The following is a 61,905-nucleotide window of genomic DNA, read 5'->3' as shown; positions in this document are numbered from 1 at the left end:
TACAGATCTCCGCAGTTCTGCATCTTAAAAAATTTCCCGATGTTTTCAGCTTTTAACGGCTTTAGATTTCAGCATCAGACTCCTAGTAAATGGTAAGTTTAAGACGCTTGAATCTTGAAAAATTTGTCTTCTTTAATTAACCATCTTTTCTTCTTTTCTTTTTTTGGTTGGGCTTTTCTTTTATTTGCTTTTGGACTTCGCTTTTTGTATTTCATTCTTTCATTTCGTTCTTATTCCCTTTCGTTTTTTTTGTTTTCTCTTTCATTTTTTATCTGTATCTTTCGCTTCTCTTTCATCCTTGATCACTCCTTTCATCATTATTTTGTCCTTAATCTTTTTTTTCATTTCCTTTATTACATCGGGAAATTTTTTGGGGTGCAGATCTGCGCAGATCTGCAGGTGACATTTTTGCACAGATCTGCGACCCTGTCGGCAGTCTTTGAAAAAAAAAATTCATCAAAAACTGCACAGAATTTCAAGAAAATAGAATTCTGCAAAAATCTTCAAAATTAAATCTGCGAAGAATTTCAAGAACTAAGTTCTGCAAGAAATTCAAGAACAAAATTCTGTGAAAAAATTCCACTGGTCGAAATAGGACAATTCAACCTAAATTTGACCAGGTCGAATATAGGTCGAATGACGATCTAACCTGTGTCAAATTAAGGTCGAATTTTCGGGCGCATTTAGGGTGCCAATCGTCTCAAATTCAGAAAGGATATTTGGCTAAAATTAGACTCAAATTCAGAAAGGATATTCGGCTAAAATTAGACCTATATTAGGACGTTATTACATATTTGTTCGACCCTAAAAAAAAAAACCATATTCGACTACTATATGTAACCCGAATATTATTGATAAATAGAGTTTTCAAGGACGAATAATAAAGCATAGTATAAGCAAATAAAACCCGTTTATTTTATATTTTATATATATTGACGTATAGTAATATAATTATATAAATCAACCCATGTACATAATAATATATAAACCCCAATAAACCAACCATATTAAGCCAAAAAAAGAAATATAAAATATACTAATAATACCATATAATAAAAAATAAACCCAATAAACCAACCAAAAAAAAGAAATATAAAATATACTAATAATATTCGTCAGCTTCAAAGATTTCATAAATTTCCTCGTCTTCTTTTGCTTCTTTTGTGGCTTTTTCTTTGCCTTTTCGACTCCTTTCGGCTTTTTATTGCTAATATGATATAAACAAAATTAATTAGCGATATTTGCGATGTAAAAATATTAAAAACAATTCAACTTACTGTCGTCGAACTTTCACCAATCTCATCCAAATCTTTGGGTCTAATCGAATTCATTTCCGCTGAATTTAACAAGAAATCCGAATATGGCTCCGTTAAATTCAGCTCCATTGGCTCACAATCTTCGTAAGATTGAATCAAATCATCAATCACATCATCAGTCACGTCATATTCGCTAACGTCGTTTGTTTCGTTGGTTTCATCAGTTTCGTACATTTTCGCTTTATCGAGCGCCCATTCGGGCGCATTTTTGAGAGGTTCACTAGACGTAAAATACATGTCATCATCATAAATTCTCTCTCTTTGCTTTTTTGCGTGTTGAATATATTCTGCTTCAGGGTCCAATACGTTTCGTAATAGGTGTTTTAACTATTTAAAACAAAGATAAACTTTATATATCGAATAAATATTAAAATAGGTTAATAGCAATAATCACTTTAATACCTTGTTCGAACGCCATTCCCGATCGTATACATGCAGGAACCGCTTATTATTAGGCAATTTCTGTCTTGATTCGTCTTCGGAATCCGATTGCTTAATCGAATGACAATCATTCTGTAGAAGCATTAGTAATAATTCATCTTTATCGAATTCCTGTATGTTGGCATCATTTCTTTCGTATAATTTTATTGCGGCCTTTACTCGTCTATTTTTTTTCTGTCGAATATATAAAGATTAATTTCAAATGACTAAAAAAAAAAGAAGTGTATTAAAATAAAATACTCCTCACTTCGGACAATCGCGCATTTACGTGCATTCTTCGATCTACTTTGTCTAATTGGCCTGATTGTCGTTTCTGTTGTCTATCTCTTTTATGCTTGTGCATCGATCGTAACCAGTCTGACAATTGGGTTACCGACGGATTATAATGTCCACTCATCAACTTCTTTAATTCAGGTATCAATTTTTCGTATATCTTTGCTGTCTGTTCACTGAAAGTCTTACCATAATCCAACCGATATTCTTCGGGTATTTGACCTTTCAAGAGGTTCTTCATTTCAGCCTAAACAATAAGAGGAAATAATAAAATAATAAAAGCTGTATATATACATTAACACAATTCGGCTGCAAATAGTCTTGTAAAATTCTTACTCTTGCATCTGTAGCAGCAACTTCATCAGGAGATTCCTCTCTCGATTTTAATCTTTTATTGGGACGTTTTGGTGAATATTGCTGCAGAGGATTAATAATCTTTCAAGGTATGTGAAGTTGTTTGGATTGTTGAAGTTCTTCTCGGAGAGCTTTATTTTCTTCACATAATTCATTCGATTCGTTACTAAAAATTTCATTAAAATCCCGTAACATGGAGTTCTCCTCCTCGATCCTACGAACATGGTCTTCTAAATTATCTATTTTTCGTTTCATTCTGGCTATTTTGGACTTTTCTTGTTTTAATTCGTTCTGTAGTCGAAGGGTTTCTTTTTTTAAATTTCCTAACTCAAAATTACCTATTTTAAATTATAAGGATATGTAACAAACAGATGTAATATAATAAATATCAAAATATAAAAATAACAAATTCGATTTACCCGCTGTCACCCACGTCTGCCACCCGTGGATAAACACATCTTTCTCATTTAACTTATTTCTCGTTACTTTGCTTGGTTTAGATTTTGTTTTTCTTTTAACTTCTCGCTTTCTTTCTCATATATCCGTAGTATTTATTCTCAATACTACTGCTCATTCATAATATTCCCAAAATATTATGCTGCCTGTAATATTTATTCTTTCAAATATTACCATCTTATTTCTTATAAACTGCGAGAGTTTTCCTAACTTCTTATATTTCATACAATAAAACGAGAATAACTCCTCTTACTTTACTTTTCTGGACTTAATAATAATATTAATTAATTCTCAAGCGTACAATGAGCATATTCAAGATAACTTTTAATAATTAATATTTATTTTATTAAATTTGAGTCAAAACTGACTGCGGAATTCCTAACGAATCCCACCTATATTTATACATTTTTAAGAAAACTATTTCTACCACTTCTAACTTTTCTACTAATAAAAATTTAAGAACAATAAGAAAATAAAGATATATTATCATATGACTATCTTGTGACTAAACTAAACTAAACTATAAATATTATTTTATCGGTTAATTATTTATCCTTGTTCCATTCGGTCTTTTATTCATCCGCTCACGTGATCATCCTGATTTCTCGGGTTACAGCTATCCCCCCCAAGAAAAATTTGAGTCCCATCAAATTCTAATTATAACTTCGAAATTTGACCTGTCAATATATTCCTTCAATAATTCTCCATTTACTGGCGTTTTCTGTATCCTTCCCTCCATAGTTTTAATTTTATAAGATCCTTTAGAAATTATTTCATGTATATAATACGGTCCTTTCCATTTTTCTTCTAGTTTTCCAGACCATTGTTTTTCTTTTGCTGCATCATAATATAGCACTTTATCCCCTATTTGAAAATTCTTTTTCATCTTGTATTTCTTATCATGATATTTCTTCTGTTTTTCTTGAGATTTCTCTATATTTTCTTTAGCTTGACTTCTAATGTTCGGTAGATCTTCCATTAAACTATTAATTCTCTGTGTTATCGTAACATTTTCATCTTCTAAATTTAATAATGTCTTCATTTCTCTTCCATATATTAGATATCCTGGTTTTAACTTGGTTGAATCATTCTTCTTTGTTCTATATGCAAATAAAACTCCCGGTATTTTTAAATCCCAATCTTTAATGTTACTCAATTTTGCTAATGATTCACATAGTGTCTTATTGAACCTTTCTATTAATCCATTCGTCTTCGGGTGATAAGGTGTCGAAAAATTGTGTTTTATCTGAAATTCCCTCATTAATAATTCTACTAATTTGTTATTGAAATGACTTCCCCTATCACTTAATATCTTCTTTGGACATCCGTGTCTACATATTATATCTTCATAAATGAATCTTGCAATTTCCTTAGCATCTGCTGTTTCTAGAGCTCTAGCTTCTGGCCATTTCGTAAAATAATCCATTGCCGTAACTATGTATCTATTATTTCTTTCTGTTATTGGTAACGGTCCCACAACATCTATTCCAATCTGATAAAATGGTTCTTTAACTTTTATTACATTTAATTCGTGTTTTCCAATCGGTTTTCCTCTCCTTTGACAACTATCGCATGATTTAACATATATTTCCATATCTTGTTTCATTCTTTTCCAATAATATTTCTCTCTAATCCTTTCATATGTTGCATCTATTCCAAAATGTCCAGATAGTTCATGGTCGTGTGCAATATACATTAATCCTTCGAACTCATATTTTCTTATTACTCTCAGTTCTCTATTATCCTTTATTCTATATAACAAACCATCTTTCATCCTATAGTGTTGTTCATTATCTACATTTTTAATTATCTCATTATATTTATCTTCTTCCATTAACTAGTATTTCTTCTATTTCTTCTTCAAAAGGTAAAATAAACCTAATACTTTTATCTTCAAATAACACGCAGTGATAATTCGTATTCCTGTGTATGATGTAAATATATATTCCTATTCCAATATTTTCAGTAGTCATTTTTATTTTTCCAATAGCTTTTCAACTCGTTTATATACTTTTTTCCAACTTTTGTCATCGTTTTTAATTCTAATCCTCTTATATTTTCCTTTATTCTCATAAATATTCTGATGTTCTTTAAACATTTTCACCATGTCCATATATTCCTCTTCGTTCAACGTTTCATATGATGTTTTATGTCCTTCATTACTTTTCTTAGTTTCTCTTCCAATATAATTATTCCAACATTCTTTATTTTCTAAGAAAATTATTACCGCATTATCTATAATGTCTTTATATTTAAATATCTCTTTCTCCATTTTATGATTCCCATATGGAGTAATATATCCTCTGTCAAAACTTTTGGTCTTTTGATAAAAGTATTCACAATATGGTGACTTATCCAGTATTATAATGTCTTCATCTGTAAATTCAACTATTCTCCTATTGATTTCTTCTACAACTTGTTTTCTAAATAACCATTCATATTCTTTTGAAGGTTCCTCAAATCTCTTATCATCATTTCTTCTTCTTTTAAACTTATTAAATATTATTTTTAAATCATCCTTTTCTTTTAATCGTTTAATTATATTTTCCACTATGGTGGATTTCCCTACACCATCAACCCCATCAACAATAATAATCTGTGGTTTACTCTTCCTTCCTAATTTCTTTAATAATTCTTTTTCTGTCTTTTCTTCTAAGTTCAGTAATATTGCTTCTTTATCATTAAAATATTTCATATCATCCCATTTTCCCTTAAATCTTCTAGCGTCGAACCATTCATTTCCTGATCTAACATATCTCAGCTTTTTCTCTTTATTATTTTCCATTTTCATTATTTCTTGACTTAAATCTCCAGGGTCCCTTTTTATAACTTTCTCTTCAAATTCTAGTCTTGATAACGCATCTGCATTCTTATTTTCTTTACCACTTCTATGTATTACTTCAAAGTCATATTGTTGTAACTCCATTACCCATCTTGCTCTTCTTCCTGTAGGTACTTTAGCATTCATTAATCCTTTTAACGCAGCATGATCCGTTATAACCGTAAATTTTCTTCCTGCTAAGAACTTATGGAAATACTTGATCCCCCAGAATATTGCTAAACATTCTAATTCTGTTATTGCATAATTCTTTTCTGCTCCCACTAAACTTCTACTAGCATAGGCGATAACAAATTCTTTATTTTCTTCATTTTTCTGAGATAATACTGCTCCTAACCCTTCTCCTGACGCGTCTGTAATCAATATAAACTCCTTTTCGAAGTTAGGGTGATCTAATACTGGTTTCTCCATTAATCTTATTTTTAATTCTTCAAATGCTTCCTGCTGTTTCTCTGTCCATTCAAATGGTACATCCTTTTTAACTAAGTGATATAAAGGTTTTGCTATTTTCGCAAAATTCTTTATAAATCTTCTATAATATGAGCACAATCCTAAAAATGATCTCACTTGTGTAACAGTTTCTGGTATCTTTATTTCTTTAATCTTCTCCACTTTCTTTGCATCTGGTTTCAAACCATCTCTTCCAACTATATGTCCTAAAAATTCTATATTTCGTTCACCAAACTTACATTTCTTCAATTTCACAATCAAGTTGTTTTTCTTTAATTTGTTCAACACTTTATCGATATGTTCCACATGTTCTTCAAAATTTTTTGAATAAATCATTATATCATCTAGATATACTATTACAAATTCTCCAATATATTCTTTTAATATCTCATCCATTATCCTCTGAAATGTTCCTGGTGCATTCTTTAAACCAAATGGCATAACATTATATTCATATAATCCTTGTGAACATATAAATGCTGTCTTTTCTTTATCTTCTTCTACCATTTCTACTTGATGATACCCTGCCGCTAGATCCAAACTCGTAAACCATCTCGCTGTTCTATATTTTTCTAATAATTCGTCTATTCTTGGTAATGGGTATGCATCCGACTTAGTTATATTATTCAATTTCCTATAATCAATGCAAAATCTATAATTTCCTGTTTTCTTTCCTGCTAGTGTTACTGGAGACGCCCATGGACTCCATGACTTTCTAATTTTCCCCATTTTTAATAACTGTTCAACTTCTTTCTTTATAAACTTTCCCTTTTCCTCGGTCTCTTTATACCTCTTCTGTGCTATTGGTTCTTGACCTTCTTTAATTTCTATTTTATGTCTAACAGTGTCTACCTTTCCTAATTTTTCTCCATCGTATTCAAATATCTCTTCATAACTTTTGATTAGCTTTATTATACCATCCTTTCTTTTACCTGTTACTTCTCCCAAATTTATCTTTTTATCGAACTTTTCCCATTTAGTTTCATTTTTATCATTTTCATTTATCATTTTAAAATTTATTTATTATTTTATTTCTTATTATTATTTCAACAATTTTACATTTTGGGACAATTTTAGCCCTTTTTATATAATTTAATCCTCATTTTCACTAGATATTTCACTATCATCAGACGAGCTTTCTTCACTGGAACTTTCACTATCTTCTTGAGACTCATTTTCTTTTACTACTTCCTTTTCTTTTATTGCTTCTTTTACTGTATATAACTTCTTTCCTTCTTCTTGTTCATAATCAGATTCTCCTGATTCACTTTCATAGTCGGATTCTTCTGACTCTTCCACTTGTTTAATATACCACACTGGTATGTCTATTATTTCTTCATCATTTTCTAATTCCAATATCTTTTCTTTATAGTTGATATTTGCATTCCATTTATCCAATAAATCATTTCCTATAATCATTTCTTTTTGCTTTGAATCTATTACATCTAATGTTACTGGTAATACTAATTCTTTGTAAACTTTTATTTCTGTATTCACTTTTCCTAATGAAGCAATCTTTCCTCCATCTGCTAATGTACACGTAATATTACTTTTTCCTTTTATTGGTATATTTAACTCTTTTCTTAATTTCTCTGTTATTACACTTATTGCTGCCCCTGAATCTATTACAACTTCGATTTCCTTATCATTTATTATAAACTGTGTTTTCATTGCCGTTGTAACTTCTTTTTCTCCACTTATTTCAGTCTTTTTCACCTCCGAGTGTAGTCACTCTGTTTTATCTCCTTTTCTTATCATTTTCTTTATCATTCTTCCTTGTTGTTCCACAATATTAAGTAGATTTCCATAATCTACTGGATCTTTTGATTTAACTCCTATAATTTTATCTTCTCTTGGTCTACGTTTTCCCCCTGCTTCTTTCCATCTATTTATTCCTTCCATTGTGTCATAATATTCTCCTCTCTTTTTACTCCATTTATATCTTTTTGGGATATTCGTATTGTCTGGTCCTATTGGTCTATTATACATTGGTTGCTCATCCTCCACATATTCTTCCATCGGAACTTCTCTTCTATTTCTATATTTATGTTCTTCTTTCCCTCTTTCCTCAATCTCTTTGTCTAAATTTGGCTTTCCAAAATTTTTCCATCCTTGTTTAGGATTTATTCTATTACTTCTCCTTCTTTCTTGTACTGGGTTATCTTTTTCATACAAATCACGATTGTAGTTATACAATTGTGGATCATCATATTCATTATTTTCATAGTCGTAATCATCATCTGATTCTTCATTTTCGTAGTCATAATCTTCTTCATGGTCTTCTATATCCATTAAATTAACTCTTCTCTCATTTCTTCTGATATTATTTCCTAATGGACATCTAGTCGCAAAATGACCTCTTCTATTACACCTAAAACAAGTTATTTCATCATAATTAATTGGTGCTCCATTATTTCTTCTCTGATTCAATTGGTTTCTATTCCCATTATTATTCAACTCCCTTTCCATATTTCGTACTTGTTTTTCCAATTTGGCAATTCTCATTTTCTCTAATTTTTCCACTAAATCGTCCTCATAATCTTCCTTTAACGGTTTGTTAAACTTATTTTCTTGTTCATTTCTTTTATCACTGTTTTGTCTAATATCTTGAATATTATTATTCTGAATATTATTCTGATTTAACAAACTTTGATTCATCATACTTTGTATCATCATTTGATTTCCTGTCTCTATAATTTTAGCTCTTTCAACAGCTGCATCCAACGTCGCTGGTGCTGTTTCCATTACTCTTGATATCATAACTGGATTCAGTCCCTGAATAAAATAGTTAATTTTATACATTTCTCCTAAATCATTAACTCCTGGTGCTATTTTTCTTATTAACTTTCTGAATCTGCTTGCATATGCTCCTACTTTCTCATTCATTTCTTGTTTAATCGTTTGTAACTCTCTAATCCATTGATTCTTTCTAACATCGCTTGCATAATGTTCCTTCAGTATTTTAGTAAAATCATTATTCCCATGGTTATGACCATTGTCCTCCCATCTTTGTATATCTCCTTGTTTGTTTTCATACCAATCAGCTGCTTCTCCTCGCATACATGCTGCTGCTTTTCTTATTTTATCTATTTGATTAGCTCCTTCTTGATAACCATTTGCGCTCCAAACAACCTCAAAATCTCTAATCCACTCATATGGATCTTGATCTCCTCCATAATATAATGGTAAATCTCCTACTTTCGCTGCTCTATTCACTGGTCCTGTCAAATTTCCAACTCTTGTTTCAACTTGATTAATTCTTCCAAATATTGTATCTGCTGGTGGAACTAAAGCATTCCAATCATTTCCTATATCATGTCCTAATATTATATTTCCAAACGTTCTCAAATCTTCTCTGATGTGATTTCTTTCTGCCATATTCAATAATATATTCTCTTGAAATAAATCCTGTAAATTATAATCAGATAGTTCACTTTCTGTATCAGAATTTTCAATATCAGAATCCTTAATATTTAACGAATTATTCGAATCTGAATTTTGACTTAAGCCAAAATCTTCCGTATTTATAATATTTTCCTCATTGTTTTCAATTCTATTTTCATCAAAGTCTTCAGAATTTTCTTCCCAAATCTCATATTCTTCTGGATCTAATATCTCTCCAATCTTTTCCGAATCATCTGAATTATCATTTTCTTCTTCACTTTCTTCAATCTCGAATTTCCTTAAGTACTCATCCAATATTCTCTTTATTTCCCTTTCTGATTCATTTTTATATTCTTGAAATTTTCTTATAAAGTCTGCACTTAATATATCAACATCTCTATATCCCATACTTATTAATCTTAATAATTCTCCATCAGAAACTTCAATTTTTAAAACTTTAATTAAGTTTCTTAGCTGTTCTAATCTTTTCTCTATTTCCGTTTCATCATCCGATTTATTCTCGTCTTCTAAATTTTCTGGTCCTTTTTCATAACAACTTTTACATATCTTTTCTATAAATTCTTTATTGTATTCTACCGCTTCTATTGCTTCTTTCTTTAATATTATTTTATTGCACATTGGGCATTCTATCGTATACATATAATGCCATATTCTTAACTCTTCTTCTATTCTTTCGTCATCTAATTCTTCAATAGTTTTGTAAAAACTCATAAATTCTTTAGTCTTCATTATTTCATATTCCACTCTGAAATTTATTATTCGCCTTATCTCTTCAGTATCAATTTCATAACCATTTTCTAACCAATAATTTCTGTATATTCTTTCTATATGTTCATCTCCTTCATTCGAACTTGATTCTCCTAAATCATCTGAATTTTCCAGTTCTCCTACATCACTTTGTTCTTCAACAAAACCTTTTGCTTCTACAATTTTCTTTATTATCTTATCTGTTATGTCGTCATCTATCCATGGTTTCGGGTATTTATTTCCATCCCACCATTGATATGTTATACTTTTCTGAAACTTTCTGACTTTCTCTCTATTCTCTTCTTCTACTATATTTTCTTCTAAATGCAATATTTCCTTGAAATATCTCATTGTGCTATATCCTTTGTTTTTAATGGTTATTGGTTCTGTTTTTTCTAACCATTCCTCAAATTTTGCAAATCTCATATCTAATTCATCATCTTCTATAATATATCTATATGTTAACAATTCCCTATTTCCTAATAAATTCTCTTCTGTTTGTTCATCTAATATAAGTTCATTATCTTCATTCAGTATGTAATGTTCACATATTACTTTTATTACTGATATAATTCCTATTTTTCTGTAGTCCGGTTTATTTCTATACCTTATTGATCTTACGACTACATCCAACAGTTTTTCTCCTTCTTTTCTCATTCTCTCAGATTCTTTATTTCTTTTCTTTTTACTAGATGGATAATTTTCTTCCCCATCCTTTCTTGTTAGTATTATGTATTCCATTAATTTCATATACGTATTTCTGTTATAACTCATTGCTTCTAATATTACTTTTTGAAAAATTTTCCAAAATCTTTTAAACCAATCTTCTATCTTTATTTCATCAATACTATAACATTTCAGGCATGAAGGATCTACTTGATATTCCTTCCTCGATTCATTATGTTTTTCTATTTCATGTTTATTTTTGATCTCTTCTAATTCATCGTATATTTCAGACATCTTGATTTATTTTATTTACCTATTTACTTGCAAAATGATTTCATTTCATATTTCCCGTCTATTTATATTTTTATTCATATAGTATTTATTCGTTTATCATTTCAATCTTTATTTCTTTTATATTTTCATGTTTACAACTTTCTACTACATTTCTTTATTATATTTTATATCACATAGTATTCTATTACTTATAACTTGATATTCTTCCAACTTCATCAATTCCTAATTAGTTTAACGTCTTTCTGGACAACTATTTGTCTCTAAATTCTTATTATTTACATTTTTCCTGTATTTCCATCTTAACCGCTTGATTTCTTCACGCTTATTATTCTTCTTATGATATTCTTTTATTCCACCCATTATCTTCTAACGTCTTTTCGTATATTTATTTCATCCCTTAATATTCACAATTTCTTATTTATTATTATTTTATTTCGTCATTATTCATTTTCTTTTACTTCTATAATAATCGATTACTCAGCTTCTATTATCACTTGAATATCTATCAATTATTCTAAATTTTAAATTCAACCATTTGATCTCATTTTTATCCCAATCTGCAATACACATTCCTTCATTTTCAAACCATTGTAGCGCATTTCCTAATAAATGTGTCTTCGCAATCTTAAATATTCTTTTATCGTCCTCAATTCCTATCTTTGACAGATATTTTTCTACTTGATTCGTCCATTCTTTTGGATTTTCTCCTATTACGCCATAAAATATTGGTATCTCCATCTTAATGCCTTATTTTTATTTTCAAAATATAATTACACTTTTATCCTTTTTACAATATCAATCCGTACTTTTTATAACTTATCCCAAATATTTTATTTCTTCATTTATCAATACTTTTCTTATTTATTACATGTACTTCTCATACTTCTTTTAATTTCATTTCATCTACTGTGCCCTATCATGTGACTTATATTTTCTTCTATTTTCCTTCATTTTCTTTCTCTTAACACGTGATCTGTGTTACTCCAAAAATTATAAATACACCCCCTTTTCCTTTTAAATTTCAATTTTTCGCATTTCTTATTCTTATTCTACTGCATCAAGGTATGTATTATTTTATTCTTTTCGTCACTTTACTGCGCTTTGTGTAACCTACTTTATTTTTCTGAAAATAATCTAAGTCCACAATCTCCTCAGACCGGGGAGGTCTATATGTATTTTACTGTGCCTCATCACGTGACTTATACTTTCTCTTATTCCTTTTCTTATTCATTTATATATTTCTTATTAATCAGTCGTCCCTGCCCAGGGGCAACTATATATATACTCTTAATTTGCTATTTTCATATTATAATTGGATAGCCACAGATTTTTAAGCGATCAACGTACTAAAATTTCTGTTGACAAACGCCCCTGGTGACACAACTATTTCTTTTCTATTATTCTCTTACTTGACCAGCAAGTTTCTTCAAAAATAAATTAATATGAGGGTTTAACACCGCTTTACCCACAACGTACAATAACAATAATGGGGGTTTCTTACAGTTTAACCCGCAACTTACAATCTAGAGGGTTTATTACAGCTTAACCCACAACTTACAATCTTATAGTGTTTTAAAGGTTCCCACATAACCACTAGTGTTTTTCTTGTAAGGTTCCCACGCAACCTCTTGGGTTTATAGTTCACCCGCAACTTTTCATTATTTCTTTTATTAGATTTACTTTCTTACCGTGAAATCTCAATACGGTCTTATTTTCTTCTATAGTCAATTATCGTGACTAACTTAGCTCCAATAATTCTTATAGAATTATCTCCTTTTACTTCCAGTAACCTATACTAGGCTTACCTCTACCTTCACATTGAAGTATGGTAGTTTCTAGGTTTGTCATTAACAACTTCTATTTCTTATTTATCAGGCTTATACATCGTTTAGTGTATTTTCTTTTATTTCATGTTAGTCCTTTTTCATATACTTCTTGTTAGTCCTTTTTCATACTAACATATACTTCTTTCAACTTCTTATAATAAACTTCATAATTTCCCTGATAAATCTCCTAATCACAAGCAATACACGCTTTGATTATCCTTCATTACTTGTACTTCTTTTATTTCTCATTGTACACTTAATAACTTTTTCTTTCTTTTATACTCAAGTCCAGATCCTCCAGGAATACCACGCAGGTACCTAACTATATGAAGATAGTCAGAATGATCATATTCCATTTCTTTTATTCATTGATCATTTCCTTTCTCGGAGCATGCACCAAATTGTCACCCACGTCTGCCACCCGTGGATAAACACATCTTTCTCATTTAACTTATTTCTCGTTACTTTGCTTGGTTTAGATTTTGTTTTTCTTTTAACTTCTCGCTTTCTTTCTCATATATCCGTAGTATTTATTCTCAATACTACTGCTCATTCATAATATTCCCAAAATATTATGCTGCCTGTAATATTTATTCTTTCAAATATTACCATCTTATTTCTTATAAACTGCGAGAGTTTTCCTAACTTCTTATATTTCATACAATAAAACGAGAATAACTCCTCTTACTTTACTTTTCTGGACTTAATAATAATATTAATTAATTCTCAAGCGTACAAATGATGAGCATATTCAAGATAACTTTTAATAATTAATATTTATTTTATTAAATTTGAGTCAAAACTGACTGCGGAATTCCTAACGAATCCCACCTATATTTATACATTTTTAAGAAAACTATTTCTACCACTTCTAACTTTTCTACTAATAAAAATTTAAGAACAATAAGAAAATAAAGATATATTATCATATGACTATCTTGTGACTAAACTAAACTAAACTATAAATATTATTTTATCGGTTAATTATTTATCCTTGTTCCATTCGGTCTTTTATTCATCCGCTCACGTGATCATCCTGATTTCTCGGGTTACACCGCTTCTTCATTACTTGGTCGATCACTTCTTGGTGCTCCTTCTTCGTGATGTGAACGATAACTTTTTGGTACATTAATATTAGGATATTTTTTAATAATATCCGAAGCCATTAAATTTCGTTGAGATTGAGATTGAGTTCGACCTATTGAGGCTGAAATATCTGGCGGAATAACGAGTTTAAAGGGATATGAAGAAACTGTAGTATTAGTATTTTGTGATGTTAGTATTGACGAAGTGGTAATATTACGTGTTGAAGAAGCAATATTTCGTGATGCTGATGCTGACGATTGTGATGCCGGTGTTGAAGTGGCAATATTTGGAGGTGTTGGTATTTACGAAGTGGCAATATTTGGAGCTGTTGCTGTTGAAGAAGCAATATTTTGTGTTGTTAGTGTTGACGAAGTGGTAATATTTCGTGATGCTGATGTTGACGATCGTGATGCCGGTGTTGAAGTGGCAATATTTTGTGATGCTGATGCTGACGATCGTGATGCCGGTGTTGAAGTGGCAATATTTGGAGGTGTTGGTGTTGACGAAGTGGCAATATTTGGAGGTGTTGCTGTTGAAGAAGCAATATTTTGTGGTGTTGATGTTGACGAAGTGGCAATATTTCGTGATGCTGATGCTGACGATCGTAATGCCAGTGTTGAAGTGGCAATATTTGGAGGTGTTGGTGTTGACGAAGTGGCAATATTTTGTGGTGCTGGTGTTGACAACTCAGCAATATTTGATGGAGGAGTATTTGGTTTTGATGGTTTCTTACGAGTCATTATTGGTTTTTTTTTTCAAAAAAAAAGAAAGAGATTTTTTGTACGGACGAGAAAATTGGTCCACCTTTTATATCTATTTTTTACTATCAAATTAGACTCTCAACAATCAACGATCAATTACACTTAAACATTTGTATCAAATTAGACTCTCAACAATCAACGATCAATTACACTTAAACTTTCGCATCAAATTAGACTTTCAATTAATTAAACAGATCAAATCAGACTTAAACTTTTTCATCAATCAGACTTAAACTTTCGCATCAAATTAGACTTTCAATTAATGAAACTGTTAAATCAAATTAAATAGTATGGTGATACGTATGTTTTATTTTTAAATTCCTATACTTATTCAATTTTCGTTCAATTTTTTGTCTATTTCGTCCAATTTTCGTATGGTTTTTTTAATTATACCATCAATATCACTTTAAAAACGGAATATAAAAAATCATAATATTACTAAAAATTCGATATCACTAAAAATTTGATATTAATAATTACAATTTTATTCAACGTAAAAACATATTACAACTTTATCATATCTGACTTTTATCAAAAAATGAATAAAGGGAGAAGTAAACGCATTGCTGCTAATATCTTGGACGAATATAATAATCCGAGTTCTTCAACCTCTGAACGAACTTATGCCGAATTTACGACCAGAAAACCAAGATCGAAGGTTCTGTGCTATTGCAGCAATTGTAATGGGAAAATGATTGATCCGCGCACAAAGGAGAGACACGAGCAAATGAATTCTTTAGAACCATTAAATTCCGATAAGGCTCCAACGTCTCAAGAGTTAGTAGAACTGATTGATTTGACAATATCATTAGAAGAACCACAAAATACGACAATATCGTTAGTAGAACCACAAGATACGACAATACCATTAGTAGAACCACAAGATATGACAATACCGTTAGTAGAACCACAAGATACGACAATATCTATTGATACATATTCTGATAATGATACGTATGAGGAACAACAATATGTATTTCTTCCACGTAAAAAAAGGTCAAAACCAGGCACACTTCGTCATATTACTGAAGTTGAGCAAGTCGCTGAATCAACTAAATATGACACGGATGATATCTACACTAGTGAATCTTCGGCACAAGAAGATTCTCCTAATAATGATGATAACGAATTTTCAAGTAATTTTGAGAATTATTCTCATCCTATGTTCGACATACCAGATATTTCAGACACACCGAATATTTCAGAATTACCAACAGATGAACTAATTAAGGGGATTTTGATATGGATTATGAAGTTCAGGTCGAGTCATAACATACCAAATACCGCAATTGAAGAATTAATACAATTTATTAAAATAATATTGAAAGTGTGTAAAAATATCAATCCCGAATCATTTCCAAATTCATTATATATGTTAAGAAAAGCGTTAGGACTTATCGATCGATTTACGCAATTTGCAGCTTGCCAAAAATGCCACAAATTATACAAAAAAGAGGATATAATATCAAATGATGATAATACTATTATGAAATGCAGCCATGTCGAATTTCCAAATTCGGCCACAAAGAGATTAAAGCAATGTCAAACTCCTTTAGGAAAGAAAATTTCTTTAAATAATAGTATATCAATTGTTCCTGAATTAATTTATCCAGTCTCGAGTATACAACAGCAGCTTTCTAGTATGTTCAAGCAACCAGGATTTGAAGAATTATTGCGGCATTAGACTCGTCGTTCAGTAATTGATAATGTTTTATCAGACATATACGACGGGCAAATTTGGCAAAATCTTAAGGAATCAAACAAACAAGGGTCAAATAACTTTTTCTGACCGGACAAGGCTGATACTCATCTAGGATTAATGATAAATTTGGATTGGTTCCAGCCGTACGAAGGAACGATTTACAGTACAGGTGTAATATATGCAATAATATGTAATCTATCTCGGGATGTTCGATTTAAGCCTGAAAATATGCTTATACTCGGCATATTACCAGGGCCTAATGAGGTTAAATTACATAGAGTAAATCATTACCTTTCACCAATAATCACGGAATTAGAATCACTTTGGGAAGGCGTGATTCTTAATCGCACTTATGAATGTCCAAATGGCAAAAATATTCGAGCAGCATTAATAATTGCTTCGTGCGATATTCCTGGAGCTCGAAAATTATGCGGGCACATCTCTGCCCTTGCATCATGCTATCGATGCGAAAAAAGGGCCAATAATCGCAATTTTGGTGGTATGGCGGATATGAGCGACTGGTTTATCATGAAAGATCCAGTCGAGCATCGTCAAAAGGCTTTAGAATGGCGACGATGCAAATCTAACGCAGAAAGAGAGAGATTCGTCAAGAAGAATGGCGTAAGGTGGTCTGAAATATTAAGACTGCCGTATTTTGATCCAATTCGTTTTGTTGTTTTAGATCCGATGCATTGCCTTTTTCTAGGAATCGCTAAATGGATAACAAAACGAATATAGATTGACGAAGGTGTATTAACAGAAAAAGATCTTCAATCAATTCAAAAGAAAATGGACGAATTTAAAGTACCATCAGATTTGGGACGAATTCCTGGTAAAATCCATTGTGGTGAAGGGTTTTCTAACTTTACCGCTGACCAATGGCGCAACTTTTTCCTAATATATGCCACTGTTGCTTTATGGAATCATCTTCCAGGTAAAGATCGCAAAATTCTTACGTATTTTGTAAGAGTTTGTATGATTTTGGTTAGACGAATTGTGGAGATTAACGATATGAAAGAAGCCCATGAACTTTTGATAAAGATAATTAAATTGATCGAAGAATGCTATGGCGAAGAAAAAATAACGCCAAACCTCCACCTATCATTACATCTATGCAAGTGCTCTTACGATTACGGACCTCTGTATTCGTTCTGGTGCTTTAGCTTTGAACGAATGAATGGCTTATTAGGTAATTCAAATTTAATTGTGTCGATTTTTCGAATTATATTATTTTATTTAGCAAAGATTAATAATAAATTATTTATTAGGATCTTTGCCTAATAGCCACCGCCAAATCGAATCTGAATTAATGCGTCGATTGATGACCGAAGCGCAAATAAATGATATTATTAATAGTTCAAGTTCAGAAGTAATAGGACTCGAATTACTCGATAAACGACCTTCTGTCAGTTTTCTTTCCGAATTTCTAACAGATGAAATGTATCGATTTTTGATGAATTCCAGAAATATATCGGAGTCACCAATTACTGGTTGCGAGGAATTTCCGGGTAAATTTTTAGCACCGCAATCCAAAGATATTCATCTTGAGGAACAAATCTACGATTTACTTATCGAATATTACGAGGATACATATGTAGATTCTATATTCAGAAAACTGTTCACGGAAAATTTACCCAATTCAACGATCATTATCAACAGAGCGAATCGATATGGAAGATGTCAAATCTGTGCAGAAACTTTTGGATTTGCTGCTGCAACACGACATATTAAGAGCTCATTCGTCTTAGCTAAATTTATTAATCGTGATGGGAATAGCGTTGATATTTACCTAGGTCAAATCCAATTTTTTTTCGAACATAGCGTTCATTTATCTTCCCGTAATTTGACACACAAATTGGCTTACATCAAATGGTACAAACTGGCAAATTTGACATCTCGATTCCATTTCAGTATTGACGATGATGTCAAAACTTGCAACGTCAAATTATGGGAAGATAGTTTCTACCCAAGCAGTAGAGACAATATAATCCCGATACACAACATTTTAGGTTGGTTTATACTTGTAAAATACAAAAAATCGGATCGATCTAATGCCAGGGAATATTTAGCCGTTATTCCTATAAATAGAAAGTTCCATTTGCGTTGATTTAATATAACATTCGAACTGGTATTTACACCAATTTGAATTTCAAAACATTTTTTAACAAATTATTTTTTTATTATATTTAGTATTATTAATATAGTATAACCGCTATTTTATCTAGAAAAGTGAATAAAAAAAGCATGCAATTCGGCCATTATTTTTTATATTTTTTGTAAAAAAAAAGTTATAGTTTGACCATTATTCTGTTAGGTTGAATATAGTTTAATTTTATTATACGCATTTCGACCATCATTCTGCAGGATCGAATCAGAGTCGAATATAGATTGAATTGTATATCATTACTAATTTAGGTCGATTTTTTTTAAAATTGGCCGAATTTAGGCTGAATTTTTTAGAGGTCGAATATTCCTATTTCGACTAGTGTAAAACACGAGTTCAATTCTATTAAAGTTATTTGTGAAGTCACAAATAGCGAAGGGGGGGATAATGTAAACGGTCGAATATCAAGCATGAAAAGATGATAAAATTCAATCACCAAATGTAATTGCCAAATATTAAAAACGAACAAATTAATTATGAATTGACGTAGATGGATAAATAATTAGCCAAAAAGGATAAACATTTAGGAAGAGTAATGATCTACATGATGTAATATTTATCGAATGATTAACAAAGAACCAATAGAATAATTAGAGTCGATCAATTGCGGCTTAGCAATCTTTAACAATAAGAACGATTAGAAAGAATAATTATAAGCCACAAAAGATAGATTATAAGCAAAACACATAAAGCGAATTGAAAGAACATATAAAATAATGTCAGAAAGATTAAAGAACATAAAATAATATAAAAGATAATATAAAAAGATAGTATAAAGATAGAACATAAAAGATAACATATTAAAAAGAACATATATAAAAGATAGCATATTAAAAGATAGCGTATTTAAAATATAGATAGCATATTAGAAAGATAGTTCAAAGATAATATATAGATAAAATAGAAAGTAGCATAAAATTTGTATAAATAGAGAGCAGAATTCAAAGTAATTCCATAGTTCTCATCCACAAAACTCAATAAAAATATAAGTTTCATTTAATTATTTTTTAGTAAAGTTTAATATTAATTAAAGGTAATAGGTTCGCCCTAAACTTTAATTAATGTTTGCTTAATTAATTTTAATTGAATAAAATGAAGATTTTAAGATGAATTAAATATACACTTTTGAAAAGTAATGATTCGTAGCGAGAGTTATCGAAGTTTGAAATTAAAGGTAAAAGTGGATATAATTTGGGGAAAATTCAGAGAAGTTAAATTTATTTTATATCGTTCAACGTTTTATATTACTAACGCTATTTATGTTGTGAACCAAGAATGTTGTTATGATATGTTGTTGTATGTTGTTCGTTGATTATGTTGTTTGTTAATTATGCCGTTGATTATTTGCTTGTTCGTTTATTTGTTCGTTCGTTCGATTATTTGTTTGTTCAACCATGAGAACACCTGTTCGATGTGGCAACTCTGTAAATTGATGACAGAGGGAATTGGGGGATTTCAACACCTATTATACATTGCATATATATTGCTTACATCTTCTGCATTTTTTTATCTGTTTAGAATTATTCAACCCACTACTTTCAGAAAATTTATCAGATAAAGAATAATCAACATTTTGACATGCATTTCCTAAAGATGTACAAAGTTCAGCATTTGTATGATTAATACATTGCTGTTCCAAAGAACTTTTATATCTCTTTTGAGGTGGTCTTCTACAAGGTTTTACATAGATTGGATTTGAAATTTTTCTTTGAAAATCATCTGTATTTTCCTTATCATTCATTTCACTCAAATTAACTTCTATAGAAAATATGAAATTATTAAGTAGATTAATATACTCTGATTCTTGACCTAATTGTTTAGAAAGATTATATGCTTTTATTTGTAATCCACAAGCTTTTGCATATTTTTAACAATCAGTTATATTTTCCTTTAGTTCTGGTGTAAAAATATTTCCTCCATGTATGATATCTGGATAAGAATATTTCAAATTAAGATTTGAATGAGTTGGTACACTTTGAGAAGTATTAAATAATTGAATTGATGGTAAAACATGTATTTCATTTTCAGATAATTGTGCAACTTGATCATTATACCATCTTGATGGAATCAATAAAATATTAAAAAATGCTGACGTACTTTTTGTAAGAATTCTAATAAAATGATGACAAATAATTCCTTTATTGATCAATTTAAGTATATGCATATGTGACTTTCATCTTGTAAAAGTATAACGTATTGTGTGAGCTATAGTTGTACACCAATTGATGGTTATACTCACCATACTTCAATAATAAAGGAATTTGGTATATTTTTCATTAAGTCTTTGAGTAATGCCTTTTTGTAATCATATTTGTTTTCAATCATCTTGAGATGTATATTCAAAATCCTACAAAAGAAAATAATAAATAAAGTTTAATAACACTCAAATATCCCATTCAAATCTATATAGTATGTTAATTTTACACTGCATTCCCTTACACTAATCCTAAATAACTCCTTTTTAACGCAAATTCACTATGCTGCACTCCTTTACTTAACCCTAAATAACCCTTTTTCAACGTTAATTCACTACGAATAATACACTCCCTTATCCTAATCCTAAATAACTCCTTTTTTAACGCAAATTCACTATGCCGCACTCCCTTACTTAACCCTAAATAACCCCTTTTTCAATGCTAATTCACTACTAATAATGCACCCCCTTACCATACTTTGGCGTATTATTATTAGTTTTAGTTTAATTTACCAAGATATCTGAATTTAAATTCAAACTAATTTGAATTGCTTCATATAAAATACTTTCAGAAATTTCTTTTTTTGCAATTATTAGTAGTATATTTGGTGTAAGAAATTCTTTTAATATTTAAATAATAGATCCAAAGAATTTTTTATCAATATGTGGTATGCTAGTCATAATATTTCAAGTTTTTTGATCTTCAAATTCAGCATACTGTCTTTCCTTTTCCAATCTCATATGGATTTGCTGAGTAAGATAAACTAATGAAGCTGTATAAAGTCCTTCTAATTTAATGGTATTATTTTCAGATTCAGCTCTTTGAATTGTTGTAATACCAGCTGTAAATTGGGTTTATGTATAACAATATACTCAGAAAAATCGTATTGGATATAATTTATTTTGCAGATAAGATTTAGCAGCAGAGTAATTAGTTATCAACTGTTGCCACTTTCTTTCAAAATCTTCAATACATGAACTATTTCGAGTTTTAATAAACAATTGATGGCAAGAAGTAAATTCATCATGAAGTTTTTCTTTTGACTGCTTTATAAAATTTTAATTCATATGGAAAAGGCAGATACAATGGTGAGTATCAGGCAATTTTGCTTTGATGGCTGCAGCCAGTGTTGGGAATTGTACTAGTACTGTACTAGTACTATACTAGTACAATACTAATACTGCACTGTACTTTTAAAAATTCGGACATTAGTACATAGTAAATATGACATCATATTATTTTTATTGATTTTTATTGGCTGTACTAAGTACTAGTACTTGTACTAAAATTTATTTCGTACAAACTATATAGTATATACAGATTATGTAAATTTAACAATTGAATATATTATATTATTTATATACACCTCTACTAATCTTTAAAATGGACAATGCAAATTATCTTTAAACATTGTATCTAGTCTCCATTTTGCATCTTTATTTTGTGCTGGATGTTCAATATTTTCGACATTTATATCATCTATATCAAGTTCGTCATCATCATCACCACCTATTTGGTTTATTTGATTTTGAAATTGTTCTTCTATATTAGTATCGTCATTATCATCATCATCACTTTCTTCACTTTCTGTATGATTTAATTCATCTCTATTATTAATATTAGAATCATTTTCCTTATTTTGTTCGTCCAAATTATCTAAATTTATATGTTGTTAAATTAATATTTAGCTGTAGTTGATTTTAATAATACCTGATTCTTGTTGCGCCGTTTTGTAAGTAATATCAGCCCGCAATTTTGCCATATTTAATACCCGAGAAAACTATAAATAATAAATTATGATTTAATAATATAAAAAAATATAGCATATCGGCAAGGTATTATCAAGTAGATCAGGTGTAACGCTATCACATGTTAATATTATGAAAATCTAAGCCACTCTAATAAAATATAAAATCTTGTATTTGCGTATTAATATTGAACTAAAAATCAATTACAACACGTATTTAGAATAAACTAAACCTGTCATATGGAATTATTTAATTACCTTCAATCGATTTCTAGCTTTTGTATGGAGGAAACCCATACTACTCCATAATCGTTCAACTGATGCGGCATTGACACAGATTCCAAAAATACGTGCCGCAACAGTTCCAATTTCCGGATAAGCACTTCGAACCCAACACCAATATCTATGAATATCATTTTTAAATTGGCTAATAGATGCATCATCAAAAGGATATTTAGTTCCTTGCGAAAAGTCATCAAATTCTTTAAGGATAGATATAGGATCTTTTCCAGTCCAAGCTTTATAATAATAAACTAGCCATTTGCCGATATGTAAATAGCTGATTTGTGATCTTGATGGTAATGTAAAATAATTTGATCTATAAGCCGGATGGAGAAGCCAAGAGAGAATGAGAAGGGGCTGTTCCCATAACTCCCATCTTTTTTGTAATCGGATTAGAATTCCGTTTGCCATATTATTATCTGGATATTTTTGCCAAAACTGATAAATATAGGCAAATCCATGCAAAACTTCAAACAATCGTGCCTTATCAGTTTGTAGAATATTAAGAATGGCGCAATAAGGAAGTAGAAGTTGTTCTAATTTTATTAGTGACTCCCAAAAATGTCCATTCATAATTATATTATAAATTTCACATGGAATTGTTAATGGATCTGTTGGTCGTCTTTTATTTGTAGAAGTTGAAGGTTCAAATTTTGTAGCTAAAGACTAATAATATAAAAGTAAATTAAATCAATTATAGTAGTGTAATTACAAAAATTAAATAAGAAAATAATTTTACCCGTAAAGCATTTTTGGTAGCAATTATACTTTTACAGCAATTAAAGTAACTATTCCATCTTGTATCACCGGGAACCACAGGTTGGATACATTTTCCATATATTTCTGTTTGAATATTTCGGAGTTTTCCAATAAAATATTTATTATTTGCATTTTTAAAATAAACTGCAAGTTTTAAAGCCTGTTGTGATGTAGTTTTAAGTTCAGACGAAACTTTAAAAACTTCACCAACGCACAAATTAATTTAGTGTGCATAGCAAGGTAAAAAAACTGTATTTCGATATTGAACTTGAAGTCTTTTTCTATTAATAAAATATATGAATAACATGATTAATTAAATTATTAAAACAATAATTATTAAAATAAATAGTAATTTATCAATTTATTTACCTTGCTGCATTATAAGCAGGCGCACTATCTGTTACAACAGCTAAAAGAGGTATTTTGAGTTCATCTAATTGTGATATCATTTCCTCTACTTTTAATCTAACTTCAATATTTGTTACTCTCTCGCTACTTATGTCAGAAGCTTTCCATACATATGGTTGTCCATCAGATGATGTGAGTACCGTCCCCATTAATTCTTGTTCACGAACATTTGTCCAACCATCAAAAGAAAGGGTAATTCCTACTCTATCTAATACTAATTTCTCTAACATCTTAATATCAAATTCTTTAACAGCCTCATCTAAAATTTCATTTGATAGGGTTTTTCGATCTGGCAATTTAATTTGTGGATTAAGAAATTTAAATAATTCAATTACCTCTGGATTATTTATCCAAGACAGTGAAAATCCACAAGAAATAGTAACTTGTAATAGATGCATATGAAATTTTATTTTATCTGCACTTGAAAGAGATCGTGTAATAAATGACTCCATGGGGCCATAATTTGACCATTGAGAAGGTAAAGATGTCAATGAAGAGTGTGAAGAAAATGATTCTCTTCGTTCAACTATTGAATCTAAAGTTGGATCAAAATCATCTACTATTGAAAAAGATGTGTTAAATGTTAATTTTATAGTAATAATGAAACATATCTTATATCTATTTATATAAGAAACTACTTACATATTCTTTTACCCAAAACTGTACTTTTTTGTTTATTAACTGAAAATACTTCATCTTTTTCCTGTTGATTATATAAAGACTGAAAGTTTTGACAGTTTTTGAAATGGTTTAAAATTCTGTCAGTCTTGTCTACTATTTTTTTTAATTCGGGATGATTTTCACCAAGCTTACTAAAACACGCTCTACAATAGCATATTTTATTAGTAGCACCACTTTTTAAGTTTGTTGAAATAATATATTTTTTTAAGCTTTGTACCATTGTAAAGAGATTGTAAAAAAAACTTTATGTTAAAAAGCTTTATTTTGTAGAAATTATAGCGGAGACTAAATGAAATTTTTTTTTACGCGTTTCGTTATACAAAAAAAAGATTGTACGAAATGTACTAATTTTGTACTAAATTTGATTCGTACAAGTGTACTACCACTTTGAAATGTACGAACATTACTTGTACTAAAGACAGTAGTACTAGTCCTAGTATTGTACCACGTACTAGAATTTTCTTATACTATATCGTACTACCACAACACTGGCTGCAGCCATTGCCAAATCTTCATCTGTAAAAATGACTTTTGAAAATGAAAAATTAGTTGCACGTAATATACAATTAAAAATCTATTGAAAAGTTAAGTCAGTTTTATCTTCTATCAAAGCTTGAGCTACAATACGAGTTTGATTATGGTTGTCAATTATCATAAATAGAGTACTGAACAGGTTAACCAAATTCAGGTAACCTGACAGGTTGACCTGAATTTATCAGGTCAGGTTTAGCAATTGCAATTCAGCATCAATATAACCTGAATGATCTGTTAACCTGAAATTATGATTTTATATAATATAAGTGATGATATTATAATTAACTTTTTATATTGATTTTATATAATAAAAGTAAGTTGCGATATTGGAATTTACTTTTTTATATTAATTTTATATAATAAAAGTGAATTTTGGTATCAGAATTCACTTTTTTATATTGATTTTATATAAAAAAAAGTGAATTGCGGTATTGGAATTCACTTTTTATATTGATTTTATATAAAAAAAAGTGAATTGCGGTATTGGAATTCACTTTTTATATTGATTTTATATAAAAAAAAGTGAATTGCGGTATTGGAATTCACTTTTTATATTGATTTTATATAAAAAAAAGTGAATTGCGGTATTGGAATTCACTTTTTATATTGATTTTATATAAAAAAAAGTGAATTGCGGTATTGGAATTCACTTTTTTATATTAATTTTATATAAAAAAAAGTGAATTGTGGTATCGGAATTCACTTTTTTTATATGGATTTTATATAAAAAAAGCTAGTTGCGGTATTGCGATTCACCTTTTTAAATTCTTTTTATGTAGATCAATTCTTTTTACATGGGTTGTTTCATTTTCATGGGTTGTTCTTTCATGGGTCAATTCTTTTTACGATTTTAATATAAAAAAGTGAATTGCAATATTTTCAAAAAAAAATGTTTTGCATCATTTTTTTTTGATATTTTAATAAAAATCCCGAAAATTTTCAGGTTTCAGTTCAGGTCAGGTCAAACAGGATCCCGCTTACTTCTAATAGAGGTCTCCGAAAATATAAGGTAAAATTTATATTAAAAAAAAATTTTAGGTCTCTTAATAGATAAAGGTAAAATTATATATATGACAAATAAAGGTCTCCAGATATGTAAGGTAAAGTTAAAATAGGTTTCCGGTTTTATAAGGTAAAATCAAATATAAGTTTACAAATGTTTCGGTAAATAATAAGGTAAAATTGTATATAAAATTTAATATTTACCTTATATATACTAATTTGAAATATTGTACAACAATTATTACAATATTTGGTAATATACGTTTTATAATTTTTTCTCAAAATAAAAAATTTATTCTCTTCTTTATACTTGTAAAAACCATTTTATATTTTTAATTTTATTTGCATTAGCACTATCTTTTTGAAAATTATTACAAAAATTAGCTTTTAAAATATAAAAATTCGTACAGCAATTAGCAACTTCAGAATTTAATTTCAGTACTTTGGTTAAATCAAATCATATTTTACTATCTAAGAAAGTTGTTTAGTAAGGTCGAACTACTTATATTTGAATTTTTATAGCAGTTGGAGTAATATTTATTGCATACGAGCATTTTTTTATTTTAATATTAACTTAAAATTTACGTTTTTTGTTTATTAAATTCGGAGCGTAATTTGGGCATTTTAGTCAAATGAAATCACCTTTTTAAGCTTAAGTAATATTGTTCGGCGAGATCGAAACTACCTGAATATTAATTTTCATAAGAATCAGTTTAATATTTACGGAATACGAGCAATTTTCGCACTTTTAATTTTTTTTTATTTTCCCGATCAGTGATTATAGGGCGTAATTTGGGCACTTTGGTCAAATGAAATCACTTTTTCATGCTTAAGTAAAGTTGTTCGGCAAGGTCGAGAAAATATTTAGATAAATATTTTCATAGCAGTTGGATTAATACTTATGGGGTACGAGCATTTTTTCATAATAATACCAATTACGAATTTATTTTTTTTTAAAAAAAATTAATTAGATTTTTTTAAAGAAAGTAAGTGAATAATAGTTTCGAAGTAAAGTTAAAGATGTGTGTCTTTAAGATTTTTTTTATAGTATTTTTGTAATTCAAAGTACTTTTTTTACTAATAAAAGTTATTTATCTTTAAAGAATAAGAATTAAACTTAGTAAAAATAAAAAATTTTTAAAATTTATTGTAATGATTATAAAATATTTTGTTTATTTAATATTTAAAAAAATTTAGGTCTCTGAAAATCTAAGGTAAATTTAATATAATTTTAAAAGGTCACTATATATATATGGTAAAATTATGAGATAAGAAAGGTTGGTAAAATTACTAGTAAATCTGAAATTTTGCCTGGAGACCTTTATTAGAAGTAAGCGGGATCCTAGTCAAACAGATAACTTGATATAACCTGACCTGACCTGAAAAAAAATTTTAGATCAGATTTATCAATTAACCTGACCTGACTTGACCTATTCGGAACTCTAATAGGATCCCGAACAATATATATAAAGGTAGGTTTTGAGTTTGCTTAACCAACATATAAAAATTTTTCCTATGTGAGATTTATTATTGCTTATTTGATAACATAATTTTTAAATAGTCAGATATAATTATGCGTAGCAGAGTATTAAATTATTAATAGTCAGATATATATTTGCGTAGCAGGATAGATTTTTTTAATATACAGTGACACCTCTCTAAGTGCACCCCCTTGGGACCATAGTAAAAAAATAGTAGAATGTGCACTTAGAGAGGGTGTGCATTTATAGAGAGTAAAATATTAAGAGCTCTTATAAGTTGGGATCAGGTCCACCGTGCACTTAAAGAGAATTTATATAGTGCGTGCACTTATAGAGGGTGCACTTATAGAGGTGTCACTGTATATATATAATATAATATATATTTACATTTTTTACATTAAAAAAATCTAATAAAATATGTAAACAAAGTTATAAACATGTTTGTGTAAAAAAAATTTACTATTTTTAATACAAAGAATAAGTTAATTGTATACGTAATACAGGAACCATTTTTAGATGTGATTGTGTAATGTGTTTTTGATGAAATAAATACGCGTCTGCATAACATTAGAATTATAAATCATATACGTGTCCATGTAACAGTAAAAAATTATATATTAAAAATAAGAGCAACGGGTGGGTGGGAAGGGAAAAATAAGTGTTTTTCTGTTTTTTTATAATTTTACACTATAATTTTTGTAATAATCAATAAAAGTTATTTCATTTTTACTTAGAAAATTTTTTAAAAATATTTTTTTTGACAAATTTTACAGTAAATTTTAAAAATAAAAATTCCGCGTATTGGTGGCGTTACAACAAACATGAATAAATCCATAAATATCTATTCAATCATGATATAAATTTATATGTAAGTAGATTTGAACCTGCTGAACAACTTACTTAAGAAGGTTTTGGATGTTTCCTTTGACCATAGTGCCTAAATTACACTCTGAAGTCACAGAACAGATATACGAAATATTAATAAGAAACATTTATAAGTTGTAATATTAAAAAAAAATAATAATAGCTTTATCCATACATTATTTCAAAAATTTTTGTTTTTTTAGTTTTTTTTATATATATATTTTATAAAAAAATTATATATAAATATATATATGTCATAAAATAAATTGCTTAGCAGTGTAAAAAATTTATGGGTTAGATAAAAGTTTGCTTAGCAGACATGAAAAATATTTGCTTATTGACCTTAGTAAATTTTGAATTTTTTATCTGACCTATATATATATTGTTCGGGTCCTACTCTAATCATAAATAATGATAATGCCATATCATATCAATTTGTTTTATAGGTATCATCTGTAATAACCACATCATGAAATGTCATTCAAAGTTGAACTTGTTATGGCAACATCCATAGAACACTTTCTAAATGAAAATCATTTCCAATTATACATGTTTCAATTACCTAACCTGGATCTTCCTTTTGAAGGTTATACAAATCTTGTAACATATTTTCTGCATCATCTTTTTCTTCTATTTGCTTACATCTTCTGACTTCTTGTATTGCATTTAAGGTTGCTGGTAGTGATCTGATCCTAAATCCGTTTAATCCGGATAGATTTTCAATCCAGATTAAATTCGGATATCTGCATCCTATAATTTTAAAAGAGTTTTAAAAGGATGATCTGTTAAATAATCTGGATGACTATCATCTGGATGACCATCCGGATGTTCAATGTTTGATTTTTTCCTGAAGTTTTCCATTTTATCGTTTATAAAAAAATTTCATGAAATGGGGCGGTTATACAACCCCTTTTTATTTCCTTCTTTACTAATACTGAATTTTTTTTCTCAAATTTCTTTGAAATGTAATTACTCTAATAAATAAAATACAAAATATTAAAAATAAAATAGATGATTTTAACTATATTCAAAGTGATGATTTTAATATTGACATAATTAAACAAAACCTTTCAGAAAAAGATAAAGGTATCTAAATAAGCTTAAATTAAGAATTTTTTTTCAATAATAAAATTAATAATCATTCAAATTTTTATTAAAAAAAAAAGAAACTGAAACAAGTTCCCTATTGAGTTCTATAAGCGGAAATCATGTAAATAAAAAAAAAATCATCATTTACAAAAAATCACTTTGAAATAGGATACAATATAAAAGGAGAACAAACTCGTACTTGTATAATCTTGGATAAAAATGGTAATCGATGAGGATCCCGCTTACTTCTAATAAAGGTCTCCGGGCAAAATTTCAGATTTACTAGTAATTTTACCAACCTTTCTTATCTCATAATTTTACCATATATATATAGTGACCTTTTAAAATTATATTAAATTTTACCTTAGATTTTCAGAGACCTAAATTTTTTTAAATATTAAATAAACAAAATATTTTATAATCATTACAATAAATTTTAAAAATTTTTTATTTTTACGTTTAATTCTTATTCTTTAAAGATAAATAACTTTTATTAGTAAAAAAGTACTTTGAATTACAAAAATACTATAAAAAAAATCTTAAAGACACACATCTTTAACTTTACTTCGAAACTATTATTCACTTACTTTCTTTAAAAAAATCTAATTAATTTTTTTTTAAAAAAAATAAATTCGTAATTGGTATTATTATGAAAAAATGCTCGTACCCCATAAGTATTAATCCAACTGCTATGAAAATATTTATCTAAATATTTTCGACCTTGCCGAACAACTTTACTTAAGCATGAAAAAGTGATTTCATTTGACCAAAGTGCCCAAATTACGCCCTATAATCACTGATCGGGAAAATAAAAAAAAATTAAAAGTGCGAAAATTGCTCGTATTCCGTAAATATTAAACTGATTCTTATGAAAATTAATATTCAGGTAGTTTCGATCTCGCCGAACAATATTACTTAAGCTTAAAAAGGTGATTTCATTTGACTAAAATGCCCAAATTACGCTCCGAATTTAATAAACAAAAAACGTAAATTTTAAGTTAATATTAAAATAAAAAAATGCTCGTATGCAATAAATATTACTCCAACTGCTATAAAAATTCAAATATAAGTAGTTCGACCTTACTAAACAACTTTCTTAGATAGTAAAATATGATTTGATTTAACCAAAGTACTGAAATTAAATTCTGAAGTTGCTAATTGCTGTACGAATTTTTATATTTTAAAAGCTAATTTTTGTAATAATTTTCAAAAAGATAGTGCTAATGCAAATAAAATTAAAAATATAAAATGGTTTTTACAAGTATAAAGAAGAGAATAAATTTTTTATTTTGAGAAAAAATTATAAAACGTATATTACCAAATATTGTAATAATTGTTGTACAATATTTCAAATTAGTATATATAAGGTAAATATTAAATTTTATATACAATTTTACCTTATTATTTACCGAAACATTTGTAAACTTATATTTGATTTTACCTTATAAAACCGGAAACCTATTTTAACTTTACCTTACATATCCGGAGACCTTTATTTGTCATATATATAATTTTACCTTTATCTATTAAGAGACCTAAAATTTTTTTTTAATATAAATTTTACCTTATATTTTCGGAGACCTCTATTAGAAGTAAGCGGGGTCCTAATCGATGTGGTAAAGTATATCGAAATACTGGAAGCTCAACCGGAAATATTGTTGCACATTTATGAGATATTCATCAAATTATCGATGAAGATAATGAAAATGCTCCAAAAAGGGTGAAATTTTTTGCTACAATTAAAAATTTATTAAAGATTTTTATTAATGTTTTAATTATATTTAAATTTAGCTACGAAATACAAAAATCACAGATTTTGCTCAATCTTGTTGACCTCATCCTAAGCATATTCAAAAATAACGAGAAGAATCAGTTCTTAAATGGATGTTGCTTACTGATCAACCTCTTGCTGCTATTACAAATTCAGCATATAAAGAAAAAATGTCCTATTTTGATCCTTCATTTGTAGTACCTGCAGAACAAAAAATTAAAACTATGATAGCTAAAAGTTATCAACATAATTATGAAAATTTAAATAATATTCTAAACGAAACTGCTGCAACAGTATCTCTTACCACAGACCTTTGGTTCAGTAGGGCTAAGCATGGATATATTGGTATTACGGCTGTATAGATTACGCCCAATTTTAAGGTCAAAGATGTAATGTTAGAGATAAAGTATGCACCATCTCCTCATACTGCAAATTTAGTTGCTGAATTACTTTATGATTGCATTTCAAGTTGGGATCTTCATCAGGAAATTTTATAGCGCGAAAAATTGCGTAAGTTTACGATTTTATAAGTTTACGAAAGTTTATGGCATAATATTTCAAAAAATTTCAAAATATTACGTAAGTTTACAATTTCGTAAGATTTATGTGATATTACGGTTAAAATATTACGTAAGTTTTCAATATCGTAAGATTTATGCAATATTACGGTCAAAATATTCTGCAAATTTACGAAACTGTAAACCTGCGTAATATTACGGTTGAAATATTTCAAAAATTTACGAAACTGTAAACCTGCGTAATATTATGGTTGAAATATTTCAAAAATTTACGAAACTGTAAACCTGCGTAATATTATGGTTGAAATATTTCAAAAATTTACGAAACTGTAAACCTGCGTAATATTATGGTTGAAATATTTTGAAAATTTATGAAACTGTAAACCTGCGTAATATTACGGTTGAAATATTTCGAAAATTTACAAAACTGTAAACCTGCGTAATATTACGGTTGAAATATTTCGAAAATTTACAAAACTGTAAACCTGCGTAATATTACGGTTAAAATATTTCAAAAATTTACGAAACTGTAAACCTGCGTAATATTACGGTTGAAATATTTCGAAAATTTACGAGATTGTAAACTGCATATGCAGTAGAACGTATACAAGAGGCATGTGATACTATTGAATAATCAAAAATAATATAAACACCTTTTCTTTTATATAAACACCTTTTTTTTTAAGTTTGGGAAAGCAAATTTATTTTTATTTACAAATTTAATATTATTTACAATTTTTATGTTAAAAATTAAAGTAAATTCTAATTTTTATTATAACTTAATAAAAAAATACACATTTGATACTTGTTCGCTACTATTTTATAAAATAGTACCCAGGCTGTATGGCGTGGACGTCAGTATCAGTCACAGCCCAAAAAAAACGTGAGTCTCCAGCCGATATTTGGTACAGACTGGGCCTAGCTACTCACTTAATAAATAATAAAAAAATAAAAATAATTATCTTTTTCTACGATACGTAGGTAAGTTTCTTCTTGCCCTACGATCGTTATGCGTGACTAAAATTGATCAAATTTATCAAATTTAAAACATGAACGTAAATATTAATTATAAATTTTATTATAGTATAATTACCCGGCCTCTTCCAAAATCTCGTTCTAAATTCGCGATAATATCTTGCGCTGGTACGCGTTCACAGCCGCCGCCCAGGGTTACCATTACGATAAAGGACATAGTTCTAAATATCAAAATCAGTTTGAATATTCGGTAAATACATTTAATTTATATGAATGTAATTTTATTTATTTACTTACATGGTAATCCCTGACGAGGTTCCTCCACTTTTGGCTGCACTGTTGCCCGGAAACCCTCGTTCGAAATATTCTATTTATTCTGATTCAATTAAATGGATTGGTTAATTTGAATTTAAATTCTTTCTTAAAGAAATTATAGATATTAGTCATATGAACCTATTGGCAACAGAGTCTCAAAAATCTTGGCGGCTTCTACCATTAATATTGTGGTAGACGCAGTTTCTGTCTCGGCGTATGTCAACAAGTTCGTCCATCATAGTCCAGTTCCAATGGACGTTATAGTGGGAACGACGACGTGTGTGGCGAGGCATTATTAGATTAGATTTGATTTTTATAATTTGATTTTGGGATGAGTAAAAATTTGAAAGAAAGTCGTAAAATGTCACTTTAAATAAAATTTGAACAATACCTCTTTGGTTTGATTTTATTTCTCGTTTCAATTAAAATTTAATTTATTAGACTTTTCATCATTAAACATATTAATTAAATCTCATGCGGATATAGATTATCTAAATATAAATATTATGATTCTAAATATAAATATAAATCATTTAATTTATTTTAATTTTTTTTTAAAAAAAAAAATCTTAGTTTGATTTCAATTAAAAATAATTAAAAATCATGTACATGTTTTAGTTATTTAAATATAAATATCAATATATTATATTTAAAAATAAACCAATTTATTATTAACACATTCTATTGAATTTTAAAAAAATCAATTTTTTTTTTTAAAAAAAAAATCATCAATATATCATATTTAAAAATAAAACAATTATATTCTGATTAAATATTTTGCGTACATTTCTTAAAAAAATCATAAAAAAAAATCTTGTACGTTGTACATGCAATTACTAAATATTATCCTCTTGTGATAAATAAAAAATTACGCAACACAAATTCAACACAAACTCAACGCAAATTTAACAAATTTAACGAAATTTGGCCAAAATTAATAATTTTTTACCAGAATTATCAACACAAATTGAACACAAATTTCAGTCACGATTTATTTATGTCACACCCGTGTTGTTAATAATTAAATAAATAAATCTGCATTTTATTTATGATATGGGAAACGTGACCATAAATTCTTTTTAAAAATTTATAATAAATTACATTTTTTATATGAAAATCGAATAAAATCTTTTTACTGGAATATGGCATTTAAATAAAACTTTGAATTTATATTTTTAAAGTATTTTTAATATTTAGTTTATTTACATTTAAATCAAATTTTTATATTATTACATCTACAAAGTTAAATAAATTAATGAAAGCTAAATTTCTTTATTATATTATTGTAAAATAATATATAAGAAAGAACTGGCTGGTTAAATAAAAATGAAAGTAAAAAATAATAGAATAGCAAGTTGTTACAAGAGAGAAAAGGCATAAAAAAACATGCCTGCTTGTTAAGTCTACTAAGCTTTAACTCATATAATAGCCACTACTCCACATTATTATCTAAACTGCTAATATTTTTTTACTATCTAACCATTTGCTAATTAACTTAATTGTATTATATTTCAAATTACTGTACCCATAATAAAAATTTTTTATAGTAGTATTCCAATTTTTTTTCCTGCAAGTTAATGAATTTCACAAGCTACTGTTTCACACATATTACATATAGTCAATAGAATTATCACCTCTAAATAATTAAAAACTTCCTTAAAACAGGTTTTAACATTTTCAAAAAAAGATGAATTAAATAATAAACTTCTGGAAAAAGAGCTTATATATGAAGTTTCAGATTAATTTGAAGCTTTGGATTAGTTTAAAACTTCAAGTTGGTTGGCCTAATTAGATTCATCAGAGTTTTTTAAGCAAGCATACCATCTACATTATGTTAAACTATAATTACTTACAAGAATTTGAATAGTAGTATTAATTGTGATAAACTTTCATTTAATTTCATCAAGTCTTATAGTCATATTATTAATTATTAAAAAGATTCTCTACACCTATACTTTATCAGAAGTTATAACTGCTTAGTATTACAAATATTGAACTGAACAAATTCAGACAGAACTTTATGAATTATAAAGTTAAACAAACTAACTGTCTTTCATGTTTTTTCAAATAACTAAAAAGTATGAACACAATTTATACTTACCTTACCATTGCAAACTCCAGCTAATTAAAGGAGTTTGATAAATTGTAAAAAGCTGATAGAACTGGCTTTTATACTAATCTTTTTACTATTAGAGATAGATTCTTTTAAGGAAAAAACTACTTCTAAGATTATAATTGGGATTTGAAAGATTCTTTAATAAGGTTAAAGAATAATAGAAATTTATGTGGTAGTCAAAAATAATTATGAAGATTTTGGTATGATTGATGATAAAGTTATAAATAAAATTATTATTAACTGTTGTATATTGACTCTTGCAATAAAACAGACCCATATCATGTTATAAAAAGAAGAAATTATATAAGGAATGAAATGAGACCCACAAAAAAAGGAAGTAAGATATGTAAAATATGAAATCAAGATATGTAAAAATGGGAGGAATAAAATCAAATCAAGATGCGTAAAAAAGAGAAGAAAAGATCAAGATGCATAAAGAGAATAATAAAACCAAGACACATAAAAAAAGAGAGGAAAAGATCAAGATGTGTAATAAAAGAGAATAATAAAATCAAGAAGTGTAAAAAAGAGAGGAAAAGATGTGTAATAAAAGAGAAGAATAAAATCAAGTCTTGTAAAAAAGAGAGGAAAAGATCAAGGTGTGTAAAAATATGAGGAATAAACCAAGATGTGTAAACAAGACATGAAAAAAGAAGAATAAGATGCATAAAAAAAAGAGAAAAAAGACACGTAAGGAGATGCAAGGAATAAATTGAATTAACAGTTAAGATGTATAATAAAATATATTAAAAAGAATTAAAGATGCGTAAAAAACATTTAAGCTAAGTATTCCAAGTTTATTGAATTTCAATTAAGATAGTATACTAAAATAAATCATATTTCAATTTTATTTATCAAATGTTAATAAATCTTACAATATTTGTACATTTAAATCTTACAAAAAAAATAAAAAGTGTTTAAATTCAACAATTATTAAACAAAAGTTAGGCAATTATTACAAAAACTAAACAAAAACTATATGAATTTATACAATTGCTTTTTACTGGGGCGTATCTGCACATTCCACCCACAACTTGCCTAAGAGAAATAGTGAATTTGCAAGATGTTTGCGTTTATCCACACTATATTCCGTGTTATCGAGAACTTTCTTACAGGTTTCATGCGTAATAGAAGATATTTCTGATCGTGAAAGTTTCCAGGCCACTTTTATTTTTTTTACCTCTTCATCTGACCCATTATTAGCCTTGTTTGTTACGACTTCATGAATTAAATCCAAAGTAAACATGAAGCCATTAAAAAGATTAGAGAATATGTTTTTGGAGAATATGTCATTGCTTAATGTTTTGGCCTCAGAAATGTAAATTTCGCCTAGTAAGGATAATAACTCTTTGCCGTTAGGTTCCGCAAGAAGTTTCTGGGCTTCTAGGGAAAGACTTTGCTTAAACGAAGGATCAATTTGCTCCGGGAATTGAGAAAGTTTGTCTTGCAGATGACTACTAATGTTGCGAACACGAATGTTATGACGACGTTCTTTCTGCTCAACCGAGGTTACATGTTCTAATTCGGGTGAACTATTGCTATCGAATGAGTGTACCCAGAGACCAATTTCCAGGTCACCGATGTAGGGTTTCCAAAGTTCTCCTCCTACATAGCAGTTGAACGATGCTTTATTTGCAAAGGCTAAAATCAATTCAAATTAGATGAATCAAGAGAAATGAAAAATTATTAAATACAAAAAAGATTGAGACCTACCGCCGCTGACTGTTCCGTAGTTATCGTAAAGTACGCGACTGTTCTCATCTGAGAGGATTTGATATGCCTTTGAAAGTTTAGTCCACTGTAATTAGAACATTAAGTTAATATAGTATATGAACGGTAATTAAAGAAATAAAATCTGAAGCTCACCTGTTCGGTTTCAACACCGCCATTCTTATCAGGATGATATTTCAGAGCAAGTTTCTTGTAACTTGATTTAATCTCAGTTTCAGTAGCGCTGGGTGTCAATTGGAGAGCCGCATACAAGTCTGTTTCTTTTGATTTATAGCAATGACGGGATAAGCGCTTTTACGTGGGGTCTACCTTAACAAGATAGGTAACACTTACCATGAGAATGTTCAGGTTGTTTAGCTTCTTTCGATTTGCTTAACCACTCATCTATTATCTTTTTTTTCTTTTTCTTAAAGTCATTTTCACTGATTTCTCCAGACTCGAATTGTCGTTTGTTCTCTGTTAATTTTGAATCGAGATCCATTTTTAGTGACAATTTTCGGAGTTTGTACCTTTATATGTGATCAGTAGAGTCATGGTTTGTTTTGCTTTGTTTTAAACTTGTTTTCATGTGGCTTATTCGTACAACATGACACTACAAAAGAAAAAAAGTAAAAAGAAATCTTTTAAGGTAATTTCTATGGATACTTTGATACTTGATGGACTTGAAAACATCATGCAACTACGCGTGTACAGTGTACCCCATGCATATTTGTTTACTATAAGAAAGTGTTTGATGAGGAAATTATGCAGATTGGCGGATATGCAGGTACAAGAAAGAGTCACACCTTTTAAATAAGAATGGAATTTTGTTTTGTATCCGAATCATTCATTCTAATTAAAACTTTTTCGAAACTTCCAAAATCAATTTCTGAATATTATCATAGTTTCGTATTCATAATACAGTATTTCTGAAACTTGTAAAAATAGAAATATGGGTCTTGAAGAAGACCTCACTAGAATTGTTATGAAAAGAAATTAATGACTAAGCAGGATTATGATGATGCTCGTAAGTTAGGAGAGAGCATCACGCAACTACGCAAGTGTGTACAGTGTACTCCATACATATTTGTTTACTATAAGAAAGTATTTCAATAATGTTTGATGAGGAAATTATGCAGATTGGCGGATATGCAGGTACAAGAAAGAGTCACACCTTTTAAATAGGAATGGAATTTTGTTTTGTATCCGAATCATTCATTCTAATTAAATGCTTTTAGCTTGCACGAAAACTTTTTCGAAACTTCCAAAATCAATTTCTGAATATTATTAAAGTTTCCGTATTCATATTACAGTATTTCTAAAACTTGTAAAAACAGAAATATGGGTCTTGAAGAAGACCTCACTGAACTCAAGAATTGTTATGAAAAGCAATTAATGACTAAGCAGGATTATGATGATGCTCGTAGAAAAAGACTTGGTGAGTTAGGAGAGAGCTTTATTTTATTCGATACCTTTACGAGACTAATAATTGACTTGTCTTATTTGCAGGCCTCAATTCAGCAGATAAATCATGGTGGGAAAGATTTCTCGAGCGTTGCCATAGTTCTATAGCAGGCACGATTGATTCCATCCTTAGTCTTTTTACCGGACAAAATTTAATCAAAAATTAACAGAAACCCTGTACCATTTCTTTTTACAATGATCAAACTATAATATCTTGGCTATTTATTAATAAAATTTTGTAACTGTGATCCTATTATTTTTCTCGTTTTGGTTTAGGACATGCAATAATAAATCTAAATTTTTTCGCGTGTATAGAATAATAGGAGTATTCATGTTTTTTTATTAGTTGCAATGTATAAATTTATTTTCTTTAACTGTGTATAATTTAGAATCCACAAAATGAATCACTTATATTTTAAGTATAATCCTGTTAAAAATCATAATGAAAGATATAGAAGATATAATATGAAAGAAACCACAAAATATATTAGGATAAAACCAAAAATTAAGTTACGCATCCTTACGAAGTAGGTTGATGTTTTAACTGGTTGCAACGTTGCGGCAACAAATTTGTGTCGATCAAAATACGCATATCCACGAATTTCATTAGTCATTTAATTCATCGGTTATTTTTTTGAAAGAACAAAATATAGTTGAAGGACTGTAAACATATAAATATATTAATATGTCTACCTCTTCCAATTCTTCTGACGTTGGAAGTGTGTGTATTCCTTTTAGCTTTTTCTGAATATTCGTCAAAGTTAGATTATTTTCTTGTATGATTCCTAATCTCATAAGCGCTAGTATATCTCCTTGTTTTGCAGCTTCTTTATACCATTTAAGTGCTTTTTTAGGATTTTTATTTACTTTCAATAATCCTAACTCACAGCATTCTCCCAAATTATACTGTGAACAACAATTTCCTTTTTCAATATAAGCATAGTGCTTTGTATCTTTAGCAGCTGCGTTATATAACTCGACCACTTCCTTCTTAAGACCACAATTTCCAATACGATACATTAGCGCAAGCTCCTTTTGTGCCATTTTTACATCATTATCAGCAGCTTTCTGATACCATTTTAATTATTGTTCGGAATCATTTGTAAGTCTTCCTAGGATAAGTTGTGCATGTCCACTAGGTTTACCTGCATTTTGCATAGCTGACTTTAACCACCATTTTTTTTCCTTCATCGACATACCTTGTAAATAATAAGCTTCCCCTAAATCCAATTGTGCATCAGCTAATCCCTCTATAGCTGCTTCTCTAACCCATTTGATTCCCTTTGTTACCATTTTCTAATAATTGATTTCCTAGATTTAATTTTCCATGATTACCAGCTTCAGCAGCTTTTCGGTACCATTCTTCAGTTTTTTGAATCCTTTGTTCTTTTACGTTCTAATAATGTTAAATTTTTTTTAATGATAATGAAATCTATTATTATTACTAAATCTTTTGCACTTTTGTAATCCTTTTCGGTTAAACGATGCATCGCAATATTTCTCATAACTATTGGATTATTTTGTTCTGCAGCCATATGATACCAATGCAATCCTTGCTGAAAATCATGTTGTACACCATTCCCGATCATACACAAATAAGCTAGCATAAGTTGTGCAGGGGATAGACCTTGTTCGGCTGCTTTTCGAAACAATTTTGCTGCTTTTTTGTTGGTTTTTTTAATTCCATTACCAGTATTATATTTTACACCAAGATAAAATTGATAGTTGGGTAAACCCATTTCTGCTAATGAATGAAGAAATTCAAACTTCAAGACAGTCTAGATTCCATATTTTTTTTCTTTAAAGTATCCTCATATGCGCCTATTTGGGATTCGTATTTCTCTACCAAGTGAAAAATATTTTCTTCTTTCAACCATTGTGGGAATAGCTTGAATAGAGTACCACGTTCACCTTTACTGTTGACGTGATTACCTCTTCCAGTAATGAAAAGATAGTATCACAATCTTGGTTGGAATAATAAAATTTAATAACATGGCTTACCAAATTTTTTGCAATCTCAACCGAGCACCCATGCAGGTCTACGCGTGATGTACCATTGTGTAAATCTTTTCAGTTCGTAATAGAGATTAATATCATTAGCAAATATGGTATTAGAATTTAAATATAATGAATTTAAACATAATGATAAAGGCAATCGCTCAGTGTGTTCTTCATAGCTCATTATAAATACAACGATGATACTGAATGATAAAATGGAAATTACAAAAAAGAGAGAGATGAATTATTTTTTGTTACGCATCTGTAGTACTGTATAAAATGACCTGTCTCTCCTTAATAACCACACTACCCTGTGATGATTTTGTCACATAATCACGTGCTGACCTGTTTACATTTTTTTAGGGTCAAGATTCATATTTTGGAGACTTTTACTAGCCTGATCTCTATTTGTCACCCGTATTATATGTCACCTGTACTACCACGTTTAAAGTACTATTTACATTGTGACAGGGTAGTGTGGTAAGATTCCCCGATACAAAACAAAGTTCTATTTTTTCCTATTCAGTAAATCTGTACCTCTTTGTTCGGACGATAAGTGGATGATTTTTTCGGGTGTTACTGGGCTAGTTGATTTTAGTAAATCATTTGATTTTATTTATTTTATTTAAAGTTACAGTAGTACATCATCTATGTTTTAGAACTTGTTGTACAACGCATGTATATTTGAATATTAACTTTATATATTCAAATGTTAGCGTCTAGGCCATACGTTTTTTAATATGAAAAAAGAGTGCCGTGCCAAAATTAAAATCTTTTTAAATTAGTACAGACCCCGGCAAAAAGAATGATGGTAAGTTTTTTTGATATCACGAATGCAATTTATCCCTTAAACTATTTTGCAGCCAAATTTGCCTGCAATTTTGTTTTTTAATTAAAGACACTTTTAAATACCTTAAAATATTTTATTACATAAACCAATATTTTTGTAATAAATTCTATAGTATTTTCTAAGTAAAAATTGAAAAAAAAGTTCAATTTGATTAATGATTTTTTAAAGGTAAATGATCAACAAATTATAACAAATAGTAGCTAAATTTTTTAAATTGAAATATCTTTTTATCTATTAACCCTAGAAATATAAAATTACCACCATTTGATGCGTCTTAATGAGGAGAATCTGATAAAAATAAAATTGTCCTTCTACAAATATTATGTGACAGGATAACTTATAAAATCTAAAAATTTATAAATTAATATAACCTTTTATTTATCAATTTTAGAGTTATGATTTTATTACCATTAAATGCGCCTTAATAAGAGGAATCTAACAAATATAATTTCATTTTTCTATGATCACTAGATCTTAAGATATTTTAAAAATTCAAAAATTTTTAAAATTAATTTTAGCCCCTACAGTTTAAAGGATAGTAAAAAGTAAAATTTTTTTTATTTTGAAAGAGGAACAGAAAATAAATATATTTCATTATTTAACTAATATTTGATATGATTATCTTCCATGTTAATAAACGCTTTAATTTAGTATTATGTACTATTCACACTCTTAATTAGCATTCTTTTATTATAATATTCTAGTATTTTCTTAACTTTCTCGCTATCCAGAGGTCAGATTGAGACAAAATTACCACCATTGGATTCCTCTTGACTATGTGGTTCTAATGGTAGTCCTAAAATTCATGTGTAGCATCTGTGCAATGTGATAGTACAAGTATAATAGTGAGTATAATGAATTTTTATGTTGCATAAAGATCATAGCAATATAAAAGCTCAATAATATAACTAGTGTACTTTTGGATATAGTGAGTGAGTTTATTTTTGAAAGTATACTAATAAATTAATAAAAGATTTTTTATAACAATAGATTGTGTTAGTGAGATTTATAAAAAAATTTAATGAGATTTTTTTTTAATAATAGTTTGGTATAAAAAAATTTTCTATGATTTTTTTTTAATAACAATATATTGGTAATAAACAATTAACTTATTAACTGAAGTTAATAATTGTTTTTAGTAAGATTTTTTTTATAGTTTACAGTAACACTAATATTACTGATAAGTAATATAAATAAAACAATAGATTACATTTAATAAGGTTAATAAAAAAATTTTCCAAGATTTTTTTAATGGTATAGTACAATAGATAGATATAATAAAATTTTCTGAGATTTATATTAATAACAATAGGTATGCTAAATTTTTGGTGATTATTTTTTTTAATAACAATAATAGATTGGTATCGTAGTACAATGGATGGTATAGTACAATGGATTGATTTAATAAAATTTTTTGTGTTTTTTTTAATAACAATAGATTGGTAATAGACAATAAAAAATGTTGCAAAAACATTAAAAACTGAACTGATAATGAATTGGCAAATCATATTGGTTTTCAATAATTACTAGTCGCAGTAATAATTGTCTATTACCAATCTATTGTTATTAAAAAAAAGTCACCAAAAATTTTATCATACCTATTGTTGTTAAAATAAATCCCAAGAAATTTTATACTTAATATCTTTTGTACTATACCAATTAATTTGTCATAAAAAATTCCAGAAACTGATCTATTGTATTAATAAAAAATCTTAGAAAATTCTTTATATCTATCCATTATAAGTTATAATATACCAATCTGTTGTTATCAAAAAGTTTTTTATATTGATCTAATGACTCTATTGTTAAAAAAAAAGTTCAGAAAATATATTTATATCAATCTATTATTAAAAAAAAAAATTCAGAAAATTTTTTTATATCTATTTATTGTACTATACCAATCTATTGTTAAAAAAATCTCAAATTTTTTTTATATATCTTAATCTATTTTATAAAAGTTTATTAAGTTATCTATTACCTATTAGTAGTATTAGTATTACTGGAAAAAATTTTACTAAAAAACAATTATTAACTTAATAAGTTAATGATTGTTATTACCAATTTATTGTTATTAAAAAAATCACAAAAATCTTATTAAATAAATCTATTGTACTATGATACCAATCTATTGTTTAATATTAAAAAAAAATCACCAAAAATGTTATCATACCTATTGTTATTAAAATAAATCCCAGAAAATTTTATTATATCTATCTATTGTACTATACCATTATATTATTAAAAAAAAAAAATCCTAGAAAATTTTTTTATACCAAACTATTATTAAAAAAAAGTCTCATTAAACACAGGTCGAAATTAGTTAAATAGGGTATCAATAGGTTATCAATAGGTTATCAATCGGCTATCAATAGGCTACCCTATTGGTAGCCTATTGAACTTGCGCCATAATCCGTCACCAATCAGGCAGGCTGATTGTTAGCCAATTAATAACTTATTGATAACCTATTAGTATCCTATTGGTATTTTTATCAAATTGGTTATCAATAAGGTATTAATAGGTTATCAATAGGTTATCAATCAGCCTGCCCGATTTGTGACGGATTATGGCGCAAGTTCAATAGGCTACCAATAGGGTAGCCTATTGATAGCCGATTGATAACCTATTGATAACCTATTGATACCCTATTTAACTAATTTCGACCTGTGAAATTTTTTTATAAATCTCACTAAACACAATATATTGTTTATAAAAAAATCTTTTATTAATTTATTAGTATACTTTTACAAAAGTACACTATTTTTTTTTGATTTTTAATAACAAAAACGTCAAGTCTGACGTTCTTAGCTAATAAAAATCAAAAAAAAATGATTTTTTAATCACAAAAACGTCAAGTCTGACATTTTTGATCAAAAAAATCATTTTTTTTTGATTTTTTAATCACAAAAACGTCAAGTCTGACGTTTTTGATCAAAAAAATCATTTTTTTTTGATTTTTTAATCACAAAAACGTCAAGTCTGACGTTTTTGATCAAAAAAATCATTTTTTTTTGATTTTTTAATCACAAAAACGTCAAGTCTGACGTTTTTGATCAAAAAAATCATTTTTTTTTGATTTTTTAATCACAAAAACGTCAAGTCTGACGTTTTTGATCAAAAAAATCATTTTTTTTTGATTTTTTAATCACAAAAACGTCAAGTCTGACGTTTTTGATCAAAAAAATCATTTTTTTTTGATTTTTTAATCACAAAAACGTCAAGTCTGACGTTTTTGATCAAAAAAATCATTTTTTTTTGATTTTTTAATCACAAAAACGTCAAGTCTGACGTTTTTGATTAAAAAAATCATTTTTTTTGATTTTTTAATCACAAAAACGTCAAGTCTGACATTTTTGATTAAAAAAATCATTTTTTTTTGATTTTTTAATCACAAAAACGTCAAGTCTAAAGCTCCGAACGGGTCGGTTCAGTTCTATCCGAAATTAAGAAAAATGCGAAAAAATGAATACACGACCATCCAGTGATCGTACAAGGACGAGCCATAGCTCGTTGGAATCCTCTCATCGAGACGCGTCGAATGGTGGTAAAATCAAGTCTCTAGCATCGATACATCACGAGATAGAACATGGTGAGTGTTTCTTAAAAAATTTGTATTAGAAAACGATCCATTGATGCTAGAGACATGAATTTACCACCATTCGACGCATCTCAACGAGACGAATCTAATGAGCTATAATTCGTCTTTTTGCAATCACTGGATGGTCGTGTATTCGTTTTTTCGCATTTTTTTTTAAATTTTTAAACGTCAAAAATTAAAATTCCGATACAAGCTATTAAACGGCATCTATTGATCACACAAAGACAAATTTTAGCTCATTGGATTCGTCTCACTAAGACGAGTCGAATGGTGGTAAAATCAAGTCTCTAGCATGGATAGATCGTGAGATAGCCCATGGTGAGTGTTTCTTAAACAATTCGCATTAGAAAACGATCTATCGATGCTAGTGACATCATTTTACCACCATTCGACTCGTCTCAGTGAGACGAATCCAATGAGCTAAAATTCGTCTTTGTGTGATCAATAGATGCCGTTTAATCGCTTGTATCGGAATTTTAATTTTTGACATTCGAAAATTTAAAAAAAATGCGAAAAAACGAATACACGACCATCCAGTGATTGTAAAAAGACGAATTACAGCTCATTAGATTCGTCTCGTCGAGATGCGTCGAATGGTGGTAAATTCATGTCTCTAGCATCAATGGATCGTTTTCTAATGCAAATTTTTTAAGAAACACTCACCATGTGCTATCTCGTGATGTATCGATGCTAGAGACTTGATTTTACCACCATTCGACGCGTCTCGATGAGAGGATTCCAACGAGCTATGGCTCGTCCTTGTACGATCACTGGATAGTCGTATATTCGTTTTTCGCATTTTTTCTTAATTTCAGATAGAACCGAACCGAACCGGACGGTTTCAAGTCCAAAACCGAACCAAGAACCGAACCGAATTTTTTGCTGGTTCCGGATCAGTTCCCGGTTCAAACCGGAACTGTTCGGAGCTTTAGTCAAGTCTGACGTTTTTGATTAAAAAAATCATTTTTTTTTGATTTTTTAATCACAAAAATGTCAAGTTGATTAAAAAAATCAATTATTTTGACGTTTTTGATTAAAAAAAATCAATTATTTTTGATTTTTCAATCACAAAAACGTCAAGTCTGACATTTTGATTAAAAAAAATTATTTTTTTTTTGATTTTTCAATCACAAAAACGTCAAGTCTGACGTTTTGATTAAAAAAAATTAATTTTTTTTGATTTTTCAATCAAATTTTTGACGTTTTTGATTAAAAAAAAAATTTTTTTTTTTTCACATTTTAATAAAAAATGATCAACATACTATTTCATGATCTGTCAAGTTAACATTCTTTTTGAGCAGCACAGTTAAACTCAGCGCAAAAAGTTTCCATAGTGAATGTTCACTTTCTCTGTACATGTACATGTACTGTACATGTTCATGTTCATATACATGTACAAGTACAATAATAATATAAAGATTAACTGGAGACTTTTTTACCAAAAAGGCAATTTTTTTCGTATTTACGGCAACTGTGCATGTGGTGATTTTTAAAAATGGAATGGGAAAATTTTGGCGAAAATCTGGTCAAAAGACCATTATTTAAATCTCATAATTGCAAGGAATCTAATAGTTGCATTTTTATTTCAATATAAGCTTTGGTTGATGAGAAAATGAAGTTTAAACTTTCTTATTTCAAACTTTCATACCAAATTCAATTTTAATGTAAAAATTATTAGTAGTATTTCTCTGTGCACTGGTCGAAATAAAAACTTTCAGTCATATGACAAATCGGCTGATCTGACACACATAGGGAATTTAATTATATTGATTATGATCGATGATTGATTAATTTGATTGATCATTGATCATATGATTTTAAATCCAATTAATTATAATTGGCTAAATGTACAATCAATTAAGCTAACCAATCATCGATATCAAACTAATTGATTGAAATATATAATCATATATTGGTCGATCAAACAAAAATTAAAAATATATTTGTAATTTATGGAAATTAAGCGAATTTCTACTTTCTTTAATTGTCAACTATGTGCAAGTAATTTTATATTACAATATTATTGGTGTTAAAATTTCCTTATTCGCAAAAAATATCGCAAAAAATATATTATATACTTTTAAATGGCAAATATTTCAGGTTCAAAAAAGCGTGTTAAAAGAAAAGAAATTTCACATTTATCTAAAAAACAATGCAATATTACGCAAATAGAAGAACAAGAAGAACAAGAACTACAATGGATTTCTAATACTAGAAAAACAAGTTTTGTATGAAAGTTTTTTCAGGCTAAAACAAATGATCGTGCATATTGCAGGTATAATAATAATGACAATGGTGATGAATGCGAATATAGTTGTATCTATAAAACACAAACAAGTACTATGATATATTATATTAATAATATTCATAAGGAATATGAAAAAAAATCTGAAGTACGTATTGATTTGCATAATTAAAACAGATCTGCAAATATATTAATTTTAAATTTTACATTACTAGCAATTAAAAGTTGATGAATAATTTAAAAAAGTTACACCATATAAGGAACCATTACAACAAAAATTGCGTAATGGAGTAGCAGATTGGATTGTTACAGATAGATTACCTTTTAATACAGTGCGAGAAAAAGGTTTTAAGCAAATGATAAATAATATAAATCCAGCATTTATTCCACCATGTTATGCGACTCTAAAATGAAATATAGGATGTGGATATAAAATAACAGTTGAATTAATGAAGAATTACATTGAAGAAATTTGCATTTATGCTTTTATTACCACTGATCTTTGGACCTTAAGAGCTAAAACTGGATATATTGGTATAACGTATCATTGGTTAACTCAGGAAATGAAATTATATGATATATTGGTATATGTAGAAAAAATTTCATATCCACATACCAGAACTCATATTTGCGAAACTATTCAAGAAAAGTTAAAGGTTTTGGGATTAGAAAAAAAGGTAAATGTAGCAGTAACAGATAATGGGAGTAATATGGTTAAGGCAATTAATGAATAAGATGGTGTAAGTAGAGTAGCATGCTCAGCATATACTCTTCAGCTTTGCATATTTAAAGGATTAAAACAAATAAAACTATATCTTCAAAAATATGCAAAATTAAACCAGTTTTTTGAATCACCTAAGCAAATAGAAAGGTTAAAAGATGCTCAAAGAGAAATAATTAAACAAAAAGAATGAATAGCTAATAAAACTGGATTATTACCTTCTGTGGAAAATAATGAAAATGTTGATGAAAACAATCAACATGAAAAAAACAAACCATTAAAGATCTTAGAACAATTACAGAGGTACCAACATGTTGGGGATCAAAATTAGCTTCCTGGAAATAGTTAAAAAAATTAAAAAAACTAATAAACTATTTATGTGTTACACTTAGCTTGGAAACAGATTATGAAGCAAGAAAAAATTATCAACGATTAACAGCATTAATGTTAAGTGATATTGAATGGAAATTACTTGATAAGTTGATTGAAACATTAACTTCAATTGAAATAAAGTGCTACCCAGTTTCTTGAAGGTCAAAAATATTGCACACTTTCTTTAATTTTTTCTTCAATCCAAATACTTAAATATGATTATACACCAGATCCAAACATTTTGGTAAATAGTGATGGTAAACAATTATTATATTAAATTATTTTCTAATAAATATCATGTTATATTATAACAATAATAATTACTAATTTAACCATTAATTAAAATAGAAAATAATGAGGAAAATAACGAAAAAAATTTACACTTGAAGATTGAGGATGAATTTGTGGAATATTCACCATTATCATCTGATGATGATATTAATTCTATAATTAATTCAATCAAAAAAAGGAATTTATGATGCTCTTTTTGAATATTGGAATATTTCGCCAAATTCTACTTTATTAGCCAGTTTATTAGATCCTAAATCTAAAACGATATATGGTTGGTTTAATGAATTACAGAAACTAGCAAAACTTTTATTGAATACAGAATATAAAGAATATAAAGATAATGACATATTTATACAAATTTATCTATTATTTCAATCACGATCTCAATCTTTTTCAAGTAGGATATTTGGTCCTCAAATACATTTATCAACTGATAATGAATTAACTCAATATTTAGATAATTTTTGCACATCTCAAGCTTCTCCTGATACTGATATTTTCAAATGGTGGATAGATAATAGGGAAAAGTTTCCAACATTGTTTAAAGTTGCATGTAAATATCTGGGAATTCTGTAGTGAACGACTTTTTAATAATGCCGGTAACCAAATAACTTCTGAAAGGAATAGATTAAAAGCAGAAACAGTTAATAAAATACTTTTTTAAAAGAGAAATATGGAATACATCAATCTATTTAAATAATATACGTCTTAATAATAAAATACAGTCAACTCCCTCTATAGTCACTCCCGTTATAGTCACATTCTACTATATAGTCACACCAGTTGAATGTTCAAAACACTTTATTATTAAAAACTATCCTATATAGTCACAATCTATCTATAGTCACTATCACACCTATCCTCAAAATCTTATATTAAAAAGAACCGTTTATAATCACAGTTATATAAAGAATATATTAAATAACTTGGCATCTAATAATCGTACAAAGATGTATCATAGCTTGTTAGAATCGTCTCACTGAGATGAATCGTATGGTGGTAGTTTTATCCTTTTGCGATCACTAGCTGATGAGTTATTCAACAAAATGTTAAGCATCGGCATTATTATATTTCTTAATTTACATTTACTGCGCCATTTAACATTTTGCTAAATTTCTCAGTACCTAGTGATTGTAGAAAGACGATTAATAGCTCGTTGGAATCGCCTCATCAAGACGAATCGAATGGTGGTAAGCTCATCTCTCTGTGATCAATATTGACGGAGTTACTACTTAAAAACCATTTAATATTTTTTAATTTCGGAAATTAATCTAGTGATTAGATTTCGATGTATCTTATACCATTAGAACCGTCTCATCAAGACGAATCGAATGGCGGTAAGATCATCTCTCTACGATTAATATTGGCGGAGTTACGATACAATAAAGTTTCGAGTATAATTTTGGCTAAAATTATGTTAATTTTTGGCCGGAATTATGATATACTAATATAAGAAATTTTTTATATAGTCACATCTCTTTATAATCACCAAATATGGACTGTCCCAAATATGTGACTATAAAGAGAGTTGACTGTAATTACTATTTACCAGTTAATATTAAAATTTGATTGTTTTTATTATTACATTAATAAATTTAATATGTTAATAGGATATAAATATCAAATATTTTTTGCGAAAACATATGTGCCGATTTTTGGAATTAGTCTAAATTAAGATTTTTATAAAAATTTAATATTTTAGTAAGATTAACATATATATATATATATATCCTTTTCACTTTTTTTACTTTTTTTTTATAGGTTCAATTAGTGCCTCGACCCGTATCCGGATCAATCCGGATTGATCCGGATTTTTTTTTTTTTCAGATATCCGGATTTTCACGGTTTTCATCCGGATTATAAACCGGATGAAAAATATCCGGTTTGACCCGGAATCCGGATGAAATTTTTTATTATTTTTTTTTTAATTAATAATGATTTTGCTGATCCTATATCTAAATTATATTATGGCTAATTATTTTTGCGCCTAATACCAATTTTTTTATTAAAATTTATTAAATTTATATTTGTTATATTAAACTTTTTAATACAGTAAGTTTAAGAAGATTTTCCAATTATAATTTATTTATTGAAGTTTGTATCAGATTTGTTTATTTAAATTTATACATTAACGAAATAACAAATAATTTTAGATTTCGCATTCAAACGTTGAAAAGAAAAAAAACTTTATATTATTTTTGTTCAACAAAATAATAATTATTGTTTTAAATGAAAAATTGTTCAATATTATAAATTTATATAATTATAACAACTTTTTTTAAAAGTTAAAACTAGTGTTATATAATTTGATTCAAATGATTCTTTAATTTTTGAAAGAAGAAACAAATCCTTAAAAAATTGCCTTACTAAGCCCAACAACACTATTTATAGTAATCTTTAGCTGTATATAAAAATATCTTGTTTAAAATTTCATAATTAGTTAATTTACAAAGAAATGTTAAACAATATTCTGAGAACAATGCTGAAATAATATGAAATTGTTTTAAAGAAAAGTATTTAATGAAATTGGAATTATGTAAATTTCGTGGTCTTGGATAATTTTGGCCAAATTTGTAATTCTGGCCGAAATTAACATCACGACAACCGGAAAATAGTTTAGCCACCGGCAAAAAATTTTTTATCGGCTGGCATGAAAATTTAATGTTACGCAATTTGTAATTCTGGCCGGCGTTATGAATTCTGGCCAGAATTATTGCCGATCATTTGTAAATCCAATCCGGTTTCCGGTTTATCCGGATTATCTGATCGGATTAATCCAGTCAATCCGGATATAATCGAATTTTTTTGTGTAATCCGGATGACGGTTTCATCGGGTCGAGCTTAGAGTTCAATTTTCAGGTGAGAACTTTGAAGTACGAAGCTCAAAAATTTGTAAATACAAATACTTTGGAGTTTATTTTATTTTTTTAATATGAATGGTTACTAACCGTTCTTTTTTTTCTTTTTTTTTAAGTTCGGCCATTTGGGTGACTTCTGAAGAATAGAAAAAACCAAGTTTTGTAAGTTCAGAACTTGGTTTATTTTTTTTTAATATTATGAATAGTTATAAGGTTGCTTGCCGAAACCTAGGGGTTTAGGCAAAATGGCGTTTCACCGAAAAGTGAAATTCTGCTGAAACTATATTAAAGTTATATTAAAAAACTGGCGAAACTTTGGAAAAAAGCGAAACTGCCGAAACTTATTATAAATGCCAAAACTGCTAAAACTCTGCCGAAACTATAATAAATCTATAGTAAAATTTTGACAAAACTAATCGTAGGATTTTGAAGAGGTTTAGACAAGCAACCTTAAATAGTTATTAATTGTTCTTTTTCTTTTATTTTTTATAGGTTCGGCGTCTCAAGTAGGGCTTCCAAATTCTGAAGAACGAAAAAAAGTATATACGAATCTTAGTTTTAATTTTTTTGTTTTTTAATTTTATTAATGAATGGTTACTAATAACTGTTCCTTTCTTTATTTTTTAGGTTTGGATAGGCTTTCAAAGAATGAAAATCTAAAGATAAAGATTCGTAAGTACAAATCTTTATAATTTGTTTTTTGTTTTTTTTATTATTTTAGAATGGTTACTAATAACCAGTGTTGGGAAATGACCAGGTCATATTGCAATTTCTGGATAACCTTCGGTTATGGGGTCATATGACCATTGGTCATAGGTCATTAGGTTATAACAGTTACTGGAAATGTCACAAAAAAAGAAAGCAAATTTTTTTCACTAAAGTTAATAAAAAAAATTTTGTGGTACAATATTCTCTTTAAGTATGCAATATATGTATATAATTAAAGTTGGCCAAAATTAATTAAATTAGGATAAATTTGCAAATCAATAATTCATAATGCTGGCCTAAATTTAGTTAAAATGAAAAAATTTAGGTTATATACTACATCATATTTATACAACATAATCAGTTTAATTAAAAAAAAATTTTAAGCTTATTGACCACTTCTACAATTTTATTAAAAAAATATTCACATAATCTTTATTATTCAACTTGAATTTTTATTTAAAGTTAATGTATTTTTTATATTAAAAATAAAAAAAATAAAAGATCGAAAATTAGTACTATTACGAACAATGACAATTGCACCATTAATATTAATCAAAAATTCATAAAATTTAAAATACAAATATTTTCGACATTGCCAAACATTTTTTACTTAATTTACAAAGTCGATTTACTTAGAGCAAAAGTGCTGAAATTATGCTCTAAAGTTTCAGATCAGGTGTATAAAACATAAATACTAATTACGCCATAAGCGTCAATCAAAAATTCATAATAATTAAGATGTGAGTAGATTCGACAATGCTGAACAATTTTTACTTAATTTATTAAGACGATTTACTTAGATTAAAAGTGCCAAAAATACGCTCTGAAGTTGTTAATCAGGTGTAAAAAAATTTAAAGATCAAAAATTAGTACTGTTACGAATAATGACAGTTGCGTTATGGATATTAACTAAAAATTCATGAAAATTAAAATACAAGTATTTTCGACCTTACCGAACATTTTCACTTAATTTACAAAGTCAATTTACTTAGGCCCAAAGTGCCGAAATTACGCTCTGAAGTTGCTGAACGAAATTTAAAGTTAGTTTAATTATAAAAATTAAAGTAGTTACGCCAGTATTATCAATAAACTTACAAAATTTGAGGTTTAGGTAGTTTTGATCTTGCTGAACAATATTCACTTAATTTATAAAGACGATTTACTTAGAACTAAAATGGAGAAATTACGCTCCAAAAGTTTAATAATATTAAGAAATAATGTAATTTTTCTATTTTTTCGTATTTTATGTAAAACCTACCTGAATAACCTTCATTACAAGCTTAGAAAATCTTTTTCTGCTCATAAAATTACATATATTTTTGCTTTTAAAACTACATATTTTTTTATACTTCAACTTCAATCTTAAAAAAAGTGCGTTTTTAAGGGGAGTTTTTTGTGAATTATAAAAAAAAAAATTGTTATTAAAGATCGGGAAATAAGGATAGAAATTGATAGAACACATGATAATCTATTAATTTTTTAACTTGTATAAACATAGTATATTGGAATTTAGCATTTAACTATAAAAATAACATAATTTGCTCAATATTACACAAAATAATTTTAATATGAAAATGATCTGCATATGACATTTCCAGTGACTGATAAATTTTATGATTTAATTTTATGACCTTTATGACCTTGGTCATTAGGTTATTTAATATATGACCTTATTGATCTTGTATAGTAACGTTAATCAATATAAGATAGTGATAATTTTTTTTTAAATAAATTTAATAGAATAAATGAAACAATTCAAACAATTTTTCAATTTTAATAAATAAACGATTCAATTAATAATAACTTTTGAAAAATCCTTTAATTTAGTTTATAAAACTATGAGTCTATGACTAAACGAAAGAAAAGTCACAATTTCTAGGAATTAAATGCAAAAGTTGTATGTATTTGTTGTAGCCAAAATGTTGGAGGTTTAGCCATTACGCAGGTAACATCTGGGTATTTTACTTTTAATAAAGCAAGGCTTTATCGAAATCACCTTGCAAACTGTGAAAACTTTAAAAGTTTATATAGTAAAGAGGAAATTACTGAAATTTTATTCCATTCTGTTCCAGAAGACTCTAAAAAGAAAAGTAAAAATTGTAATAAAGGTAAATTTAATAGACAATATATTTATTAACTACTATTATTAATTTATCATTAATGTGATTTTTTTATATACATCTGATGAAGAAGAAGAAGAGGAGGAAAGAGAGGAAGATTTTAATTTACAAAATTAACCAAAAAGACGAAAAAGCTCAACTTCAACAATATCATCATCCACTTCTTCATTTCGACAACAATCCATCACAAATTTTTGTGCTCGACTAATGTCAATTAATGATAAACCAACATTTGAATTCTTACTTCTTCATATGATCATATCTAATGAAATAAAGATATACAAGCTGTCTTTAATTTTATTTTGCCAGGTCTCAGTTTGCTAAACCATAAAGTAATTAGTGGTAAAGTTTTAAAAAAATGTGCTAATACTTTAAAAAAAAATATTACAAATATTGCAAAAAAAGATATTAATAGTGTTACTGCACCATTTGACGGATGGACTAATGTTAAGGCAGAATATATTTGGGAAGTTGTTTTATTAACATCACAAGGTCAATCTCTTATTTGGGGTGCTCATGATATTAGTGGAGAATCTCTTGAACTAAAAATGTAATTCAACATATTAAAAATTTGATGCTTAAAATAAATAATGAAGGAATAGTAAATATAAAAGCTTTTATATCTGATTCTGCGGGAAATATACTGCAGCACGGTAATTTTTAAAAATTATCTGGTTTTTTTTGAAAATTATTTAGTTTTAATAAAAATCATTATTTAGAAAACAATTAAGAAGGGAATATCTGAACAAAGTGTTTCTTCCATGCATGGCATATTAAATGAACTTTGTATTTGGTGATATTTTTAAAGGAAGTATCCATTATAAACGTACTTCTGTTGAAGCTGTATAAATAGTCAGTTACTTTCATAAATCTCCATATTTTATTGAAAATTTAAGAGATGAATAAACTCAAATTTACAATAAAACTGTATCTTTGCTATCACCTGGAGATACTAGATGGAATAGATACTATTTTTGTTTTCATTCTATTTTAAAAACTAAGGTCGCACTAAAGGTAATTTTTTTAATTTTTATTAAGATTATTATTATTGTAAGTATTAGTTATTTACTAATCTAGTAGTATATAAATGGGTTATCATCTGAAGGATGATGACCCATTTATATACTAAACTAGATCAGTAAATAACTTTTTTATCATCCTAGATATACTAATTGGTCCGCCAGTTTATAACTGGTGGAAAAAATCCTAAATACCAATTAGTAGCCAGGTGATAAAATTAATTATTTCGTTTACTAGTTTATTTCTGCAAAATTCAATCATGAACATCGATCAAATGTAATTCGTACAAATGGTATTCCAAATGTAATACCAAATAATACTTTAAAAAAAAATAATAATGAACGAAAATTACCTGATGATATTGCAGATATAATTAACGATAACGATTTTTGGTTAATGCTTGTAGAACAGAACCCCGCTTACTTTTAATAGAGGTCTCCGAAAATATAAGGTAAAATTTATATTAAAAAAAAATTTTAGGTCTCTTAATAGATAAAGGTAAAATTATATATATGACAAATAAAGGTCTCTGGATATGTAAGGTAAAGTTAAAATAGGTTTCCGGTTTTATAAGGTAAAATCAAATATAAGTTTACAAATGTTTCGGTAAATAATAAGGTAAAATTGTATATAAAATTTAATATTTACCTTATATATACTAATTTGAAATATTGTACAACAATTATTACAATATTTGGTAATATACGTTTTATAATTTTTTCTCAAAATAAAAAATTTATTCTCTTCTTTATACTTGTAAAAACCATTTTATATTTTTAATTTTATTTGCATTAGCACTATCTTTTTGAAAATTATTACAAAAATTAGCTTTTAAAATATAAAAATTCGTACAGCAATTAGCAACTTCAGAATTTAATTTCAGTACTTTGGTTAAATCAAATCATATTTTACTATCTAAGAAAGTTGTTTAGTAAGGTCGAACTACTTATATTTGAATTTTTATAGCAGTTGGAGTAATATTTATTGCATACGAGCATTTTTTTATTTTAATATTAACTTAAAATTTACGTTTTTTGTTTATTAAATTCGGAGCGTAATTTGGGCATTTTAGTCAAATGAAATCACCTTTTTAAGCTTAAGTAATATTGTTCGGCGAGATCGAAACTACCTGAATATTAATTTTCATAAGAATCAGTTTAATATTTACGGAATACGAGCAATTTTCGCACTTTTAATTTTTTTTTATTTTCCCGATCAGTGATTATAGGGCGTAATTTGGGCACTTTGGTCAAATGAAATCACTTTTTCATGCTTAAGTAAAGTTGTTCGGCAAGGTCGAAAATATTTAGATAAATATTTTCATAGCAGTTGGATTAATACTTATGGGGTACGAGCATTTTTTCATAATAATACCAATTACGAATTTATTTTTTTTAAAAAAAATTAATTAGATTTTTTTAAAGAAAGTAAGTGAATAATAGTTTCGAAGTAAAGTTAAAGATGTGTCTTTAAGATTTTTTTTATAGTATTTTTGTAATTCAAAGTACTTTTTTTACTAATAAAAGTTATTTATCTTTAAAGAATAAGAATTAAACTTAGTAAAAATAAAAAATTTTTAAAATTTATTGTAATGATTATAAAATATTTTGTTTATTTAATATTTAAAAAAATTTAGGTCTCTGAAAATCTAAGGTAAAATTTAATATAATTTTAAAAGGTCACTATATATATATGGTAAAATTATGAGATAAGAAAGGTTGGTAAAATTACTAGTAAATCTGAAATTTTGCCCGGAGACCTTTATTAGAAGTAAGCGGGATCCTTGTAGAACTTCAAAATTTATTGTATCCTTTATGTGGATTTTTAAATAAACTTCAAAAAGATACAGCAAGCTTATATGAAGTAATTCATTGCTTTGCATATGTAACAAAAATTTTTAATGAGCATTAAGATTGCTTGCTAAAACCCATCTGGCCTAACATGAAATGCCAAAACTCATACATAGTGCCAAAACTGCCGAAATGCCAAAATGCCAAAACTGCTAAAATTGCCAAAACTGTTTTGGCATTTTGGCATTTTGGCAGTTTTGGCATTTTGATATAGTTTCAGCATAAGTAATACTAATATTTTAATAGAGTTTTAGCATATTTTCGTTATGTTAATAGTATCTGACAGATAAAAATTTATTTTTTAATATTTATTGTATTTATTATACGTAATCCAATGATAAAAACTAGCAACTAAATTCAAATTTATCACTAAAGAAATAAAATCCCAGTTAAAAAAGTTCACCATTTTATTTTTATTTTATTTAATTTTAATAAAAAAAAAATATTTTTTCTTGTTCGCTACTATTTTAAAAATAGTATCTGAGTTGACGATCATTAATAAATTTAGTTTGTGTAATATACAAGTCAATTATTAAGTAAATTAAGCCACACATTAAAATAAAAAAAATAAATAAAAACTTTACCGCCTATTCTTTACATGCTACCCGGACGTCAGTATCAATTCACAGCCCAAAAAAATGTGCTGATATTTGGTGCCTAGTTATTCACTATAAAATAATATAATAAAATTAATAAATTATCTTTGGTGATGATACGTAGGTAGGTTCTTGCCCTCCTACGATTCAAACAAACGAATTGGTTGAATTAAAAATGATAATTCTATTTTTAACATATTTAACTTATACATATGAACCTTCGTGCGATTGACCTCCAGAATCTCGATCAATCTCTCCCGTATTCGTTATGGAATTCGTCATTTCTTTTTTTCTTCTTTCTTCCACTAAGTAATCAGTGTATTTTACCAATAAAAATATTACCAGGTGCTTTAAGTAAACTTGCCAAAGATTGGGATGTTGAGATACAAAAAGACCACTTCTCCATTACTTTTGGAATGGGTCAATAAACATTGAACCATTGAATAGGACGAGGGCTGGTGATGAAGGTGACGATTGGGCATATTTACAAAATTAAGAAATTAAGAAAATTCGAATGTTAAAAATTTGTTTAAAAGATGTAAGGAAAAAACGCAAAAAGAATGAGATATGAGTAAGTTTTATAAATAAAATTTGGACAATTCCTTTTTGTTCCCTTTCTTCAAAATACTGATTTATTAGTTTGCATCATTAAATTTAAATATCATCCTTAAAATAATAAGTAATTGTTATCCGTCATGTTGTAGATGATAACTGATTTATCACTAGGATTGCTATGTATATCGTGGCCGAGAAGGCGCATACGATAGAAGTAGCATCTAAGGTGTAAATCAGTTATCATAAACATGACTGATAATAAAGTTATTAGATATGTATGACGTAATCACCGAACATTTTTTATGTTGTTCAATCACTTTCTAATCATTTTAAACTTTTATTTAACTTTCACCTGGCTTTTTAATAACTTTTTTATACTTCTGTCTCCTAATTTTCAACTATTATTTTCTTTTTTTCTTACTAAAAAATCCTTTATTTGCTTTATTATCCGCGACTACCGTACCTACCAACAAGAAAAATAAATAATTTGCAAAAAGCTTCACTTGTTTTGAAATACTGAACGAAACACTACTAAATGGTTACGAGTTGTTGATCGTTTTAACAAAAGTTGTGGAATAACTAAATCTATTGAATCAATAGATTCTATAAATGATTTGGAAAATTATCTTTGTCAATTTATAACATGGTTGAAAAAAGAAGATGGCTCTAATTATAAAGTTGAATCTGTTCACAATTGTTATAGTGCATTAAATAGATATCTTAAAGAACATAGTGTTCTTTGACCAATAAAAATCTGGGATCGTTACAAGTTTCCTCTTGCTTTCTTCGCACCTTTAGATGGAAAAATGAGAATCTTGCAAGATAAGGGTTTAGGTGATCCTAAAAAAATCTGATGGATTGTCCGCAAAGAAATTAAACAAATACTTGATCGCGCATATGGATATTAGCTCAAATGGTGCAATCGCTTACGCGTCGAGTTTTTTCAGATTATGTTTGTTATGTGGATTGCGTGGTGGAGATGCATATAGGATTTGTAGGAAAGATCTTAACTATCGTCGGGATGGAGGCTTAGAACTTGTATTACGTAAAGAGAAAAATAATCGGGGTGGAGCTTTTTATAGAAATAAACGTGGAAAGTTAGGTTCGCGTCGTATTTCTATACCTCCCGATTCGCCTGGCAATCAATATACCCATAAAAGATATTCTTCTATTTTTATCCCCTAAATTGCCACATTCAACTTCTTCACAAGATGCTTTATTTCATTGAAACTTGTAGAAGAAGAAGGTATGTTATAATAATTATGCAATATATTTATTATTTATTTACAATTAACTATTAACCATTACTATAAAAGATTTAAAAAAGGCAATTGGTTTAAAAATAACCTATGGGTTATTCAAAACTTAGAAAAATGATGAATGATATTGCAACAAATACTGGTATTAATCTTGACAATAGACGTTTAATTACAAATCATTCTTGTTGTCGTACTGCAATTCAAATGTTAAAAGATAATGGGCTCTCTGATTCTGATTTGCAATCATTTTCTGGTCATCGGTCTCGTGAAAGTTTGGCAGATTATTGTAAAACTAGTGATAATCGAACAAGTATTAAATACTGCGATGTTGATTCCCTTTACTTACGAAAATAATTTGGATGAACATAATGATGAGCATATAAATTATGATGAAGATTATTCTGAAAATTCCTCCCAATGAAGATATGGAGAATGAAAAATGTAACTAATTTTAAAAGCATTTAAATGTTATTTAAAATATTTTGCTATTTAGTTAATATTAAACTATTTAAATATTCATAGGTTTGTCTGAATTACAAGAAACTGAATTATCCATAATTAAAAAAACTCAAGATATTCAAAAAACTCCATTACGAGAAATTCGGGTTTCCCATTTCAAAAACTCCAGTACAAGAAATTCAGGTTTCACAATTCAAGAAACTTCCAGATCAAGTTTCTGCAATTCAAAAGTTAGGGCTCAAGTCAGATATCAAAAAGTCGTTAAACCCGTAATAGCGCCTTTTAAGCCCCTTGTGATTTCTGATTTTCAATGATTGCTTATTACAGAAAAAAAAACTGTTATCTACCTGTCAATAAAGCTAATAAAACTAATATTGTTATCAAACTTCCTTCGGGTACCTCCTCACAAAGTTATAATCTAAATATCAATTTAAAACTTGAATCTTTAATCAATTTTAAGATTAATGAAAATTTGCGTGTTTTAATTATAAAAGTAACGAAAATTTGTGTATTTTAAATATAAAGTAACGAAAATTTGTGTATTTTAAATATAAAGTAATGAAAATGTGTGTATCGCATGATTAGAAAGTGATTGAATAACATATACAAAAAATGTTCGGTGTTTACGTGAGACATATACAATAAATCTTTGTTTGTTCTCTTTGTTCTTAAAAAAATCTTTTTTTTTTAAATTTCGTCACACATAAAAATTTTTTAATTTAAACTTAAATAAATCAATATATAAACTTATTTACAAATTTATTTTATTAATAAAAAAAATTATTATTATAATAATTACCTAAAAATAAAGAAAAAATTATTATTCTTCATCTACATCATTCTACATGATAAATTCCATTTAAATCCTCTACATTATAGTTAAAATTTCCTTTCCCATCGCTTTCTTGTTCGCTTTCTTGCTTCATCCATTACCATCATCCGTATTAATTTTCGTATTCTTCTTCGGATTCATCTAAAATATCGTCGGGATCCTCCCAATTTCTTCAATTATTAATTTGTGTGATAAATCAACAAATTTATCAATCCATACATTTTCTATTGGGACAACACAATTATCTGGAGGAATTGTAATTTGATTAGGTAAACTTTCATTTGATAAAACATCACATTCGTACATGCATCATCATTGGTTTCTGCCGGAGCGTCTGCAATTCGAATGTTCATTTCAGTTTCGCTAATACAAGTATCATTTTTTTCTATACCGTAAAAACCAAGCTTTTTTTTAGCATTGGACCGTCATGCCATGCAGCCATAGATTCTAGTCGGCTTATATTTAAATTTAAACGCCGATCATTAAATAGCCAGCCAAGTGTTGAGAATCTCGTTCGCAACTTGCAAAATTTGGACAAATCGCTAATAGATGGCGAGCGACTCTTGGAAGGCTGTTCGGTTAGAGTCGGTATCAATCAAATTCCACCAATTTGAGGATCGCGTGTAGAGAGCAAAATTCAGATCAAAAGGTGGTTTATTATGCGATAAGTCTTAATTTGTTCGCATAGAGCCCTGGATTCTTTAAGATCGAAATCCTCCTTTTACGCATTGTAGTAGCGTACGCCACGTCTTTGAATAAGCTTTGGCTGTGAAGGCCTCTCCTGAAATTGGGAATCTAGAAAAAGCAAGGTTATATATTTGTCATCATCGAACTCTTTGAATCTTTCATTCATCACGTTAAAACAATGGTTACGGAAATTTTAA

General features: G+C 28.1%; 14 protein-coding genes across 14 annotated transcripts; 6 read left to right on the top strand and 8 right to left on the bottom strand.

Annotated features, from left to right (window-relative positions):
* Positions 1–1,201: 1,201 nt before the first annotated feature.
* Positions 1,202–2,639, bottom strand: OCT59_003625 (uncharacterized protein; the record flags this gene model as incomplete). Its single annotated transcript, XM_066147764.1, has 6 exons — positions 1,202–1,207; positions 1,278–1,643; positions 1,719–1,931; positions 2,026–2,277; positions 2,367–2,447; positions 2,607–2,639. The coding sequence occupies 6 exons, from the start codon at positions 2,637–2,639 to the stop codon at positions 1,202–1,204; spliced, it is 951 nt and encodes a 316-aa protein (XP_065996437.1).
* A 4,582-nt stretch (positions 2,640–7,221) lies between these two features.
* On the bottom strand, positions 7,222–7,548 carry OCT59_003624 (uncharacterized protein; the record flags this gene model as incomplete). Its single annotated transcript, XM_025328285.2, has 1 exon — positions 7,222–7,548. One exon carries the CDS (start codon positions 7,546–7,548, stop codon positions 7,222–7,224), a length of 327 nt encoding a protein of 108 aa, XP_025167263.2.
* A 6,907-nt stretch (positions 7,549–14,455) lies between these two features.
* OCT59_003623 (uncharacterized protein) lies at positions 14,456–14,893 on the bottom strand (the record flags this gene model as incomplete). The annotated part of the gene is made up of 1 exon (XM_066147762.1): positions 14,456–14,893. The coding sequence occupies one exon, from the start codon at positions 14,891–14,893 to the stop codon at positions 14,456–14,458; it is 438 nt and encodes a 145-aa protein (XP_065996436.1).
* A 559-nt stretch (positions 14,894–15,452) lies between these two features.
* On the top strand, positions 15,453–16,249 carry OCT59_003622 (uncharacterized protein; the record flags this gene model as incomplete). The annotated part of the gene is made up of 2 exons (XM_066147761.1): positions 15,453–16,174; positions 16,243–16,249. 2 exons carry the CDS (start codon positions 15,453–15,455, stop codon positions 16,247–16,249), a joined length of 729 nt encoding a protein of 242 aa, XP_065996435.1.
* Positions 16,250–20,245: 3,996 nt separating this feature from the next.
* Positions 20,246–21,999, bottom strand: OCT59_003621 (uncharacterized protein; the record flags this gene model as incomplete). The annotated part of the gene is made up of 2 exons (XM_066147760.1): positions 20,246–20,538; positions 21,927–21,999. The coding sequence occupies 2 exons, from the start codon at positions 21,997–21,999 to the stop codon at positions 20,246–20,248; spliced, it is 366 nt and encodes a 121-aa protein (XP_065996434.1).
* An 8,071-nt stretch (positions 22,000–30,070) lies between these two features.
* OCT59_003620 (uncharacterized protein) lies at positions 30,071–31,325 on the bottom strand (the record flags this gene model as incomplete). Its single annotated transcript, XM_066147759.1, has 5 exons — positions 30,071–30,104; positions 30,186–30,202; positions 30,410–30,424; positions 30,490–30,609; positions 31,296–31,325. The coding sequence occupies 5 exons, from the start codon at positions 31,323–31,325 to the stop codon at positions 30,071–30,073; spliced, it is 216 nt and encodes a 71-aa protein (XP_065996433.1).
* Positions 31,326–36,335: 5,010 nt separating this feature from the next.
* OCT59_003619 (uncharacterized protein) lies at positions 36,336–37,771 on the bottom strand. The gene is made up of 4 exons (XM_025314201.2): positions 37,582–37,771; positions 37,384–37,508; positions 37,231–37,315; positions 36,336–37,158 (listed from the first exon to the last, which is right to left on the bottom strand). The coding sequence occupies exons 1-4, from the start codon at positions 37,727–37,729 to the stop codon at positions 36,518–36,520; spliced, it is 999 nt and encodes a 332-aa protein (XP_025185566.1). The 5' UTR covers positions 37,730–37,771; the 3' UTR covers positions 36,336–36,517.
* A 645-nt stretch (positions 37,772–38,416) lies between these two features.
* Positions 38,417–39,005, top strand: OCT59_003618 (uncharacterized protein). Its single transcript, XM_066147758.1, has 2 exons — positions 38,417–38,665; positions 38,737–39,005. The coding sequence occupies exons 1-2, from the start codon at positions 38,569–38,571 to the stop codon at positions 38,856–38,858; spliced, it is 219 nt and encodes a 72-aa protein (XP_065996432.1). The 5' UTR covers positions 38,417–38,568; the 3' UTR covers positions 38,859–39,005.
* Positions 39,006–39,297: 292 nt separating this feature from the next.
* Positions 39,298–39,984, bottom strand: OCT59_003617 (uncharacterized protein; the record flags this gene model as incomplete). The annotated part of the gene is made up of 2 exons (XM_066147757.1): positions 39,298–39,755; positions 39,837–39,984. The coding sequence occupies 2 exons, from the start codon at positions 39,982–39,984 to the stop codon at positions 39,298–39,300; spliced, it is 606 nt and encodes a 201-aa protein (XP_065996431.1).
* Positions 39,985–40,055: 71 nt separating this feature from the next.
* OCT59_003616 (uncharacterized protein) lies at positions 40,056–40,430 on the bottom strand (the record flags this gene model as incomplete). The annotated part of the gene is made up of 1 exon (XM_025314198.2): positions 40,056–40,430. One exon carries the CDS (start codon positions 40,428–40,430, stop codon positions 40,056–40,058), a length of 375 nt encoding a protein of 124 aa, XP_025185563.1.
* A 13,786-nt stretch (positions 40,431–54,216) lies between these two features.
* On the top strand, positions 54,217–55,004 carry OCT59_003615 (uncharacterized protein; the record flags this gene model as incomplete). Its single annotated transcript, XM_066147755.1, has 3 exons — positions 54,217–54,227; positions 54,311–54,438; positions 54,727–55,004. The coding sequence occupies 3 exons, from the start codon at positions 54,217–54,219 to the stop codon at positions 55,002–55,004; spliced, it is 417 nt and encodes a 138-aa protein (XP_065996430.1).
* A 978-nt stretch (positions 55,005–55,982) lies between these two features.
* OCT59_003614 (uncharacterized protein) lies at positions 55,983–57,238 on the top strand (the record flags this gene model as incomplete). Its single annotated transcript, XM_066147754.1, has 4 exons — positions 55,983–56,012; positions 56,699–56,818; positions 57,107–57,123; positions 57,205–57,238. The coding sequence occupies 4 exons, from the start codon at positions 55,983–55,985 to the stop codon at positions 57,236–57,238; spliced, it is 201 nt and encodes a 66-aa protein (XP_065996429.1).
* A 2,130-nt stretch (positions 57,239–59,368) lies between these two features.
* Positions 59,369–59,656, top strand: OCT59_003613 (uncharacterized protein; the record flags this gene model as incomplete). The annotated part of the gene is made up of 1 exon (XM_066147753.1): positions 59,369–59,656. One exon carries the CDS (start codon positions 59,369–59,371, stop codon positions 59,654–59,656), a length of 288 nt encoding a protein of 95 aa, XP_065996428.1.
* Positions 59,657–59,844: 188 nt separating this feature from the next.
* OCT59_003612 (uncharacterized protein) lies at positions 59,845–60,503 on the top strand (the record flags this gene model as incomplete). Its single annotated transcript, XM_066147752.1, has 2 exons — positions 59,845–60,040; positions 60,253–60,503. 2 exons carry the CDS (start codon positions 59,845–59,847, stop codon positions 60,501–60,503), a joined length of 447 nt encoding a protein of 148 aa, XP_065996427.1.
* Between the last annotated feature and the right edge of the window lie 1,402 nt (positions 60,504–61,905).

The sequence above is a fragment of the Rhizophagus irregularis genome, chromosome 12 (assembly GCF_026210795.1).
Source record: "Rhizophagus irregularis chromosome 12, complete sequence".
NCBI classification, from domain to species: Eukaryota; Fungi; Glomeromycota; class Glomeromycetes; order Glomerales; family Glomeraceae; genus Rhizophagus; species Rhizophagus irregularis.
Note: the sequence above shows the minus strand (reverse complement) of the source record. Positions and strands in the feature narration are given on the sequence as shown.

Coding starts and splice junctions, on each gene's coding strand:
- OCT59_003619 (XM_025314201.2), bottom strand. CDS start 37,729: ATGGATCTCGATTCAAAATTAACAGAGAACAAACGACAATTCGAGTCT. Junction 37,316..37,383: donor GCGGTGTTGAAACCGAACAG/GTGAGCTTCAGA, acceptor TTCTAATTACAG/TGGACTAAACTTTCAAAGGC. Junction 37,159..37,230: donor CTACGGAACAGTCAGCGGCG/GTAGGTCTCAAT, acceptor AATTGATTTTAG/CCTTTGCAAATAAAGCATCG.
- OCT59_003618 (XM_066147758.1), top strand. CDS start 38,569: ATGGGTCTTGAAGAAGACCTCACTGAACTCAAGAATTGTTATGAAAAG. Junction 38,666..38,736: donor TGCTCGTAGAAAAAGACTTG/GTGAGTTAGGAG, acceptor TCTTATTTGCAG/GCCTCAATTCAGCAGATAAA.